Source organism: Haemaphysalis longicornis, unplaced genomic scaffold, assembly GCF_048455015.1.
Source record: "Haemaphysalis longicornis isolate Haplotype H1 unplaced genomic scaffold, Haemaphysalis longicornis Haplotype H1 scaffold_8, whole genome shotgun sequence".
Taxonomy (NCBI): Eukaryota; Metazoa; Arthropoda; class Arachnida; order Ixodida; family Ixodidae; genus Haemaphysalis; species Haemaphysalis longicornis.
In genome coordinates, this window is record NW_027526445.1 from 156419291 (window position 1) to 156480238 (window position 60948).

Below are 60948 nucleotides of genomic sequence, written 5' to 3' on the forward strand. Positions count from 1 at the left end.
TCGTCGTGGAGCATGTGTTTAACTTGCAACCTGATAGCTTGGCGCTCGTGTGAAGATACCCGGCACAGTGACTTCAAAGTATGTCGGGTTCCATCTTCGGTAATAATTGGGTGTTTTTCTAGGTGTGTCTGTCGGAACTGGGAGGCCGACGAAAAACAGTCGTTGCAGCGGGGCAGCAATGCCCTCAGTTTGTTTTTCTGGGGGTAGCGCCCGGTTGACGTTGAAGAGGCGAGCAGACTTGAAGGCGTCGTCGTTTCCCGCTGAACGCCGGCGACGGTGATCACGTCCCTTTATTCCTAAATTTATTCGAGGAATACATTGAAGTGCTCTTGATTAAGTGCCGATATTCTTCAGAAAAATTTGTGGTGAGAAGACGGGATTTTTTTGGTTTCAAGCGGAGAGTACCTTCTGCCACAGAGACACAGCACTCAAGATGCAAGCTCTGGTGGCCAGCTACGATACCATCGGTGTCAGTAGCAGCGTTTTGAGAGTAGATGACGGTAATCCTTGTTTTACTGGGAGGCAGGGTGACGTGGCCGTGGGCAATGCTAACACTGGTATTTTCAGTCCATCTTTCACTCGAGCCTCAAATGGAGGAGATCTTTGAAATCAATTTCCCCATGCATAATCATTGCGAAATCCTCCACAGCCGAGTGAATAAAGCAAATGGAAGGAAGGAGGGACTCAGAATACTGCCCTTAGAGTACTACGTTTTTCTGAGCTTGTTTTTGGCTGCACAGGGCGATCCGCAGGTAAACGCATTCCCAGGATTAGGTTGCGGAACTAGTTAGGCAATATGACGAACGCGGCAGGGTGTGTGGAGCCGTTTATGTTGATGCGGGCTGCACAGGCTCCACTTGGCGTGACGTGATGCTGGCTGGGCTGTCATGGCGGCGGCCATGATGTTTTCTTTCTGCATTTTTTCCTGCGGTTGTCGAAACTCGGGTTGCGGACCATGCTGTCGGCGGCTGGAACGAGTTGGGCTTGGTTGGTAGCTGGCAGGAATTTATGGAGTATTTTCCGAGCACATATACCAGATGTAACATAGCCAACGACGATGCAGCTTTCTCCAAGGAACAAAGCTTATGGGAGCGAAGTTGTGCTCCGTTTATTACAACTCAAAAAATGCAAAAGTGGCGAAGGACCATTCAACAAAATGACGTTTGCAGGCGAGTGTAGGCAAATTGAAATCCGCAGCGTTTTCACTGCGAGCATTTATCTTCCCACGTAATTATTTCTCAGATCATCGAATCACATTGACAACAACGGCGGTCAAAGTAGAACATCCCTGTAGAGTGATGACAGTATGATACACTGTCCCTATAAAATGAGACAGCACGCGCGGCAAACAAAAGAATGGGAAAGGTTTACGGCTTCGCTTCGCTTTGAACACAGATACTACATCTGGGCGGTGCCGGACGGTAAGAAACAGAACACATAAGTGAAAATAACAGAATGCGTTATTTACAACAATATTCATCTCGCATGTGATAGGTCTGAGCGCTGACACCTTTTGCATCGCGTAACTTGTAAGTTGCAGCCCTCGAATTGCCAACGTGACGGCGATACATGGTAGAAATAGTGATTGTTACTTGCTTGCATTTCAGTTTCTGTGAAACGAAATTGCCGTACTTTAACGGCACTGGTACTTCGATATGTAATTTCTTTCTTGGGACATGCTTAGCCATTTTCGCTTCCATTTAATATCCTCTGTGAGACAAATAAAAATCTTGTTCCGTCGCTCTGTGTTACCAGTGTTGTGTCATTGGATTTTGTTTTTGTGGTGGCTGATGGGAACTTTTTTTGTCATTTGAATACAAGAATGATGCGTTTTTGGCTGCTTGACGTAAAGGGTGTCCAGAGTACACGTGAGGGCTGTCAGTTAATAAAAAAGTGGTGTGAAAGTTTTTAACATTAATTAAAACCGAATAAAGGCAATAATATCTACATGATTGTCCTCACGGGAGATTTGAGTGGCAAAGATCTCGTGAATAGCTTCGGCGACTTACCAGCCTCATTAAATTAATAATAGCCAACATTCTTTAATTTATATTCATGTTCATACAAATGAGGAAAACACCAGCGAACAAGACTGTGCGCTGAATGGGTGTTTAAGCTGACGTTGAAAGCAACCCTAATTAGTGTTTAAGAAGTTTTCTATGGAAGCATACAACACAGAAAGCATTTCATTCTTTGTACAGGACATGTGAGGACCCATGGGAGAGTACAAGACAGAAGCATTTCATAGCTTATACACCTGTGAGGGCTCATAGAGAGATTATGCATTTTGTACTTTATACAGAAGCTGTGAGGACTCATGGACAAGATAGAACTAGTTTATACACGACCTGTGAGGACCCATGGAAGTATGCAAGACAAGAAGCATTTCATATTTTATGCAATGTCTGTGAGGTGCTTTATTAAATCGAAAGTTTTCCTAATGGGACCGATGGTGTCCTGTAAAAAAATGCATTTCGCCATAGACTAGTAGGTTGACCGAAAAGCTTTGATGAGATCTATAGACACACGGAGCGTGCGTTAAAAAGCGCTTCTATTGGGTCAAAAATGGTTACTTGGAAATGGCAATGCAGTCAAGGCTACAGAGCTGAACCACACGGTTTTGCTGAGCAGCCTGGAACAGTTCAGAAAAAATAATTTGCTGGCTGTAACCTAAGCAATTCAAAAATAAGTACTCATTTTATACCCTCTTATTGATAATGCCTGTAAATTACTAGCCATAAGGTGTGAAACAAAGCAATATTTTTGGGATTTTCGGGTGCCTTTGGTTGCGGCGTTCACACCTTACGTCGCATAGGTTCGCTTTAGCAAAATAAGATGGCGTCCTCTTCGACGGGAGCTTCCAGTACCTACTTACATTCGCCCACAGGATTTTCAAAAAGCTGGAGAACCGAAAGCTCCCAAAGCAAACGAAGCAAGTGGTCTGCAGCGTGTGCGCCCAAGTGAGACTGACGCAGGCGGGACTCTCCGGAATTTCCGAGTTTCTTTTGGTTAACCAGCTGGCCGGCATAAGCGAGCGTACAGTCGCACGTCTGGAGTCGGAGGTTGGGATACCCTTAAGTCCCCGAAGCTTAAAACAGTTTCGTTCAGCCACTGAAAGACGGAGTAAACTTACGGAACGACAGGGGTGCATCGGTGTGATAGTTTCACCCTTCATCGCATTCAGCGCGATCCAAATGGGATGTGACCTCGCGCCGTAATGTGTGCGTTGCTCTTTCGCTATGCCGCGCACGCGCAATGTAAGCACGTAACTGTAAGCATGTCCGTGGTGCTGGACAGTTTTCAGCTCCAAAAGAGTTTACATATCAGTGCATCCCGTAGAAACTGCAACGGGGACAATTCTGGCCATGTATGGACGATGCAGAGTGGGGCAGTATCGTCCAACGTATAATTTATGAGTTAGGTACAAGATCTCCAGTCAAAGCGTAGGCTTGCGTTGGCATAAAAACAAAGCGTATGGAAGGAGATGCCACTATGCGGGCATGGTCGGCGATCATGGTTCAGCCCACTCAACCACGGAGCTCACGAGAAGAAATCAACTATAGCAAATGAATATCGGTCACCCCAACACTGACACCGAAACCAAATCAGGAACTACATTGGCGTAGTTACACGGAGCAGTTATCTCCCGTCCGTAGCTTCCTCTCCGTTACCAAAGAAAGTGGTCCCCGAAAAGCCATCACAATACACGCAACCATCATTAAGGAGTAGTACCATAGTGAACATTTACCTCATAAAGCACTTATTGGTATAAATTCAGATTGTTCGATAGAATCGTTTACTTAGTCCGCGAAATAACATCGCATGCCTTCGTTTTCTGTTGCAACTCGAGTCTTTGAAGATTTGACGATTGATTGGACGCACTTTCAGCGAAGGTTGGGCGCATTTTTAGCGAACTTTTTTATGCAATTTTGATGCCGTTTTCATACGAGAAACCTTCGCGCTTCTCTTTAAGTTCATCAGGAAGAGATGGTAAATGTTTTGTACTAAATATTCAATATCCGTCAGATTTATTTGGTGGACCTCTGCTATGTATTACTGCTGAAAAAATGCCCTCCACTGGTAAGAGTGACCAAGCTATCAGGCACAGTTGGCTCTCACCAAGCTTGAGCAATCCCTCCGAGAGAGAGAGAGAGAGAGAGAGAGAGAGAGAGAGAGAGAGAGAGAGAGAGAGAGAGAGAGAGAGTGAGAGAGAGAGAGAGAGAGAGAGAGAGAGAGAGAGAGAGAGAGAGAGAGAGAGAGAGAGAGAGTATTTACCGACAAGCCCACAAGTAGACAGCTCTGTAGTAACAACGGCGGCAGATCCGCTAACGTAAAATAGACGCGATCGTCATGCACGTTAACTCGAGGGTCGGGGGCCCGGGACAGCCTCTGGGGCTATCACGGAGCAGTGCCGGGGCAGCACCACCAGTCGGAAGCAGCCTACGTCACTACCACGTGGCCCACGAACCACCGCGCATATGTCCACACGAATTCTCTGTAGGGGAGCGAGGGCCTTCGACCTAAGTCTCGAAAACGGGAGGGAGGGTATCCGCGTGCTATGGGGTGCGGAAATGGGAACCAAAGTTTCTATCCCCAGCATTCATATCATTCAAATAGCGCTGTCCGATCCCGTAGCGCTAGTATCAGCGATATACCAATTGTAGATTTTTCACAGATTGGATTACCGCAAGCGGTGCAGGGCCATTGCACTCGTTTAGGTGGTACAAAGGAGTTCGCCGGAATCGGGCAGGTCCTAAAGCGCCTGGATTACACATGTCCTATACCGCAGTAAATCCCACTGGGCACACGAGATCACGTATATCGATATACCAAGAAAATATCGCTGCACGTAGTTGCCCCGTGACGACGCAGTATAGGACGTATTTGTGCTCATACATTCCAGTACAGGGACTTTTCTATCTCACGAAGATCCTACATAGCAAAATAGTGCACACATCCTACCATGAATAAAGCTGCGGGGGCACTCTCGTCGTGTACTGGCGGCCGTACATACTGGCCTGCACGAGCTCTTCTTATCTAGGCGCTTCTTGCCGATACACTGACATGTGAATTCAGTCAGGGCGCTCATATACCAGCGATCATTAAGTTCTGCAGCACAGTATGGAGCCCATTATTAGGGAATCGCTGTATATAGGCGAAAAAATACCGAACATGCCGCTCCGGTTTATCTATTACAAACATTCAAGGCACGGCGTTGTGAGCGCTTTCCCCATCCATGCCCGTGTCTTAACTTTGGAATGCAGGCACCGGTTTGCCGCATTGAGGTTCATGCTCCTTCTTTACTACGGGGAAGTAAGACTTCGCGAAATAAGATAAGCATTTGCGAAATAAAAATGTTTTTTTCTTAACGAGTGAGCGAGTAATACGTGTGTGAGGACATTTATAATCCCTCTTCGACTCGTTTCAACATTCTCGCTTTCCGAGGGATTTCAAAATGTGGAATAAATTACCGCGGTAAGTTTTCACCGTGGATTGTGCCGACGTGTGTGCTGATTGAGTTTACAGCCTTTTTGCACAGAGCCATACATTATTATACATCATGCTTTATTTATGCGCTTGATATATCTGTCCGTATTGATAATGGTTCATGTCAACTCCTCCTGAGGTGTATTTTGATCCCCTTGTCTAGCACTTATAGAACAGAACATATATTTTGCGTGTAAGGTGTGATGATTTTCGCTGCATTGCATGTTTATTACTACTACTTGTGTTTTCTTTCTTGATGCGTACTCCTGTAAGATCCTGTGAATAATTACAGTATCTATAAAGAAAATAAAGAAACTGTTTGTATATAAGGTTTTCTTATTTGGATCGCATGTGGTTCAAAGCGTGCCGTCCGTGGCGCTCTCGTACGGCCGCCGTTTCAGATGCACGGAGGGGATTAATGGTCAACGTTGTGTTGTCGGTCCTCCGTCGCGAGTTCATTCAGTTGGTCAGGAGTATTGTGAGCGGAATTTCTCGCTTAATTGCGTGTTAATATTTGCTATGGTAAGGTGCGCAGTTGGGTCTGTGCGAAACATTTGTGCAATCGGGCAGAAATTTCGCAGCACTCCGAAGCGCTCCTGAAACAGCAGCGCACGCAAAACACAGCGTTTACCTTCCCAAACAATGCGACGCAAGTCTGCAAGTTTCTGTAGCAGTTTCGTCTATCCTTAGAAACTTTAAAATGCGCTCTGTAATTGGCGTTCACAATAAGTATAATGAACGTCAATTAGCAACCTTTGTGCGGCGTTTTCCTGGAGGCGTCCTTTCTCACAGAACGGCCCGCGGCAGCTAGTTTTTAGCCATCCTAATCTACGGCGTCCTGGGTTTTCAAACAATCATAACGCTCCTCTCAGGCGACTGAAAATTATTGGCGACGGCTTCTCGTCGCCTAATACCAGCGTTTGCTCGTGCTTTCGGCCGTTTATGTATTCAAACTTCATGCAGACGTGGAATGAAAACAAAACGAAGTACTTTTCGTGACATTATTATTCCTCTCCCAGGCGGCTGTCAGCAGGAATTGTGTAGGAGCAGCCAGAGGTTAGTTAAAATAGTTAAAAAAAGGACTCTTAAAAACCCGCTTTGGGGATGCTGGATAGGCCTATTTCGAAGAAATTATCCTAAGTTATCCTACCCATGCTCCGTTTACTATTATTTCAACTGCGCTTCGATGCGCGGGGGAGAGCATGCTACGAGGCGGCAGGACAGAGATGAGACCAACGATGAGATGGGGTGACGCGATATATTTACATTATTTGCATAGCGGTCATTCCAGAGCTCGCGCAGGTTCCGCTCCCTACGTCTTCCTTTTAGCCGTCAGCGTAATTGATGGTGGGCCATGGCGCCATGCGGATTGACCGCAGCGTCCCGTGATATTACTCCCCCCTCCCCCCTGTCGAGGGCGACTGTCCCGGTAGAAGGCCGGGGTGATGTGACAATTGCAATGCGAATGGACAATGCGATGGCAATACACATTAGGGAATCGTTTGTCGCCATGGACGACGATGACGTGCTTGGTGATCCCTGGCCCGCAACACGGATGTTCAGCGATGACGAAGCGTCGTAGGCTCGCCACGTCGGACGAGAGGGCTGGGACACATCGCCGGTTCGTCTCGTCACAGCTGTTCTCGGCAGGCCTTCAGCGGCGTCTCACGGTCTGGCGCGGAGGACGTGGTCGATCTGTGGTCGCGGCGATGTTGGGGCTGCCCGACATGGCCGGGGTACCAGCGACGATCGCTTCCAGGCGGAGACGGTGTGAAGACGTGTAAAGAGTGAAGATGATCGACACGCACAGTCCACCAAATGTTACGTGGCGGATGGACAGAGATGACACAAACGATCAGCTGGGGTGAAGCGATCTATTTACATTGCTTACAGAGCTCGTGCAGGTTGCGCCACGCCAGATCTTCCTACCCGTCGTCAGCGTCATTGATGGTGGGCCATGGCGCCATACAGGTTTACCGCAGTGGCCCGTGACAACAGAAAGACCAAGGTGCTACCGTATGCACAGAAAAGCAGCTTGCTATAGCGCCCGCGCTGATCGGTGAGGTTGAGCGGATGCGTTGGAGCTGTCTAGTGCAGAAAGTCAACGTCGGGAGCACGGATTATCAGCCGCCAAAGATGCGCCGGTGGCTATCGTAACCTGCCTCTCCGTGCGTAGACTCGCACCCGCTTTTTCGTTAGTGTTTGGCGACTTTACTTTTGGCGGCTGTACAGCGGTGTTTTGCTAGGAACAGCACCCTCCAAGAGACAGTATAGGTGGTCACACTACACGCAATGGCGTTTACTCGTTGCAAGGAATACACTTTAAAAACGAATTTATTGAAATAAAAAGGAACTTACGCGTTACCGAAAAGACGGCATTAATGGGATTTTTAGTTTGATTTGTTATTTGTTATTTTTTTACTTGTGTGCTGACCAAAATATTGCGAACATGGCGAATTCTCAGCAGGTGAGTATTTCCTAGAAGAACCGCAATGCAGGAGATTCTTTTTACTGAAGGTTATCTTGATAGTTTAAAGGGTTTCTAATTTTTTCTGAGAACAACATCCTGCGCCTACGATCTTTTTTTTTGAAGTGTGAACCATAGAAAAATGAACGCCCTGGTGTGCGTGTTTCCAGAACGTGGAACCTCAAGCTTCTACTTCGCATACGGTGGACATGCATTTCGAGTAGATTAGTGATAAACGAGAGTTTCAAGATTAGTACATTCAAAATAAAACCTGTTCTTGTGTGCATGTGTCTTTCTAACGGATGACCGCTATAAACTAAAATAGAAAAAAAATACTCATCTACAGTCATGCATAATTTAAATACAAACCGCGGAACACACCTCCGAAGATACCAGTGCTGTATCCTGGCAGCGACCGTGGAGAAGACACGAGCATGCGCTGTTGAGATTTCGGGAACGCCGGTGCTTGTCCCACGGCGAGATCTTTCCTCCCCCCGCTCCTATGCTTGTCTTGTCGCCATGCCGCAAGACCGTTGAAATCACTGAAAGTACCATAGAGTGTTTTAGTGAGTATACTAGAGAGGAAACTGCACCTGGGAATCCGTGTCATCGTGGTACGTAATACGAAGACCACCGTTTCTGTGTCGGGCTTGGCATCACAATTGAAATCTTAAGCGGTTTGAGTTGTGATTGCTTCACTATTAATTAACACGTCTATGAGCTACCAGGTAGCAGAACCGACATCCTTCCTATTCTGCTGTAGCCGTAAGCCGTGGCAACTGCATGTCCGGCGAAAGAAGAGGCAGTGCGTGATCGTACCGAAAGTTGGTCATGCCGGAGTCGAAGGAACGTATGACTGAGCGGGTCATATACGGCCGCGAACGTTTTAGCTTACGAAAAAGAAAAACACAAACGTACTTCGACGAACACAAGGTACAGCAGATACGGGCGCCTGTATCCAGGTTGTCGAACCGGAATTTTTTCGGTTCGGTTCAGTTTCAAGCCTTTCGGGTTAAGTTGCGGGTTTGGTTCCGCAGCACCATTCCGTTCGGGTTCGAACCAGTTAGAACTGGTTCAAAGGGGTTCAAACGGGTATGACTACAAAAACGGGAATGTTTTTTGTATAAATTTTTTTAGTGCTGCGTCTCCATTTCATTGTAACGTCGATACAAAAACTAATTCATATCGTAGGTTTCTTTGTGCAAATGCTCTCATTTGGGTGATTCAAAGAGACCCTGCAACCCTTTTTGTAACTTTTCAGTGCTTACGCACTGAAGGACACATCACTATGCATTGCATTAAGTTTGAAATTGTTTATGGACATCTTCCGTCATCGCGTTTCAGTGTTGTTGTAGTGGTCATCGTCATGTTCATCTATATTGTCATCTTCCTCCTACATAACGGACGGCTTAGGATCGTTTTATCCGCACGCTTTCACATTTTCCCGAAAGTGCAACGCGCTAGCACGGGCTAGAACCGGCGGCAGCCGGCTTCACGACCTGGGCATCTGTATCGAGAGCTGTCTTGTGCTCCCCCTTGAAGGCAAGGGCGCGTGTGAACTGCTTTCTTGGTATTTTTTTCGAGCGCAACGCGCAAGCCTGGACGACGCTGGGTGCCTCACGGGAAACGCGTGCTCACGTGCGCGGTAAGCGGCGGGAGTAGCTATAACCACGAGTTTTCTGATGACACCGTACACATTATGGCCAGCCACAACAGCTCCGCTGTTGAAAATGGTGCAAATTGTACTAGTGGCACAGGGCTGGAGGAATAGCGGAGCTTCGGGTCAACCTAGCTTCTTCCAATTTTATTAAGTTTTCCTAGATTATGCTGGGCTTCGCTAAGTTTTTTTTTACATTTCGCGATGTTCCTGCTAGGCCAAGCTAAGTGTTGAAGGGGGAGGCGAAGTTTAGCCGGATTTTACAAGGCCATTCCAGTCCGTTCTCAACACTGACAGCGGGTGCCAGGTGAGAAAGAGCTAGGTCGACACTCAGCTGCAATGTTTCTCCAGCCTTTCGCCATTAGTGCAAGCTGCGCCAATTTATTTTTGCGTTTTAGTAGCCCAAGTAAGATTATCACCTTTAAAATAGTATAGTAAAGGGTGCGCATAAGCATATGCCCCTTATGCTCACAGTCCAGGCGCGAAAGACGGTTTAACTTTTACCCTATCTGCGGTGATGCACTATTTTCAGGCGGTGCCGGTTTTGTTCTTGGTGTTTTTTTGCGACCTACACCGGACCAAGCTGAAGCATAAAAAGCTCTGCTCTTAAAAGAAAGCCACAAAAGCACTGAAGAAACGGAAGGCGTCTGTGCTGCGACGAGCAAACAGCTTGTGGCGCTGCAGGCTGCGATAGCCAGAGCTTTCGGAGTGCTTCCAGACGCGAAGGAAAGACTGGAAACGTTTGTCAGAAGTTTTGCAGAGTTCCTTTAACTGCACAATCTACTGCAAAATGTTTTCTTTTGGAGGTCAACGACTGCAAGATTACCTGATGCGATAGAGACGGCTCACAGGAACACTTCAGGGTGCTTACGGTTGTGAATGTGAAAGAATCTCTTTGTGTCCGCAAGTTTCTTTTCATTTACCTTAGGTCGTTTAAATAATTATTTTCATTTTATTATTCGCTCATAAACCCGCAGTTTCACGAAGCAAGAAAATTGACGATTACGATATTCCCTAATGTGGATGTTAAGGGAAGCACGAACTGCTCGTCCACGGCGTATAGCTCCTGCGTCTCGGGAAGTGATCGCGTCATCAGCGAATGCACGAAGGCTCGCGCTATACTCCTGCAATATCTCGTAGCGCGGCCTTCCGGCAGCATGTCTCGCAGGGCTTCGGCATATTGCCTTCCCCTCACACTTTTGCCATACTTTCATCCTCCACTTTCTTGTTTGCTCTATCTTCGGTGGCCTCTTCGTTGTCTCGGTTACAACGAGGCCGACCCTGAGGGATTACGCAAAACGACAGCAGTGGGTGCTTACGAGCTGCGCTGTAGAACATGACTCCACGGAACCACCGCGGTGCCGCCTAGGGTTCCACTCCCCTCATCGACCACATCGTCTCCAAATAATGCAGCCTTCTGGCAGGCAGGCACGCAGCCTCCTGACCAGTGGGCAGCACCCCGGTGCCGTCGACGCCGCCTCCTCCCGTGTGACATCTTCGCTTGAAGCTGTCGAAATAGGCACATTCCCTGAAGCCTACCAATTGCCCCGTCCGGCCACTACGCAAGTGACCATCCGTCTACTATCGTTTTTTGTGTCATCGTCATGATGCGGCTACCATCGCCGTGGTGCGGCAATGCGCCCCCGCCCCTAGTCCCTGGGTAGCTGGTGACGGGCGGCCCCTCGTGTCCAGTCACGCATCCTCACCGGAATCTTCTGGCAGACAGGAAGACATGCACTAAGGTTGTTTTCTGGCAAGAGGGCACCCTGTTGTCAGGGCAGGCAACTTCTCTGGGTAGCAGAGAGCCTGCCCGAATGCCATCGTATTTGATACCGTCAAGTGCCCACACAAACGCGCGCACACACACCTCGTTTCACACAACGAGGCAAACACATTCAGAATAAGAATTGGTTGAACTGCTACGCTTATCATGTACCTATAGTTTGCGCTGATCAAGTAACGGACGCGCTATGGAAAACCATCCGGCCTACCCTCCCAACAAAGAAAAGATCCACTCCAACGCAAGGACAAATGGTCGCGTTGGGTGACGTGTAGCTTGCGGAGCCCCATCGCCGAGTTCTGCAGTTAGGCCCCAAGTTTGCCTTTGAGCCCCGTTTGTCAAAAATGGAAAAAGGTCAGTTTGGCCCGTGACATCACTCGTCATTTCCTGGAGTGTGACAAGCAGCGCTGCATCGGGGAGTGCATAGATGCCGTCGTGCGGTCTACGGTATGGTGGATTACCTGAGGAACAATGACCTGAAATTGCTTTGGTCGGATGAAGAGGACCAATGCGTTCTTTTACCTGAAGGTATATTCTGTGAGCAGGCTTTAAGAGCAGTGCATACGAATTTGAGGGTACCAACAGCGCTTGTTTTTGTCCTCCCTTTTCGTGTATTCTTGCCCAGTTCTTCGTTTATTCTTGCCTTCGCATATTCTTTCCCTCCCCTTTCGTGCATTCCTCCCCTTTCGTGTATTCTTGCCGAGTTCTTGCGCTGCTATACCCATCGGAAAACAATACCAACTATGCCAGCTTACAACACTCGAGCAGTTGATCGTATACCTAAGGGCTTTCACATTTGGGAAGGGTTGCATTCGAATTAACAACACAATGAAAACTTTACACAATATTTAACATCATGTACATGGGAACCACGATCAATAAGCCATGATATGATGACTCGGTATATACGTTCAAGCTTAACTAATTCTAAATGCAAAAGAAAATGTGGGGAAATGCGCAGTACCTAACAAACTGATAGTATTTAAGGACAACTTTACATATGTTTGAGGGTAATAATAGGAAAACCAACTGATTGGTTGTGAGACTCCAGTTTATGCATAATATTTTGTGGCGCTGTTGGGCGAGTGGTAAAAATATGTTCAAATACAAGAAAGACCGCTGTTAAGTTCGGGCTCCGCATGTAATTAATGAAGGCCGCCGGTGGCCCATGTATTGGCGTCGCCTCCGCTGGTGGCTACTTTCCCGTGTCCCTTTCATGTAGCCGCGCGGACGCCAAGTTCGGAGCCGCGGAGAGCTGTTGTGCCCGTCCTTTTGTGTGTCAAAGGATGAGGGCGATTAGCCTGAGTGCCTCTGTCGCGTCGAGGGTGGCAGGGTCATTCGGCATAACAAGCTGACGGGCGGCCAGATGATCGTATCTCTTTGTGTTGAAAGCGCGCGCGGTGTAAGTTTGGAAAATCTTCGACTCCGGCGGCGGGCGCTCTTCGTCGACGGGTCGTTCGCCTCGACGATGGTCGCCTCGGCTGGCAGCGTCTCTCCCCGTGGTCTGTTCAGGTGGCCGGCGGCGCCCCTTTGGTCTGGGAGGGAATTAGCAACCGTCATTGTCACGCCGCGCGTGCAGACGCCCGACGTCGTGGGAGGCGTCGCACGGAGGGAGGTCAGCCGCGCGGGGACCGCTCCGGGCCCTCGGCTTGGCTGTTGTTTGTGCAGATGCCGCCGGCTGAACGTAATGGATGGTTCACTTTAGGCCGCAGATGGCCTGTATTTTCTGGCCGGGTGCAACAGCGTGCGTAGGAAACGCACTATGAGTGTGTAAGAGAGAGTGTTAGGTCACGTGACCGCAGGTGGGGACATGTGTGTGATTGGCTGGTTCCTGTGGCCAATCAATGGTTTCTATTAATTGTTTGAAAGGTTTTTTCTCTCTTTCTTGTACGCCCCCTTCTTGGAGGCGGGGTTTTTCGTATCAAAACCGGAGTGTTGGGTTTTGTCGAGGGTCGGTCGAGAGGGGATCTAAGCGTATAGATCTTGGCCGAACAGGCTGCTGTGGGCAGAGTGTCTCTGACCTGATGTAAATACTTGGAGCTTTGTAAAATAATGTAAATAAACCTAATATCTAGCAAGACAGGCAGTTCTCATCCCTCACCTTCTTCAAGCATCGGACGTCGGTCATCAGGGCGAGCCGAGATCGTCATCTCGGCCCCGGGCCCCAGTTGAATTTCGCTGCCCTGTTCTTCCAGATGAGGGATGGGGGCGAAATAGTGAGGTTCTTTTGGGGCCCGGGGCCGAGATGACGATCTCGGCTCGCCCTGATGACCGACGTCCGATGCTTGAAGAAGGTGAGGGATGAGAACTGCCTGTCTTGCTAGATATTAGGTTTATTTACATTATTTTACAAAGCTCCAAGTATTTACATCAGGTCAGAGACACTCTGCCCACAGCAGCCTGTTCGGCCAAGATCTATACGCTTAGATCCCCTCTCGACCGACCCTCGACAAAACCCAACACTCCGGTTTTGATACGAAAAACCCCGCCTCCAAGAAGGGGGCGTACAAGAAAGAGAGAAAAAACCTTTCAAACAATTAATAGAAACCATTGATTGGCCACAGGAACCAGCCAATCACACACATGTCCCCACCTGCGGTCACGTGACCTAACACTCTCTCTTACACACTCATAGTGCGTTTCCTACGCACGCTGTTGCACCCGGCCAGAAAATACAGGCCATCTGCGGCCTAAAGTGAACCATCCATTACGTTCAGCCGGCGGCATCTGCACAAACAACAGCCAAGCCGAGGGCCCGGAGCGGTCCCCGCGCGGCTGACCTCCCTCCGTGCGACGCCTCCCACGACGTCGGGCGTCTGCACGCGCGGCGTGACAATGACGGTTGCTAATTCCCTCCCAGACCAAAGGGGCGCCGCCGGCCACCTGAACAGACCACGGGGAGAGACGCTGCCAGCCGAGGCGACCATCGTCGAGGCGAACGACCCGTCGACGAAGAGCGCCCGCCGCCGGAGTCGAAGATTTTCCAAACTTACACCGCGCGCGCTTTCAACACAAAGAGATACGATCATCTGGCCGCCCGTCAGCTTGTTATGCCGAATGACCCTGCCACCCTCGACGCGACAGAGGCACTCAGGCTAATCGCCCTCATCCTTTGACACACAAAAGGACGGGCACAACAGCTCTCCGCGGCTCCGAACTTGGCGTCCGCGCGGCTACATGAAAGGGACACGGGAAAGTAGCCACCAGCGGAGGCGACGCCAATACATGGGCCACCGGCGGCCTTCATTAATTATATGCGGAGCCCGAACTTAACAACCGCCATAATCAAAAACAAGAAGTTAGGGTTTTCAAGCCCCGGAACCGGTTCAGAACGGTTCCTTCGATTCGTTCAGGCTCGTGTTCAGTTCCAAACTAGCGGAAAAAGAACAGATTAATTTCGGTTCCGGTTCCGCGCAAAAATGCGGATTCAGTTCCGGTTTTAGGTTCGGTTCCGCTTTGGATTCGACACCCTGCCTGTATCCGTCCTCTCTTTTCTTCGTCCACGACTGCTGAACGCCCAGTTTTCTTTGTTTATCAAGTATGAACCGACTCGCTCGGCAAAAAGTTTTGTCAAACTGTACCTCACTGTAGGTGCACCGGTTCACCACGAAGGCGACGTTTTTATAGGCACGCCAAACAATCTATTATTTAAAATATTGGTAACATTAATGAAATACGAGTCTCTAAGGAGTTACGCCCAAAATATTAACAATGTTATTAACTACCAGCTTCGACTGCATAATAGTAGGCACAACTGTTCCGGCAAAAATACGCTTCCATTTTCCTTACCTTTAAAACAGCCTGATTTATTTTCCACTAGTATCATAACACACCATTGTTTGCGTTTTTGTGGCACAGTGTTCGAATATACGCACACGAAAACGTTTCAATCGAAGGCAATGACGAAAATAAGGTGAATGCAAGGTATAATGGCGGCCCATGACGACACAGACGGCCTTGATACGAGCCACATAGACGCTAACGCCAGATTCCTGTCTGTATATAGTAAGAACCTCTATGGAAAGTACTACCGTCGACGCAGCTGAGGGTGTTGGTCGTATGGAGAGCAATGCGGCGTGTAATTGCTTGAAGCTGCGGCCAGTGCTTGCATGGGAAACGCGTGCACGCTCTCGGAAGGCATGTTCTTGAGTTAATCATGCTTTCTTGAAAAAAAAAAAAACAAGCGCGCAGAAATGTAGCAAAAAAATCACGCCATATCCACGGAATGAATGATGATAAGTGGGGCGAAGCTCGAGAGGGGGAGATCATCGGTAACCGTAACTCTCCCGTGAAAGTTCGCCCATTTCATTACATCATTAAGAAAGACGTAAGGCTGTGTGCGTACATTGTACAAATCAACTTTTATTTTCGGAGTCAATGCTCCCAGGCCCAGACCTGGTGAAAGACCCCGCGCCATCGAGGACTACCCCGCACCTCCACCACAATTTGTCACGTAGGATGGGACACAACGGTAAAGAAAGAACTTTTATTTAGGGCGAACTTGTGCCCGAATCAGACGAGAGGAAACGAGCAAAAGGTCCTTGCGTCTCGTTCGATCTCCAAGAACGACTGCCTGCGTTCGTGGCGTGATCTCTTGCGTGATCTCCCCCTCGCAGTGCACGTGCCCTCGCGCCTCCGTTGGCCAACACAGACAAGCTCGCGCTCCCGGTGCCGAGTTTGCGCTGCCGGTTGCAGCCGGTTCTTGCGCGTGCAACGCGGCCCACTTTGCGACATCTCCGAAAGCATGCGGCGGTCACGTACCACGAGACACAAGGGATGGACAGACCCATGGCTTTAGGAGCTTCGCCCCTAAAAGCATGCCGCTAATTTTTGATGGCACTGCAATGTTTTTCGAGCGGGCTGCGAAGAACACGCATTGGTGTGACGCAGTCGTGGCTGAGTCCCTTGGTTGATTCTGTGCTTTTATATCATCATCATCAACTTACTCAGGTCCACTGCAGGACAAAGGCCTCTCCCATTGGCCTCCATCTGCTCCTGTCCTGCGCTACGCGCGTCCGGAGTTTGCCCCGAATTTCCTTATTTCAGCCCTTCAACGGAAATAATGGCCTTCCCTTCTTCTAGACCTGTCTCTTGGTATCCACTCTGTTATCCTAATGGTCCTCTGGTTGTCGGTTCGCCTCACTACATGGCCAGCCCAAGTCCATTTCTTTTTATTTTAACCAGGATATCTTCTACTCCACATTGTTCTCCGATCCAGGTGGCTCGTTTCTTTTCCGTGAGTGTTACACCTAACATTATTCGTTCCATGGCCCGTTGAGCCGACCTAAGTTCGCTTTCTATTTGTTTACCGAGGCGCCAAGTTCCAGCTCCATACGTCATAAGCGGCAGTATGCATTGGTTGTAGATATTTCTCTTGAGTGGCAGAGGTAGCTTGCTTTTCAGTATTTGGGAGTTCTTGCGGAGTGCTCCGCAACCCATACTTATTCTGTGCCCCTAACTATTCATGGTTGGGGTCAGCCTTAACCGTCTGTCCGTGGTAGTTGTATATATTTTCTTTTACTTCTTCTTACCTTTGATTTCCTAAGCTGAAAAGGACGTTTTTCATATGCTTATTTCTGATTGCTTTAGATTAACACATATTAATTTTGAGCCCCACGCCCATGATTTCTGATTGTAGTTGCTCAAGCATTGTTTGCAGGTGTTCTGCAGTCTCACTCAGCAATACTATGTCGCCTGCAAACCTCAAACATCTGAAGTGTTTCCCATTTATCCTTAGTCCTATATTTTCCCAGTCAAGCTTCCTAAACACCCCCGCCCCCCAGACATGCTGTGAATAGTTTTGGTAAGATGGTATCTCCCTGCCTTACTCCCCTGCAAGCATTGTGTGGGCTGGGGTAATTACTAAAAGAATTCTATTATTCACAAAAATTGGTAAGTTAGGAAGCTGAAACCATTCTGTAGGCCTGTTGCCCTTGCACACAATGTAGGCGGCCCGATGTTTTCCCCTTTTCCGCAGGCACCTCAGTTCTTGTGGAAATCTTTCGAGCGGGTAGCACTGATCGTCGTGTTGGGCGTGACCCACACTCTAAAATTTTTTTCCTCCCATATACTCCCTAGAGGTTCTAAATCGCCTGTCCTCTAGTGTTTATCTTTGTAGGAGTTCTTTTACTACATGTAACAGGGAGGTTTTGAAAAAAGGCGAAAGATTATTGCGTAGATTTGAGGAGAGAGACTGGCGGGGAACAAGACGGGCCGGGCCATACTCGAGACCTTGGGGTACGGCTACCAGGTCACGGGGAGGCAGCTTCACGAGCTCTGTGATAAAGTTCGACAAAACGTCTGGGTGAGTCCCATCCCGAAGAACGTACATCCAGAGCACAACCGGAAGCGGAGGCGAGCCAGGGCCAGATACCTCATCGAGCAGTACAGCGGTGACCCGAGAACAAGATACGTGGATGCAGCAGACTACGGAAAGGGCAGATACGCAGCGGTTACCATCAATACGAGAACGCGGGAAGTGTCCACGTCAGCGAGTATGCGTTATGTTAATGCAACCGAAGCAGAAGAGATCACCATCGCCCTAGCAATGGCCGAGACGTGGTTTGACACCGTCCTAAGCGATTCGCTAGATGCCGTCCGAAACCTGGCCAACGGCCGGATCAGTGACACGGCAGCCAAGATAATCGAACGAGTGGTTGCGCAGGAAGAAAGAAGAGGGGAAGTAAGCTGGATCCCTGCGCACGCGGGTGAATGCTCTCCGAATACACCCAACCACAACGAGACGGTGAACAGGGACGCACGCGCTGTTACTCACCGCGCTCCCAATGTGGAGAGTCGTCTAGAGTGCGAATGGTGGTCGGAGACCAAGGACCGAGCGAGAGGCTATGGCGAGACACTCTAGAACATGCGGCTTTCGAGACGGGCCTATCCGCCGCCACATCGGTCTCTGGGTCGCGAGGAAGCGGTGTGGCTACGAATACTCCAGACAGCATCGGTCACATCACCGGCAGCGTTACATCAGATGTTCTCGGACGAATACCCCGAGGCCCTGTGCAGTGTGTGCAAGAAGGGACCGGCCAAACGGTGGCACGTTATATGGCACTGTGCCACCGATCCGGACAGTGCCAGTTTCGAGAAGTATCCAGCGAAACTTCAAGGAGCCATCGAGTCAGCCAACAAGATAGAACAAAAATGGGCCATCCAGCAGATCTTCACCGCGCTTGAAGGGCATGGGCTCCGAAAAGGAGCTAGTGCTCAGTAGGGCTGCGAAAGGAGATGCAACGTTAGGCCGCGTTGAGGCGGAGCCGTAAATCGGCCCCCGCCTACTGCAGGATCTTTGTCAATAAAGTTTTTTCCAATCCAGTCCAATCCAGGGAGCGTTCCACAAATCTTTAAATCACGCCAGTTTATTTTTAACCGGTTTTATCCTTTATACACATTTTTTTACTACGCGTTATGTCCTAGCGTGAGGCCAGAGTCCGTCAATGCTTTTCATTGACGGACTCTGGCGAGGCGTTGGAAAGCGAGTGTCCCGGTGTTTTAGTACCGTGGCTACATGAGGCGACGACGACGACAGGAGGCACCGACAGCCCGAGCCACTAAGGGGCTTCGCCCCTAAAAAAAGCTACCGAGGGCAAGTGAGCGTGGGACTCGCCGGGACTGCGCGGCGTTGTGCTGTCTTGCGCGTGGGCTTACGCCATACCAGGAGCTTCCTGCTTCGTCATTGTCGTTCTGTAGTGACTGGTGCGCCACGGGTTTGCCGCGCAGAAGACGATGACTACGAATCTGTCAAGCCATAATTTCGCTATCCAAACGTGGAGACGGCTACCGTACCAGCTGAGAAAGAAGTGGAGGTCTACCGAGGCGAAGACGCTCTAGAGCCGAATTTGCCCTTTGGGGCTGTGCTGTCGAAAGACGACGACAAAAGGGATAACGATACTTGCTGCTATATCAAGGCCGCGCATACTTTAGTGGTGTTTGCTTTACAGTACCACCCAAAACGGCTTTGCGCTTCTTGGGTCCGGCTCTCCATTTCTCCAGAGGCCCGCTGTCAGTGTGGGGAGAAGCTAGGTCGACCCTCAGATGCCTTGGTTCTCAGCCTTGCACCCCTAGTTCCAGCTGCGGCAATTTTGTGCACCTCTTGTTGTGAGTAGCACAAAATGGGGTTCGGTCGGCACCAGAATGCCGGGACGCTCGCCGCCGAGTCTGTACACAAAGCAGCCGCGTCGGCGGATTGACTCGAAAGCGCGTCATCCCTATTTCATATTTGCCGCGCTTTCGAGGCGCTTTTTCAAAGGTAGTGCTACGAGTTGTGCCGCGCCTCCGCCAGATGGCGCCACGGGTCCCGCGACCGAGAGAAGACGCAGTGAAACATTCCACTAGCGAGGGGCACGATCAAATGCAGAGCATTTCCGGGGGCACACGACGTTAAGTAGTTTGCGTTACGTTAATGTTGTTGCACTTGTGGCAACTGCTGACGAGAGAGCGCTCGTCAGCAGTAATTTGAATGAGTCAACGATATAAGGCGCGTTCGTAGAGTCCCATTCTGTGTCGGCTTTGTGGCGCAGTGGGTAGAGCACCATGTACGTTGTGTTCCGCCCGCAGGGTCGAGGGATCGGAACCGGGCGCCGGATAGTTTTTTTTTATATACCGTACTTACCCGATTCTAACGCGCACTTTTTTTCCGGAAAAACAGGTCGAAAAATCGCATGCGCGTTAGAATCGGATACAAAACCTAAACTGCCGAAACAGCAAAAATTTCGTCCGACCCATCGCCATCGCCATCTCAAGATGGCGCCGAAGCTTTTAGCAACGATTTTTCGGACGCAGGAAGCATAGGCGCCTAGGCTTTTCTATCGGCGTTCACACAAATCGTCAAATCGTTCCACTTGCACGCTTGGTAAGAGCAATGGCAGCAGCGGCTCTCACGCGTTCAAAATGAGCGGTCGGTTGAAGCGCGCGCCTCTGGAGAAGCTCGCGGGATGGGCGTGCGAGGCGTGGGCCACAATCCCATCGACCATGGCTGAACGTTCGTTCAGAAGTGTGGCATCGCGAACGCGCTTGACGGCATCAAGGACGAGATGTAGTGGTCAGCGGAGAGCGACAAGGAGTGAGATGAGTGAGATTACTTCCAGAAATAAATCGCCTGTTTCTCCTGCATTCGTTTTCTTAATGCCACCAGGATCGACGAGTGGCTACGTCCGGGCGTAATGGAGACATTACACCTGTTGCCGGCGATCATTAAAGTCTCTTTCACTTCACTTCACTTGCTCACAAAGTTCCGTGCGCCTTAGAATCGGAGATGCAAGTTTTGTTCGGTTTTTTAGCCAAGAAAATCGGGTGCGCGTTAGAATCGGGGGCGCGTTAGAATCGGGTAATTACGGTAGTAGGGAGGGGTGCGGTGCGGACTACGGACGTCAACGCGGGTGACACCGTGAGTTACTGAAATGCTCTGCATTTATTTGGCGCTGCTTACTCTAGGGGTGAAAGCACGGCAGATCTGGGGGTCGGCCTAGCTTCTCCTTACACTAACAGGAAATCCCAGGACCGAGGGAGCAGCCTGATTCCAGGAATGCACAGCCGCTTTGTACGGCACTGTAAACGAAATGCCATTAAATCATCTACAGTGTTTTATTCCTTATTCAGTAGCAATCGTCGTCACCCTTTTCGTCATTGTCTTCCAACGGCACAGCCGCGTTGGGCAAATCCGGCAAATCCTCTTCAAGCGCATCTTCGACTCGGTAGACGTACCCTTCTTCTTCAGCTGGTGTGGTGGCCGTCTTCACGTGTGTGTTGGGTTTATTGGTTGACTGGTTGGCTGTACCCTTGAATCATGGCGCATACCCACGCAGGGGATTCGTCACGAAGCTGCTTGTAATGATTAAGCTGTGAACTGGTTTAGTTCTGGCTTGAGTCATCGTCTTCGGCACGGTTGACTAGTGGCGTGGGAGTCACTGCACAACGACGACGACGAAGGCAGGAGCTCCTCATGTGGCGTAGGCCCACGCGCAAGCCTGGACGACGCCGGGCGGTCGTTGTTGTTGTTGTTGTTGTTCCACGTCAGCACGAGGCACGCGCTCACGTGCGCTCGGTATTTGTTGCTAAAGCCCCTGCGTGAAGGTCGTATTCGGCGCGTCGAGTCAGGTACGCCGGGGGTCGCGCGAGGCACGCGCTGACGTGCGCTCAGGGTGAGCACACGTTTTCTACACCGGACGGATTTGTGTCCGTCTAAGCAGCCGAAACTGTTAGCACGCTCCCCGTGAATGGAATCGAACCTGGGTCCGTCGCGTTATGAAGCCGACGTCTCTCTGATATGGCCATTCTGACACATTAGAAGCAGTTTGTATTTGGAGAGGCGTGCCAGTACGTGCAAAATTAGACAGAAAAAATTAAATCCAGTTCCACGCCTGCGGAAGCTGCTGAATCAGCGGAGGTGATTTAAGCATGCTGGCGGCCGCCTCCAGGAGAGGCTGGGTAGCGCGCAACGCTACTCGCCACGATGTGTACGTACTCAAAGACCCCCCCCCCCTCCCTTCCCTTAAGGAGGTGGGGTAGTTTATCGGCGCATATATATGGGTGTGGACTTCCGCCGCGTGCCGAGATCAAGCATGGGCGACCATCGAGGCGGTTGCGCCATCTGTCGGCCCAGCGGAATACTTTCGCCTGGCGTGACGGGCATCATCGCCGGACATTGTCGAGTACATGGTGCTGCGATAAAAATCATGTGCCCCTCTGCCTAACGACGACGATGGTTGAACGCGAAGTTTTCTCGTGAGGGATTCATTGGCTCTCGTTTGAGCTTCGGCTTTGACACGCCAATGTTTTGGACATTTAGGCGTTGAACCTTGACTTTTACCCGTAGGCATATCGGACTTTTGACCGCAGTGGGTTCGACTGACCATTCGCCGTTTGATTTCGCGCGAAAAAACACTTGAACCCCTTCCCCTACCCTATTTCACCCAGTTTTGGAGAAAATAATTAAAGCCATTCCCATTCCACTCAATCTGAAAGCTGTCGAAAGGGCAGAGCAGTGATTCGCCATTATGGGCTACAGCGCCCTTATCCGCTTTCTGCTACCACCCAATGCATTTAAAATTTCCCGCCTTTGCAGCGCTCGCGTGTCCCCTGCCTGAAACTAGGCCAGCGGGAGTTCTGTTTTCTTTTTGTTCTTGCTTTAAGTTCGTATGCTGGAGCTGTTAGTTCGTATGCTGGAGCTGGTAGAACAAGAAAGCAAAGCTTTCTTGCTCTAACAGCCAACGGTTATTTAGTGGCGTGCGGTACAACAAACTCTTAAAGCGTCGGAGGCAGCGGTGGGGGGAGGGAGGGAGGCAAAGGGTTTCACTCACGCAGCACAGTGGAGATAGCGCGGCGAATTTACCCAGCGTTCCCTGCGCGGGAGTGCCTGTTCGCCGGCGACGGCGTTGGCGGTGCTAGTTTGTCGTCTGCTTCAGCGGCGGTTGTTTTGGTCATGTTTCAATGCAGCTTCGCGTCCATTACGTGGTGCCTTCGAACGGCTTCGAAATGGCTGGCAGAATCTCTGGTTTCACTCGCTGTAGAGCCACATGTGTGAATTGAAGTGGCATGGGCAATAGTTGTGGGTGTCGTTTAAAGCTTTGCTTTCCAATCACCTTAACAGCTTGGATTGGAGCCAATTTGTTTTAGCCCTGTGTGCAACAACTGAGGTGTTGTCAGGTGTGCACGAGACATCAGGCACTAAGAGCCGCTGAATCACTGATTTTGGATTTTGTTATTAGGCCTCGCCCAAATGGGCAAGGCCTCCCAAAAATTAGCTTCAAGTTCACATATGTCTCCCCGCAAGGTAATTAAAAATTGCTACGCTTGCGGAGAGACCTGGGTATGCATACCTTGCCATGGTCGATTGTAAGGAACGCCCCTCACGACGGTCTGTTAACATTCATGGATGGGGCGTTCAATTCTACGAAGAATGTAGGGAAGGAAAACGTGCAAAGGGGCGTAATTACCCCTCTGGTAACCGGCCTGGCTTCGTGTGCAGTGTATTTTAAACTAAGAATTCAGATAGAGCTACTTTTTGAAATGCTGTGATATGTTCAATTGCTGTGAGAATTTGGGACGCAAGAGCTGCCTGGTCCAAGCGCACGTGATGAAAGCGCGTGTTCGTCTCGCCTGGTTCACCTCGGCTTCTTGGATGTGGATCGCGGGGCTCTGCACGCGGGGCTTTTTTTATTGCGCCATTTTGCCACAGCGCATAAGTAGCATAAAGAAACTACAACAACGGCAAGGAAATGAGGGAACGAAGCAACATTATTAGGAATACCTTTAGAACGATTAGCCGTTGTGTGTAAGCTAGGCGTCACCGTGACGCGGCCACGACGTCGTTCCGGGTTTTGGCACCTCTACTCCGGCCACGGCCTCACTACACCCTTTGGTTGACCGCGCCTGCCCCTCTTTTTGGGTGACCGCCTCCCTCAGTTGGAGAGACCTTCTTACTGCAGTGGACCTGAGCAGGATGATGATGATGATGACGACGACGACGAATGGATCACGGAATAATGGCGCGTACTTCGCTGGTGTTTCAGCGGCAGAGCCCACTCCAAAAGCGGCGGCCGAGGTCAAGTATTGGTTTTTGTACGCATTCTTTCAGACGATGCTGCAAGGTGCACGTATTATTATTGCCCGGTGAGGTTATGAAGCTCCCTCAGTGATGTTTCTATTTCCCTTGAGGCACCCTACGGAACTGCGGCAAAAGTATGCTATGGGTGGGTTGGTTTTACATGCTTATAAAGAATAAATGCGCGAATTACGCAGTTAAAACAAGAAACTATTGCGTCAATTCAAGCGCCACATTCAACTGTACTTCATTTTTCGAAAAAAACTGTGTATATGGCCTAAGCGAACACGACTCCATCCAGTACTCTCTGGTACCCTTTCCAGGATGTTAACCTCTCTCTCTTAAAAGCAAAGAGCAGTTCGCTGGTGCAATTCCCACCCGCCTTTTTCATAAAACGCCCCCCTCAAAATTTACCCCGTTTCTCGAATGATACGCTACCTCAAACTCAGCATTAACATAAGCCTAGTAGGCCGATCGTCACGCCTTTAATGCTACCCTCTTCAACCGGTACACATTGAGAAACTGTTCACTATAGGTCAATCTGCTGGCACCAGTTGACATCCTAAAGGTTGCACGTCAAGCATAAGCTGAAACGTACCCGACAGTTGCTGCCTTTCAGTCATAACAGAAAAACGAAGAAAATGACGCAATAGGGAAAAGAAGCCTGGTGCCGCCTGTTCCGATGCATCCTTTTCAGTAACGTGTCTAGTTGAGACTCGTGTCTTTTAAAAATACATGATCCGAAAAAGTGACCGCAGAAACTATTTCGAATTTACATGTGGCTTCTCTACATCTCTACATGACCCACTAAACACACACACGATTGTTCGGTAGAGGTATACGTGTTATAATAACGCTGCTCTGCCAATCACTCTGCTGTTTGTAGTACTCCACACAGGTGGCCTCAAAGTAGCACGCGACATTGCGCAATGGCAGGGAGGAGATAAATCCTGTGCATTGCGAGCAGTATGCACTACTCGGTAAAGTGGTAACGGTGGGGAAGAGGATTGTAAAGTAGGGCTACTACCATACTCTCTCCGTTCATGGTCATGCTCCACTGCGCGTCACATAATGGGGGAAAGCTTGCAAAGACCAAGCCTACGGGTGTAGGAACAAATGGTCCCGGAACAAATGGTCCCGGAACAAATAGGCCCGGAACCTATTGTCCCGGAACTTATGGTCCCGGAACAAATGGTCCCAACTCGAAAGTAGGAACAAATGGTCCCAGAACTTATGGCCCCGGAACAAATGGTCCCAGGCACCTGTTCAGGCAAAATGATTCTATAAAACTCCACGTGGGTTCTGTTTAAATTTGTTTTATTTTGCTGGAGTGCAGTTTCTAATTTCTTAGGTTTCTTTATTTTTGTTTTCTTTTTTTCAGATTTAGTTAAACCGGTTAGCTTAATTTGGGCGATTACAACGATTAAACGCGGTATTTCTGCCAACCAGGCATTATTGTGAAAGTGCAGGGCATTAATTACACGATTGGCCCGTTTTCGGAATTTTTTTTGCGTATTTTATCCGGCCTTTTTATTTTAGTCGTCGCATTTTTTATACGTTCAAGACGAACATTCTTATTTATTACTACCCTCTCTCTTTCGGTATTTCATTTTTGTAATATTTTCCTTTTTTCGGTTTTCCACGTTTTCATTGTTTGTGAGTCCAGCCGTGTTCCAGGAAGCCGCACGTGTCACGAGACGCCGCTAGTAAGCGAGGGGGGTGACAGGCACAGTGTCGAGACATGCGGACGCCTGGTCTGATAGCACACACCAGCTGAGGCGCTGGTCAAGCCAGGCTGTCGCGACGGTCAGCACTGTTAAGTTCGTGCTTCACATGTAGTTAATGAAAGCCGCCGGTGGCTCATGTATTGGCGTCGCCTCCGCTTCTAGCTGTACGCTCAGTTCCTTTCTTGCAGCCGCAAAGACGCGAAGTTGGGGGTCGCGGAGTGCATGCTTTGTGCTCCTTCCTCTTTTGTGTGGCCAAAAGACTGGGGTGCTGAGCCCTAGTTCCCCTGTTGGTATGCGGTCGTTCGGTGACGAGCTGACGGGAAGCGAAAGGGTGCCGTCTCTAGTTTTTGGCGATTTGCGAAGCCGGCGTCGGCGCTGTTCGTTGACGGTCATTCGCCTAAGGAATTCGCCTCGTGTTGAAGGAGCTCTTCTCGGTAGTCCGGCGGGCGGCGGCGTCCCAAGGCATTAGCCACGACTCCCTCACTGTGCCCCCGCGCGCGGCGACAAAGGCAAGGCGGGAAGGCGACGACACCGTAAGGTGTTAGCCGCGCGAAGACCGCTCTAAACGTTCGGCTTTGGCTTTTGAGGAGATGCCGCCCGCCAGCAAAGCATTGCCTATTTTCGGAGAAAAACCAGTTTCTAAACTGCAAGCTGTAAAATTATCGAGGTTCAAAATCTTTATTAGTGTTGCTTCGCTTGATTGGAACTGCAGATATCGAAGCATTTCAGGTGGTGAGCACAGTAACTCAGCTTAGACAACCCAATAACTCCTCATCGAGTAAAGTTCCCTTTTAAAATAGCGACAAAACGGCGAGCGCAATGCACCAATACAGCTCTATGTTGACTGGCGGTCAACAGTACCGTCCCACTCCCATTTTTGATACTTTACATTTATTTATTTATTTATTTATTTTCAGATACTGCGGACAGCAATGCTGTCCAAGCAGGGAGGGTTACAGAGAACATGACAACAAGCGTTCAAAAGAATTTGCATCCCGGCACTCCACAAAATCAGATGTCAATGCATTCCAGCATTCAATTGTACAAGGAAAAAATGATTTTTGAAATATTTTAGTGTGGGCAAAGAATGGTCGTATCGTTTTTGAGTGGTTCAGTCTGGCTGAACCGTGTGGAGCAGGGAGTAGATATGTATCACTGTTCAACCCAATTTTTTTGTGATAAAGCAAATACAAAAACTTAAGCTTGGCAATCTGCCGTCGCTTCTGGAGTGGTTCTAACTCTAGCTGTTTTAGCATATTAGTTGTTAGTTTTTGTGGTGTGTGCAGCATGACCACAATGCGAAGAGCACAGAATGCGGCAGCTTCGCGAGGAGCCGAAAGAAACGACGAGCGGCCGTCAAGCTGCCATCTTCTTTATTGAAACGTAATACGCGCGAGCACGCGGCGCGCGGGAGTAAGACAATACGCCCGTACAAACGAAAAAAAACAAAAGCTACAAAAGCGCAGGACGGTGCGCGCACTCTGCGGTGAGTCACGGGGTCTCTTGAGCAGGCATGCGCGCTGCAGTACACGTGGCACCATCCGGTGGCCGTTTATTACACAACTAACACTCCCCCTTAATGAACTGCCACCGATTTACGGAGAACGAAGTGCACAGCACACACTTTTCACTCCCAAGCACTCACAATACGCATGTGTCTTCTTTCCATTTAACGGCTTCGTGAAAAGATCCGCGCTGTTCGTTGACGACTCAACGTATTGTAGCTGCAGCCTTCCTTCTTCGATCTTTTCCCTCAGGAAGAAATACTTGAGGTCAATGTGCTTGCTTCGCTCCGAAGTCACTTGGTTTTTAGCGAGAGAAATAGCGCCCTGATTGTCCACCTTCAAAATCTGCGGTTCTTGCGCAAATTCGCTTGCGGAAAGTTCCCCCAAGAATTGTTGAAGCCAGAGCGCTTCTTTCATGGCTTGGCACATGGCCACGTATTCAGCTTCAACAGTTGACAATGCAGTGCATCGCTGTTTTCTGCTGCTCCAGGAAACAGCAGCACCAGCCAACGTAAACACGTATCCGCTGAATGACTTCCGATCGGTTCGGTCGCTGGCCCAGTCTGCGTCACAAAAGGCTTGTACGCAAGTTCCAGCTTTCCTGAAAACAAGCGCATAACTCTTCGTCCCCTTTATGTAGCGAAGAATGTGCTTTATGCCACTCCAATGTTCTTCTGTTGGGTGCTCACTGAACTGGCTCATGTATGCAGTGGCAAAAGCGATGTCCGGCCTTGTGCCTCCAGCAAGGTAAAGCAGTGCACCGACTGCTTGTCTGTACCTAAACTTTAGGTATTCTCTCGGCGGGTTTCTGCTGTCTCCTTTTTCGTATTTGCTTCCCGGATCTAATGGAGATGACGCTGGTCTTGCATCTGTCATGCCAAACGTCTCCAAAATATCCTCTGCATAAGCCGTCTGATCAAGAGACAACTTCCCACTTCCTTCTTTCTTCAGTCGCATGGAAAGTATGTGACTAGCCTCTCCCAGATCCTTGGCGTCAAATTTTCGACCCAACCGGCTTTTGAAATCAGCGATTTTTGTCTCGTCTTTTGCGATGATGAGGAGGTCATCAACGTAGACTCCCACGATGAGTTCCTTTCCTCGGCTGACATAAACACAGGGATCGGCTTTGGATCTTGTCCTCCCTTCCGACTTCAGGAGACTGTCCAAAGTGAGATTCCACTCTCTCCCCGACTGTCTTAGCCCATATAAACTCTTCTTCAAAAGGCAGACCTTGCCATCTTCACGGGCTCTTGAAGATTGTGGCTGTTCCATGTAGACGGCCTCTTTCAATGTTCCGTTCAGATACGCTGCAGTGATGTCAACCTGATGGATTTTCCACTCCCTTTCGACGGCTATCGCCAGCAGCGTTCTGATGGACTTGAGCTTCACTACAGGAGAGAAGGTTTCTTTGAAATCAATTCCCTCCACTTGCGAGTATCCACATGCTACCAAGCGTGCCTTGTACCGCTCCAAGTCGCCATTGGCGTCATACTTCTTACGGAATACCCACTTGCATTTCACGACTTGTCTTCCCTTTGGTCGTGGCACAAGCTCCCGTGTTTCTGATGCCTTCAGGCTGTCCAGTTCGCTCTTCATGGCTGCTTTCCACTCTTCCTTGTCTGGAGCAGCCAAAGCTTCCTGAAGCGTCTCTGGGTCTTTCAAGCTGTGCCTGGCTACACAGCACCCGGGGCATTCTCTTGAACGTATTTCTTTGTTTGCAAGTCTCTCAGAGCGTCTCGGTGCCAGAGTACTGTCATCTGTGGCGTTGGACGGCTGTTGCATAGCTTGCTCGTTTTCGTCTGATGAAACGGCTGCACGGTCGTTTCGGTCATCGTTATCGCTATGGTCAGCACTATCAGCGTCCTGTGGGTCATCTGAGCTTGCTTCAACTTGAAGCATTACTGGTACATCAGTGCTGTCGGAAACCTTAGGGCCGGTGGTCGCAGCTTGTACATGCTTGCATGGGAAGCAATCCTCATCAAAAGAGACGTCCCTGCAAACGAAGAAGTGGTCTTCTTCGAAATTCCACAGCTTGTAGCCTTTCACCCCTTCTGGGTAGCCGACCAGTACGCACTCCTCTGCTTTCGGATCCAATTTGCCCTTCTTCCGCAGCCTACCTCGCACGCTCCATGCTCTGCATCCAAACACCCTGAGGCCGTCCAGCTTCACTTCTCCCCCTGTCCACAAAGCTTCCGGCGACTTTCCTTCAATCGCTTTGGATGGACATTTGTTTCTTATACGGCTTGCAGTGACAACGGTGTCAGCCCAAAGCTCCTTGGGGACACCTGACTCAATGAGGAGGCACCTTGTCATGTCTAGCAGTGTCTGATTCATCCTTTCAGCAACTCCATTCTGCTCAGGTGTGCCAGGGATGGTTAGTTGGTGCTTGATGCCATGTTCAGTCAAGTACTCCTTGAAGTCAGTGCTGGTGTACTCTCCCCCGTTGTCACTACGTAAAACCTTCACTTTTCTGTCGTGAAAGCTTTCCGCCATGCATCTGTACTCTTTGTACCTCCGAAGCACTTCGCCTTTCGCCTTCATAGGATACACAACGGTGTACCGTGAGTAGTCGTCAGTGAAGGTTACGAAATAACTTGAGCCGCCCTTGGATGTCGGCACGATTTTACCGACGACATCTGAATGAATCAGCTCCAATGGCGCTTTTGCCCGAGTTGCTTCTCCCTTCGGGAAGCTTTTTCTTCTCAGCTTTTCTAGGCGACAAACGTCGCAATGATCCTCCATGTGATCTTTGCCGGTTCCGCAGAGGCTACGAACAGCATCCTGATGCAAATGGCCCAGCCGCCGATGCCAAAGAGATGTGTCCTTTGCTTTGGCGAGCCTCGACGACACCTCTGCTTCTTTCACGGTGTACAGTCTCCCTTGCTTCGTTGCAGTAAGGACTACTTCTCCGTTGTCTTTGGAAACGAAGGCTTTGCCGGCAGCGAACGTAACTTGCAACCCTCGCTCCTCAATCCTTTTAACCGATAGGAGGTTCCCGTTCAAAGCAGGCACATACAGGACATCTTCGAGCGTGATGTTTGTCCCACCGCACTGCTCAGACAGCTGAATCTCGACTCTTCCTTTCCCTTCGACTTTGATGGACTCTCTATTTGCGGTCTCCACTGCTTATTGGCATGGCATGAAGTCGGTGACCTTTGACCTTTCGGATGTCATGTGATCAGTAGCACCGCTGTCAAGGTGCCATACACCAGGGTGTGACGCTGCCTCGTCCTTCGCACATAAGGCCATATGCGTTGCTATTTTTGCGTGTGGAAGACTTCTCTTCTTTTGCTGGTCCTTCTCTTCATCCGGAAACCGGTCGCAGTCCCTCGCTATATGACCGATCTTGCCACAAGCAAAGCATCGCACCTTCTTCTTTTGGACAGCTGACGTCCGTTGGCGCATCTTGTCGTCTTTCTTATGAGCAGGCCGATAGCTCATCTTGTTTTGCTGCTTGCTGTCGGACGTGGAACAACTTTTGCTGACCAGCGCCCTAGTCTGACTGTCGTCGTTTTCGACGCTCTCTTCATTGCGACGCAGCTTTCTTTTTTCTTCAATGAGCAGCCTCGTCTTCACTACCTTCGTGCTCAGTTGCTCTTCGTCCTGCTCCAAATTGAGAATGAGCGGTTCGTACGACGCTGGAAGCCCCATAAGCATCACCAAGGCGACTTCTCTGTCGGTGAATGCATGTCCTGCACTTGACAGTTTTCTGTGCAGCTCCATGAGTCTTCCCAGGTAGCTCTGCATTGATTCTTCTTTCTTCATCCTTACGTTGAAGAAATCACGCATTAGCTGGAGTATATGCAGAAGTCCAAACTTCGAGTGCATCTCCTCAAGCGTCGTCCACGCTTCTCTCGCAGTTTTACTTTGGCCGATGTCATCCAGGTAATTGTCCTCAACGACGAGGAATAGAAAGGTCAGTGCTTTGTTGTCTACCTTCTTCTCTTTATCTGTCATTTCCTCAGAATAACCGGGTTCGATGGCGTCCCAGCATCCCTTCGGCACGAGAGCGGCTCTTGCCCTTATAGACCAGGTATGGTAGTTGTCCGCCGCCAACTTTGGTAGTCTGAACTCGTCTGATGCTGCCATCTTGATGTTGAACTGAATGCCAAACAGAAATGGTCTTCCCCTAGTTCGGCAAACGCACAACCTGTACTTCTAATACTCTTCTTTTTCACGCCACAACTGCAGAGCACAACGCAATGTCAGTCCCTTCTTCCCGACAGTTTCGTTTCTCCGCAGCCGCGTCGTTCCGCCACTTACTGTGACCGCCGCCTTGTGTAAGCACCAGCTCGAGTGGCGTCAGCAGTGAAGCAGGTGTCGTATGACGTTTCGTCCTTCTAACGAAAACCACACGCCCTGTTTCACACTCTTCGTGATTAGGCACACACCGTTCGTCAGTCACTTCGTCCCGACACTTTCACCACCCCACACGCTTGTCGCTGGACTGTAGCACGTGAAGCAGAGAAATGGGTGTGGCTTGACTGTTCACGCTTCTTCATGGTCGAAACTTTCGCAGCTCATCACAAAGCAGTCCGTTGCAGTTCTTCGCCAATGATGGTCGATGCACCGTCCTGGGCCCATAACCTGTTAGTTTTTGTGGTGTGTGCAGCATGACCACAATGCGAAGAGCACAGAATGCGGCAGCTTCGCGAGGAGCCGAAAGAAACGACGAGCGGCCGTCAAGCTGCCATCTTCTTTATTGAAACGTAATACGCGCGAGCGCGCGGCGCGCGGGAGTAAGACAATACGCCCGTACAAACGAAAAAAAACAAAAGCTACAAAAGCGCAGGACGGTGCGCGCACTCTGCGGTGAGTCACGGGGTCTCTTGAGCAGGCATGCGCGCTGCAGTACACGTGGCACCATCCGGTGGCCGTTTATTACACAACTAACATTAGTAACGGATGATCTGAGTCTGTAATCAGAAACAATGAATCGTGCAGCTAGCCGTTGGATCCGCTCAATTTTTTCAATGTGTTTCGTGTAGTGAGGACACCATACAATTGATCCATACTCGAGGACTGGTCGGATTAATGTGCGGTAAGCCTCTAGTTTAACTTTTTGCGGTGAGCGCCTCAGCTTTCTGCGCAGAAAGCAGAGCTTTTTAAAAGCTCTGTTGCAAATGTCGTCGTAATGTGTGTCCCAGTTAAGGTTATTTGTAATAGTTAGACCCAAATACTTAACAGAAGATACAGTGTTAATATACCGCGTTCCGATTTGATAGCGATGAATCAACGAATTTTTCGTGTTTGATATTGTCATAGAAACTGTTTTAGAGAAGTTAATTAACATTCCATTACGTCTGCACCAGTCCGCGAGTTTACACAGGTTGTTATTCAAACGAACTTGAGAATCGCAATTATCAATAACAGAATAAAGAACACAATCATCAGCAAACAATTTCACATGTACATTTTCATCGAGATGCTTCCCAATGCTACCGTCACTATACCGTCGGCGGTATAGTGGCGGTATAGTGACAATAATACCGTCACTGTAAATAGGCTCAACTCACTGGATGAAGCCAGACTCACTTCTCAAGCATTAACAAAATTATGTATTGTTGCGAGTATTGCACGTCAGCCATGTTAATTTAAACAGTTGTGTTGCTCCACGTCATAAGAAAACTGCATTCACGAAGAAAGTTACGGTAACCCGTTATTGTATTAACTTTAAACACCGGCCGAGGGCGGCCCAGTACACGCAGATTTTTGATTGAAAGGTTCAGCACTGGTTTGCCTGGCACTCGGAATAACAAAAAAGTACGAACAAAGCAAGCACGGGAGATGGTACACGTGCGACAAAAAAAGGTTTGTATACAGCATTGAGTTCAAGCAAATTCAGCACTACCAAATATACTGTGTACGAACAGACGCAAAATACACTGTGCACAGATACAAGCATAAATATAAATACATTGACCCCCCTCCTTCCCTCATGCAGGCGCTAAGGCTTAGTAGTGGTGGGACCATTTCTTCCTACTTAGAGGTTGGGACCATTTGTTCCGGGACCATTAGTTCCGGGACCATTAGTTCCGGGACCATAAGTTCCGGGGCCATTTGTTCCTTGACCATTTGTTCCGGGACCATTTATTCCGCGACCGCCAAGCCTACACCGATCTGCTTAATGTCCCCACACAACAATAACACAAATGCACTATTGGTAAGACATCACCAATAACACAAATGCAGTACTGGTAAGACATTTTTCAGAGGCAATATAAGGCAGCACAACATACATCACTCTAAACTTATTTCCTCCTATATACTCCCTAGAGGCTCTTTTTCGCCTGTCCTCTAGTGGTCCTCCTTGTAGGAGTTTTTTTACTACATGGAACAAGGAGGTTTTGTTTACCTCCTCAATACATGGCGTTTTTAGGCGATAGAAAGATGGTGTCTAGGGAGTGTTAAAAAATGTTTGGGAGAATTTAAGGAGATCAAAATGGAGTATTTTTACTTCAAGGCATTTTTAAGTGATGTTTATGGAATTTTTAGGCGGTTGAATAGGAGTCTATTTTAGCTCCCTTGGGAAGTACTTATGTTAGTTTAGGGGCGTTTTTAAGAGGTTCAAAGGAAGCATATATTTCTTTTGAAAGGAGTTTTACGAAAACTTAGGTTTTGTAGGCCTTCCGAAAGGAATTTTTTCAAGGCGACAGGGGAGAATTTCTAGTTCCCTGCGAGAGTATTGATTTCACACTGTTTTTCTCGGTTTCAGGTTTATTTCAAACGAACTTTGGCATACAAGTTTACAGGGTAAGACATCACCAATAACACAAATGCAGTACTGGTAAGACATTTTTCAGAGTGCACACAAGGAGGTTTCGAAATAAAAACTTAGGCCGACATCCTATTAGAAAGCACAAATGGTACATTGCTAAATACCACGCCAGTTAGGAATGGAGGACAGCAATACAATGCTAGTTGAACAAACTGTAGAAACAATATTACTACAAGAACTGGAAATACGCGAATAACAGATAGGCACAAACACAACCGCATGGTATGTGAAATCATTTTATAATACTAGCGGATCGAGAACGCGTCAGTACTTATCAGAACTTATCAGTACGCACCAGTACACAGTACACAAATTGTAAAAAAATGGTTGCAGTGGTTTAAAACAACGAATTTTTTTTCAATTGGTGGTGAAAGGAGCGAGAGCTGCGTAACGATTTGATGCTGAAAGGTAACGAGCGTTTTGTAGGTGGTAAAGGCACAAGAGATAAATGACGTACGAGACAGACTGCAGTGAGATGGCTATGAATAAATGAGTAATATAAAGAACGAAAAATATGTAGCGGAAGCAAGTGCGTTTTGATCAAGACACAAATGCGCCAAGAAAAGTGACCGAGCCCGATGGGTGAATGGCAAGGATATAGAACAGAATGGGTGGTATCGGGACAGCTTCTTTAGAGTGAGAAGAAAAAGCCATGAAATTCTTGTTTTTCGGATAATTTTTAATTGTTTGATTTGGCACCAGTTGCCAACATTATTTAGATAATTGTTTCAAGTAAAAGTTAGTTCGTTAATATTATTGCTTGATTAAAAGATAGTAATATTATCAGCATACACAATGGCCCATCAAATATCCCCTGTTCAGTAAAAAAAGAAAAAGAAGTCAGAAACATAATACACAATTTTGTTACTACATTCCAATAATTACAGGATTGAAAACAACTAAAATATTATTGAACTATATTGATGCGGTAAAATTTAATTAGTTCTAAAGCCTTCACACCGGGTTTGGTCCTGGCAAGACCCAAAAAGGCATGTTCCACAAACATTAGAGTTCTGTGTGCCTTCTTGGGATATTGAATGTTGAAATCCCAGAACGATGTAAACAGACTACACAGTCCTCCTAGTAAATATGATGCAGTAAAGACACGCTGGCCATCGATGTGGAGGCTAACCTGTTCACGGACAGCGGGCAGGGAGTCAGGGAAACATCTGCCTGAAAAGGCAAAAAAAAAATGTCCCACACGTAAAATTCAAAACAGACACTATAGTTAAATGAACTTTAATTTTTCGGTATAGTAATAAAATTGTTAGGCCAGGTTCCCTGCGAAGTTTAGTACTTAAATTAGGAATGCAAAGGCTTCATAAAACCAAGTCCCAGTACTTTAACCGTTTTGGCTTTTGCAGCAATAAAAGATATTACTACCGTACAATTTACTCGAGCACAATTTTAAATGAAAGTGAAGGTAAAATGCACGTCTCTCTAGGTTGATAGATTAGCTCACGTAGAACACTATTAACCCTTCTTACACCTGACTGTTTTTAAAAATAAGGTTGAAACTAGCCATAGCGCACAGTTACACCGGAAGGGCTTAAATGGCCTGACGCGCGCAATTTTTTTCTTGGCTGCCACTGGATGGTGCTACTCGTCCATACTTGGGGTGGCAGTACCGCTTTCCAAGGGAGCATGCGAGCTACGCACGAGAAGTTCGTTCGACGTCAACACTTGCGGGGCGTCAAAAGGTCAATGTTTTTCTTCAATGAAGCGTAAATACTGATCGCGGGTCCAATGGAGAAATATTTTGCTTAGTGGTCTCTAACTGCAAAGGACAGGGGAGTTTGGGAAAGCATGAGCGATTTGACCGAAACTGACCAAACTGCTTGGTACGTGGTAATGTTGTATTCATTTGCTTCTATACTGCTATAAATCACCGTTGCTTCACTTGCTTTCGGTTTATCCTGATGCAAACAACGACTACAGTGGCTGTTTGCGGCACGTTAGATGAGCATTTGAACAGCGGTTTCTCAGCACTTAAGGCATCTTGGCACTAAATCAATGCTTAAATGACTATGAGGAGGCCCGACTTCCGTTTGAAACCAACTTGCTAGTTGACTTCAGTGACCCTTTAAGAACAACAAGTTACCCTTATGCCTTATCACTGCAACCGATTTTTCCTCCTAGCGGCGCAAAAGGCGTGTTACTGTGAGTATTTTCACAGTAAACATCACAGAAACGGCTCGTTTCTGTGATTTGTAGGACTGGGTCTGCTATTAATTACTACAGTGACAACAAACTATGCAAGAAAAAGCAAAAACCCAGACAATGTGACGCATTAAATGCAATCTGCTTTCATAGTGTGTGCATTGACATTGGGATATGGCGCCCTGGCAGACTGATGCGCTGCGCGAGATGTTGCCGTACCTGAAAGGACAGGCGACTCATTTTTACGGAGTATAGGATCTACATTCGAAATGAAAGGTTTTCAATTCAAACACCTTAGACCGAAACGGTTTTCCTGATGGGGACCTAGAGCAATTGAGAGTGAAAAGAGGACAGCAAGTTGGTTTCAAACGAAACAGACCTTCCCATAGCCATTCTAGTGTTAATGCGCTGCCGAAGGATGCTTTAATTGCTAAGAAATCTTTATACAAAGAATGCATTTCCTTTTCTCATTTCCTTCGTAGCAGTTTCATGATGCCCCCCCTGTTTGCATTAGAATAAACAGGAAGTGAGACAGGCAGCTGTGTTGTATGGCGGTAAAGGAGCAACTGAATTCAACGCTACTATGTACCAAGAGGTTTCGTTACTTTCAGCTAAACCGGTCGTGCTTCCCCAAACTCCCACGTCCTTTGCTGCTCTGCGCAATTACAACGAAAGACGAGCCAAGATGTAAGCAGTGGCTGAACACTGCCCGTGTCAGTGGAGGCCAACTGTAAGGCGGTTAGACCACACTTCCAGAGCTTCTGGCTCATCTGTAATGATGACAGCGCCGATAGACCCCGTCGGGACGATGACCCTCGTCCCTTCACCTGGTTTTATCGTCCCCCCATCCGTCGGCGGAGTGGCAGCACTTTGGGACGGCCTTGCCGGAGACCTTCGTCGCAGCTGTGGGGAAGGCTTTCGTTTCCTCCCGACCTTCGGGGCGGCGGACAGGGGGGGGAGCGGGGGTCAAACCCTAATTGACAGGTGCGCTGCTGTGGGGAGGCGGCCTGCCTGCGCCCTGCTCGCGGGTGCTTCAATGAGTGTGTTGAGAGCTGCGACTGCGAGCGGTCGCACGAAGTCTCGCTCCCGTGGCGATTTCTGGGTGCCAGGACCCCACTTAAGCCAACCGTGCGGCGGTTTGGCACCTTATGGCCTCCGGGACCCCACCAGGGATCGTACCGCGATACCCCCCTTTGTGCGCTACGGCGCCTCTTATTTGTAATCCAGTTTTCCTTTCCCTTATGTTATGCTTCATCGTCTGTGCAAATAAATGTGAATAGACTTCTTTTTCTTCATCATCTACTTGCCTTGTCTCGTCATCGGGTCCTTTACCACCCTCCACGACGACACCATCCAACCTCAACAAGGAACCAAACTTTACTTCAGCCGTGTTGTACTCACCTAATTACAACACGTGTGTTCATCCGAGGATAACAGTCGGCCGATTCACCACCGTGTGTCAGCAAGCTGCTGGCGCCCTGTCACACTGAGACGCTGACCATCGGCCACCTCCAGGCGCTGGTGTGTGCGTGTGGATGGAACTCGCCTGTGCCGCAATCGAGGTTGCTGCGCAAAATCACACACAACCTGTGTCAAACGTGCTTCTTGTACCTTGGTTTTATGCTTTACGCAGAATGTTTTGGTTGATTTTAGATGCCCTATAGTAAACCTTCTCTTCCGCTAGAGTGACCTTTATTTGCCATCATACCAGTTGACCATGCACACAAGCCTGTATTCTACTGAAGTAAAATAAGCGAAGCGTCTTTAACCAAAATACGGACCACTTGTGTGCCGTGTGGAGTCTTTAACTTCACGGACCTTAATCAGCTTAACACCTTCTGCATGCCCACAAAACAGAGCCAGTGTCACCACAGCACAAAGCATGTCTAGGCCCAGTTTTCACTTCAGGATCAATTTCCAATGGCCTAACAGTGGAAGGATTAGACAACTGGTTTTGTCAGCAAAATTTAGCAGCAAGCCTCAGCTAGTCTAGGAAAACTTTATGCGTCATAGAAAACGACAAAAATCAACAAGGAACGTGAAGAAAAGGAATACCACTTTTGAATGGATTTTTCTTCTAAAGTAATTACAACAATAACATTACAGGGTCGAAGCACGGTTTAGGAACTCTCGACTCCATTTTGCACAAGTAATCCCACCATGCCTACAAATTACTTCAAGGTCCCTTTATCATGCTACCTCTTAATCCTGATGTATCTGCTTACCCATATTTCTTAAAGGACACTGAGGTGTGCCAATTTTTATTCTAGATATTTTAAAAGGATGTTTAATTCAACTGAGTGCAAACGAGTGCTTTTATCTAAACTTTACTATTACTCCGACAGGATAAAAAAAGCTTATTCCATGTTCAATTTGCCAAAGCCTTGCAATAAAATGGTTTCATTATACTTCCAGAGGGCACTCAAAATACCTACCTGTATATTTGTCGTTTGAAGAAAATTAATGACAATTGTTCCCTAAAGAGCATTTGTTAATAAATATGTAACAATACAATGAGGCAATGGGAGCTTTCCCATTATATATACTTGCACAAGCACTCCAAATATACAATTTTTTATCTCTTTTCAGAATTATTGGCTAATTATATTAAAAAAAAATGCAGCAGCCACTTCTCTGATGAAGGCGAAAAGCGAGAAAGCCCGTGTCTTCCGAGAATTCAGCGCACATTTAGGATTCCCAGGTGTTCAAAATAAATCTAGAGTCCTATACTACGGCTTGCCTCATTGCCTGAGTGTGTGGCGTGTTAAACACCATAATAAATCAATTTTTTGACAAAAACTGGTTATGAACATGTCAGCATGACAACAAAGAGATGGGAGTATTCTCATTATGCATGTATGTACATGCGCATGCACACACCACTCACGCGCACGTGCACATGCGCACACACACGAGGCATATTCATGTCTGTGTAAAATGTATTAAACACTCTTCCACACTTTCAGTACCCCGGCCCTTGTTATTCGCGCTCCCCGCACCTCAATTATTGTAACAACAATTTAACAAGTTGCATTTACTTATGGCTGTCGTAAAACAATACACCGACATACTCAAGCACATTATACATCCCACCACATGCACCAGCTACATTTTCCGACGTCATTAATAATTCAGGACCTGACCGCACCATGTGGTTATCACAAGTGACATCAAGACACCCTAGTATGGGTTAAAGTGACCACGTTCCCAGACACGCTGCAGAAATTTCCAATTATGCAAGGCAGAGAAAAAGGAAGGCAAATCCACAGCCCTTGAAGGTGCCTCTAAGATATTTTTTCATGATTTCGTTCCACGTTTGGATGCAAAAAAAGTGCAGCGCTGCAAGTATGCTCTGAAATGATACCGTGATTCATGTCTATTTCGGCCTGACAATTCTTGCCAGGCTCTTTTGAGAAAAACGTGCGTTATCATTTTTGAGGTTGCATGGGGTATTTTCAGAACACATGCAAGTTTTTCTGTTTTTGACTCAAAAACACCTTGGTATTGCGTTATTTTGTTGACTCCTGTTTCTTGCTTTAAGATGCCAGCTTGCATCTAATCAAGTGAGTGGGCACACAGAGATGCAAACCCTTACACTGCCTCCCCCCTACCATGGTGGCTAACTTTCATAGAAAATGTGCTGCTAATTAGCCGTGGCAATACTCACTTCTGCTGGAGGGACCAACTTGCTTTACAACTGCAGCTTTGCCTTGTGCTGCACAGCCTGCCCTGCCTTAAGATCTATGAAGTCATTCAACGCGATAATGTATCAGGATCTGCAGAAGAAAATCGTGTCAGCAAATATATTTCCCTCGTGGTGTTACATCCAAAGCTAATTTATTACGGCTTTGCGTCATCAAGTATGGTCATCTGTCGTAACACAGTTCGTCATACAGGAAATTCCTTCACTTCGTCAGAAAACACTTTCTTTTTTTTTTGCAGTAGTGATAAAATAGGCGACTGAGTCATCCGTATTCCGACACCTTAATTTTGTTGTCATACAGAAAATTCCTTCACTTCGTCAGAAAACACTTTCTTTTTTTTTACAGTAGTGATAAAATAGGCGACTGAGTCATCCGTATTCCGACACCTTAATTTTGCACGAATCAACGGCCCGAATGCACGAATCAACGGCCGTACATCCGCAATGAACGACTCCTTTTTCCCCCAAGCAATTACACTTTGGAATCACCTCCCCGACACCATTGTTGCCACACCTGACCGCACATCATTCCGCGCAAAATTGGAATCCCACTTTGATTCCACCCAATAACCCGTGGCTGTAAATATGTCCTACCAGCGTACTGTATGTATAATTTTTTTTGCCAAGTTGTTTGTACTCTAATTACAGTCAAAGCGTTTCTTTTGTTTGTTGTTTGATTCGTTTTTGTTGTCATTCTTGACCAAACTACCATATGCGTATTTAGAACTGTATTGTTTATAATAATTTGTTCAGATTGAATTGTACAGCCTCACACCGTATTTGTTGCCCCCCCCCCCCCTCATGTAATGCCCTCGGGCCTTTAAGGATGCAATAAATGAAATGAAATGAATTATGCTGACAAGCATGAGTGGTGCAATATTTGTAGCCGCAACCGTTACTATTCTTGTTAGCTAACGTAAACCTCGTTCATGGTTCAAATTACTTATGATTTCATGGCACAAAAAAACAGTTGAAATGGAAACGCTATTCTTGCAAAATTACCAACGCTGCAGGCCACACACACCTGCCTTAGTTAATGTTAACGTGATTGTAGAAGTATCCGTCACGAAAACCACAGTACATTTTTTGTAGCTGCAAGCTCCGTGTCAAAATCGAGTGTCAGATGATTCCCGTAATTTTTTGTGTATGGTCTTACTATTGATTATGACATAAAGTTATAACCAACAAAAGAGTGTTTGCCAAAGATAACAAAAATTGGCTCACTTCCACGCTGTGGAGGTGGTTAAAAGCAAAGCTTTAAACGACACCAAAAACAATCGCCCATGCGACGCCACTTGAATTCACACACGTGACTCTAGGAAGAGTGAAACCAGAGGTTCTGCCAGCCGTTACTTGGAATTCGGGTGGGCTGCGTCCCGAAGGCAGGAGTGTCGGACACGGCGGGCTAGAGCGGCGGACGCCGCTGGTGTAGCCCGGCCGTGCGTCGGCTGGAATAGAAAGGAGAGGAACGTCTTTCGTGGTGGTGGTGGTAAACTTTATTCACAAAGGTAGAAGAGGAGGGGGTGGAGTCAAGGGTGGAATCCTATTTCCAGGACTCCAGTGGCGAAAGCCCCTAGCTTGGCTCTTTCCAGCAGTTCTCGCTGACTGGATAGGTGCGAGCTGGACAGTGCCGCTTCCCAGGACTCCATTGATGTGTTGTAGTTGTTCTGTTGCCATATGGTCGGGCAGTTCCATATAGCGTGGAAGAGGTCTGCCTTCTGATGGCATTTCTGGCATTCTTCGTTATACTTATCCGGAAACATGAGTGCTAATCTAGACTTATGTGGGTAGGTATTTGTCTGAATTTTCCTAAGATTTCTGGCCTCCTCTGCGTCTAGTAGAAGATGAGGTGTCGGCATTGTTTTTCTGGTTAGTCGGCATAACCGGAGTCGGTCGGTGGAGCGTCTTTCGAAGGGTGAGACAGCGGAACCTAGCCATACTGATGCATTGCCCTTCTAAAAAATTATATTCCTTTTTATGCCCGGCATACTTGTGTCATGCTAAGACAAACTCGGTTCTCTTCCATAAGGGCATGATTTTTTGTTTTTAATTACGCGGCCTTAGCTGGCGACTGACAGGCCCCGATTGTATACCGACCCCACATTACCATCCTAAAGGAAATAAAAACATTTCGGGTTCAAACCACGTCGCCGTCGTGGACCGCACTATATGCATTTAATCGTTCGATAGGCTCATTGCATCTTATACATACCCGTGTGCGGCTCTGTCCTGAAGTTCGGAGAAACGCAGGCGGGTTGCGCTCCTTTTCTCGTCTTACGTGACGCTTTCGTATAAATATGAGCACCCTCTTTCCCCACCTCTCCCCACCCCACCTCACCTTCCTTCCCGCTTCCGTCTGACTGCGCTGATTTTCGCCAGCACGAAGTAACCCTCAGGTTGGTTTGAAACGACGCCGCGTGCGACAAACGATTTTATCTCGAATGCATCTGTTACAAACCGGCCTACAAAAGAATGCGAATGCATACCCCCAAACCCACAAACAAGTAAAATAAAACGAGTGTGCGCTTCTTCCTTTGCCTGTGCGTGTGTGCGGCACGGGTACTTCGCAGTTAACTCCGACTAGTCCTCCTCAAATAAGAAAAAACGATGGCCCAAGGCGAGGCTTAAAGCTTATAGCACGGAGGTTGTTTACATCTGGGCAGCAAGTAGTGCCGCCAGGGCAACTTGAGTCGCTGCAGTCGGGTGCGTTGACGCGGTGGCGCGAGAATTTAAATCGTCTATGTATGCGCGAGCAAGCGAAGCAGATGAACATTGCAATTTTCACAACGGCGAGCACTGTCTCTTTGTTAGCAGCAGAGTTTGACAACAGCAATCGCCAAAATAAACAGATTGAAACAACACGGCCGCGCTGTCTGCCCGTGATCGCGCTGGCTGAAGTATCTATACGGGTATACGTACGGTATCGGTTTTGCAGCTGCATGCAACCGTCGCGTCCTGCTAACTCGTTCTAATTAGCATTAAGCTACGGTTGAAGTGCTGATATACGAAAATAACACAAGGATAACATGGTGACAGCCGCCTTGAGATGATTACCCCAGATGGGGAGTTTATTGTGGACGTGGTCGTATACAAGAGACCGAACGCCATCTCACAAATGGTGTTGAGTCATTCTAAATACTCTTTTTCACTACATGGATGGGCAACGGTACTACCATGGAGGTTCTTCCACGTTTTTAAGTGCGAATGCACTTTATAAGCGACCCTGAATTCCGTTGACCGCCGTCCGTCCACATAGCAACAGCTGCGGGTGCGCGCGCTCCTCGTCTTCCTTGGCAACGGGGGGAGATGGCACATACCCACGTGGGGGATTGGCCAGGAATCTCCTCGTATTCCTTGGCAACGGGGGGAGATGGGCGCGCGCTGCCTGGCCGCTGACATGGCACATACCCACGTGGGGGATTCGCCAGGAATCGGGCGTGAGAAGGGCTAATGCACCCGCTTAAAGGAGTACTGACACGAAATTTCAAAGCTGAGATCCGCTCTAGCAATCAAGTACAACGACAACACAAATAGGTGTCTGTGAATAAATGCATCTTTCTTTCTTTGTAGTTGTGTGTGTGTGTGTGATCTCTCTTTCGCGAACATTACCGAACGGCGCAAATTCAACTCGTGCATTCGCACTTTCACATTCTTCCCCTCGTGTAAATGCGGGGAAATTTTACACCTTGCCTACGGAGTAAATATTTTGCTATAGGTACTTTTCAGGGCACATTACTTGTTAAAAACTTCCTTTCCGGCTAGTTTGCGTCTACAGTGCAGGCGTCCGTCGTTATTTGCTCAAGTTACTGCTCCACACATGCAACGCTATGTTGGAATGTGACGCATGCATAGTCGTGGAGCGGGCACTCTACTTGTTAAAAAAATTCCCTCGCACTTCCCCGAGGGGGAGAGTGTGTAAGTGCGAATGCACGGTTGTTGATTGCGCGATTACGGTGGATATCGTGATCTTGGAGTTGAGAGGAGGCGCCCAACACCCGCAGTCACTGAGCGGAGAGAGGAGGAGGAGAGTAGCGCCCGCCGTTACGGCGAGGGCTACACGAGCGCCCTCACGCGTCGGAATGCGGAGCGCCCGCTACGCGAGTGAGAGCTCTCCCGCCCGAAGTGGAGAGGAGGCGCCCAACACCCGCAGTCACTGAGCGGAGAGAGGAGGAGGAGAGTAGCGCGCGCCCATCTCCCCCCGTTGCTAGGGAAGACGAGGAGGAAGACGAGGAGCGCGCGCACCCGCAGCTGTTGCTATGCGGACGACGGCGGCGGACGATTCATCCTCGCTTAAGTGCATTCGCACTTAAAACTTCCTTCCCGGCTAGTTTGCGTCTACAGTGCAGGTGTCCGTCGTTATTTGCTCAAGTTATTGCACCACACATGCACAATATGTTGGAATGTGACGCATGCATAGTCGGGGAGCGGGCACTCGTGTACGCCGAGCACGCAGTGCCCGCATTTATTATTTCACGCCGCATTGCTGTTTTCAGCACTCTTGCGGCATAGAGACAATACAAGCATGCGAGCGAGGAGAGGGCGACATATCGCAATTGGACACGCACCCTCGCTCCAGACATCGCAATGCGCATCTCCTTGTCTTTTCCATGGCCGCTGCTAGGTGACGGCAACAGTATCTTCCGCCGTGCATTCCGCGGTTCGCATTTGAATTGTCGATGACTGTACCTTTTAGCTTAATTCTGTGTCACTTTTATGTCATGTGGTAAAAAGCATTGCTGGTTATCAACCTGCACAGAGGTTACCAACATTCACACATGCCTATTAGGTTTACAGCTTCGGGACCTTGTTTCTATGGCAAACCCCAACTTTTTGTAAGAATATGGCAAAGTATACGCTCAAGGATAGAGCAAATAGTTGCAGTAGAAATGAAAATGAAATACGAAATACATGTCTACTACTTCTGCAGTTAGGCTCTTGTGTTCCTACATTCCTCTCTCTTCCCATCTTTACACCTCATCTCATACGCTGCGTGGCAAAAACATGAAGAAAAAGAAAGCTCAACAAAACAAATAAGGAACGGTTAAAAAGAAATCTACTTCATTGGTTGGAAATGCGGAGTTCTTTTTGAATGCTCCAAGCAGCACTGCAAAAGTGACACGTTGATTTGGTTCAATACAAATCCTGAACCGGATTAAAATATTTGCCGCGAAGAAAATCCTAACGTTTTATCGGTAACATTTTTATTTGTTTGGCAGTACCTCATAGTAGAAAACAAAGTCACAATATTACATGGAACTTTGTGCAGATGCATGCCTAATATTCTTTATTTGTGTCCCTAAGCATGCCCTAATAAATTTTGCTTGTCTACCGTATGCAAGAACCTGACAGGGGAGAGTGGAGCTGAATTATGCAGGATTTTAGAGACTCAATCCCTATCTATTGAGGGTGTTACAGCGATGAACAACTACCTTGAACAGTTTTTATCAGCACAGCGCCTATTCATTACTGTTGGAACTTCACACGAAGGTCGCAATCTGTTGCGTACGGCGAAGCGAGGTTCCGTTTCGCTGTGGACACAAGGCCGGCACAGCACACAACGCAAGGACAGCACACAGCGCCCCCTGCTGTGTGCTGTCTGTGTGCACAACACTATTCTTTTGTGCAACTGTTACAAGAATTCCGCGGTGCAGCCTCCGTAGCCTAGTGGCCCCATCGCGTGTTTTGGTGTGAATGGCGTGTGTTTGGGCCCAATGAATGCGATTTTTTTTTACAACCGTGATTCTCTTACTGCACCTTGTACCACATGGTATGGGAGTGACAGAAAAACCCAGCCCTTACCCGCAGTGCTCACCCAACATACCAGGAGTTCGAAGGCCAGCTGGGCAGTACCGACCTTTTGATCCAGCGTAGCCTGGGGGGAGGGGGGGGGAGGAAGGGAGGAACCGAACAGGAAAGGTAGGATTAAGTGGCAATTGACCCGTTACATACCCGAACATGGGGATACCAGAATTCAAAGTCAATGAAAGGACCACGGTGCATAAATAGAAAAGCGAATGTTGTGGAAGAGAATTAAAACAATGCAAGGTGTGGCCATGGTAACTACAAAGACACTACAAAACACGCACTCAAAAAATGCACACAGCCTAAGGTGGTACACTGACAAATTGGCGAACGAAGGATGCTACAGTGTAGTAACATCTCTAGAATCGTTCAGATACGCTTATATCCTTCAAAAAGCGAAGTAAGGCTTTTGTACCCTCTTCGGCCTCTGACGGGCGATGCCTGTGACCTAAAATAGCCTGTGCTGTAAAGGCCTCGTCATCGAATCGGCGAAGTGCGGTGGATAGCTGTTGCCTCGGCGTTGGGCATTAGTCACAATGGCACAACAGGTGATCAATAGTCTCTTCGGTGGCGGACACATCACAAGTAGGGCTGTTTCCTAATAGTAAAAAGGGAGCACTGGTGAAGGCACCACCTAGCCACGGGGGACACAGTAAGGTGACGTCTGAACGTGGCACGTTAGTAGGTAGTTGGCGCTCCAAATTGGGGTCGAGCGAGTAAAGACGAACGTAGAGAACTGAAGTGTGCTCCGCTTAGCGAGCGTGACTGTGCGGGAAATGTAACGCAGCGACCTTGCTACATCATTGCCTGAAAGAGAGATGCAGGCCATTCTGGCGCTTTTATGGGCGTCATGAGGCGCTTTATCCACATTTTCTTTTGCCTTTGTGCTACAGTGGCTTGGGAGCCATCGGTAAAGAATGTAAGGCCTATGCCTGATTATTACGTCCCATATGCACGGCATTTCAGCATCAAGTTGTTCGTATGGGCAGCAGCGAAAGGGAGACTGGATGAAGAGCGGGGTAGAGTCGTAGAGCACAGCCCATTTTTCTTGATTCCGGCTGTATGAATAGAAGAGCGTCCCGAATAGCTGTCAATTCAGATTAATCTAGAGCCCTCCACTACAGCGCGGCTGTAGTGGAGGGCTCTAGACCTGTGCAGTTTTGGCACGTTAAACCCCGAAATCAATCAACCGATTTTCCCGCCAAGCCAACAGCTGCGTTATTACAATAACCTTCTACGCGGACATAAATTCCCAGGCGCCGTTTCTTCCTTAGCTGACTTACTAAGAAACTGTATGGTTTCGGGGCTCTGACCGATGGTCCAGAAATTACTCTTCGGGCGCCGACTGAACCATTTCGGGGGGCTGACTGAAAACCCACCGAGTGCGCTTCAGTTGCCGGCCGTAGCGAAATTGAAGGCGGTGTTTTGAACTCGTATGTAAAAGGCGTGCTGGCCACGTATGCAACGACATAGTATACGAGTAGCATGGCAAGCCGTACTTTAACAGGCGTTTATTTGGGAAAAACAGTATTTCCAAAAAAATACTTTCGGTATTGCATTGGGTGTTGCATTGGAAGGTTCGGAAGTCTTCTGGGTTAGATTTGTCAATTTTCAGGTGCATGCCATAGTGAAAAAAAAGGAACATTGAATGTTCCAAAAAAAGATCGAATTTGTACAGCATTTCCTCAGAAAAATAGAAAAATAGAAAATAGAAAAATAGAAAACCCGCATTTGGGATTCTTAACCCGGATAGTGACTACGGTAATTTAGGCGCCGCCACGTTATAAGTACGAGACAAAAGAAGCACGTGGGTGGACTTTGACCAATTACAAAAGGATGCAAGACGCTCAAAACAAGCTTCTGCGTGGTCTTCCCGTTTAGCCGAACGTCGCCGTGGCAGTCCGAGAAATCCCGCCGCCGCTTTGAGGGAACACTGGTGCATGTCTTCGGCGGTAGATTGTTGACACTCAAAGTACGGCGCATTCAGTGACGAGCGAATTCTAACTGAAACCATAGAATGTTAAGGTGAAAAACTTAAGTACATCATTCCATAAAAAAGCAACGCTGTAATTGTACGGTCAAAAAATTGTACAATGAAATATAAATGGAGTTGAACTCGTATCTGCTCACTTCAATGCAAATGTAAAAAGGCGATACGCTTCTAGCGCCCCTGCCACGCAAATCCCTCGCTTCTCTTGTTTTCCCACCTTTCACCTTGTGAAAGAACGTCCGGTAAGACAAAGGAGGAGGCCGTCATCGTAGAAAAACAAGTATATGTACATTATTCACAGAAAACAGTCGTCAAAGCAGCAATCTTCTCGCCACGCCCGGTCGTTTTCTTTTGCGCCTATGCGTCTGTTCAGCTGGGTGCCTGCGTCGTCTTTGTCGCCATCGAGAGCTCCAACACTCTCCCGCCGGACACGAGTTTGTGCGAGCGAGATAAACGAAATTGCTGAAGGTACAATCGACAAACGGTAATGTTGCGTAGCCGAGTCCTCGGTGAAGATATAGGTCAGTCCGTTGTTCGTATCCAGCCGGTGTCTGAATTTATCTTTTTTCTGATCTTCGGCTCTCCTTTTCTTGTAGACGTTGCCTTTCTTGGGACTTTCGACGTGTGTTTCTGCACCTCGACTATGTTAAGTGATGAGTAACAGCCATGTTTTCCCGCATAGTTCGTGTGGTGATTTCGGAAATGGTCGCTTCATCGAGGTCATATGACTGCCACTGGCAACTCAGTATAAATCTTGACTTTTTATGTTTTTGACACTGTGAAATTTGGTGGCAATACTTATTCCTGGCACATCCTTTGATTTGCCAACACTTTTGGAGGATTGACTGATACCCAATGTCCTCAAGCTGGCGCCGGTCTCCCTCGCTGTTCTCTTTCTAGTAGGCGATGCGGAGCTTTCGTAGCGTAAGCTACACTGGGCGACACACCCCACGCCCTAGTGTCTTCGCCGACCTCCGTTCCACACGTGGCGGCCAGGTCCACTTGATGATCATGCGAGGGGTGGCCGGGTGTGGAACCGATGGCTCGTGCGTAGCAGAAACACCGGTATGCGCCTGTGGAACCAGCTTATCTCTGGGGCGATTGGTGACGCTGCGCCGGAGCCGCTTGATAAATACACCTGTGTCACATAATGCGTACACTGTGTGTCTGTGTCATTGAAGCAACAGTAAGCATGATAACCAAGCTAATCCTAGACAAATAGGAAAGCTAGGAATAACCACCTGAACCTTAGATCACGCTACGTATATCCTGGCATAGCCGAGCTAAGCCACTGCTAATTTTTTTTTCAGTGGTCATCAGCTTGATGACCGGTGGCACCGATGACCGCTGCCTAATCCCGGTTGTGTGGTTCGTTCATTTGTGGAAGGTGCATTTAGGCAGTCTGTTTTGGGTGACCCTGTCCTCGTGGTGGGGTAGTGGATTCACGTTCGTTGCCTTTGTCGTAGCTGACAGCACATCTTAGGGTGTGAGAACAGCCTCCTTGAACATTGCGGACGATTTGCCGCTTGCGTCGGTGAGTATTGTGTTGACTTAGTATGCCGTGAGCAGTCTCGTTATGGCCACACAGGCCGGAAACACAGACTTCTTTCTTAAGGACGACTGTGTATTTTCTGGTGCAGTTGTCATTACATTTCTGCGAGTTTCAGCGTCGTCTGGACTTACATTTACGCTGTTGTAAAAATCCTTTAAATACAATCATTTGGACATGACTCTACGACTGTATAATCAAAGGACGGTTCACGCAACTCAGACGCATATACTTTGACGGTGTCACGTTCTGAAGCTATGCACTATTGCATGGTGTGTTGTGCTGCTGGTGGAGCGGGCATATAATGCGACGCTTCTTGCTCGGCTACTTCCCGCTGCTGGTGTGGTGTTCCCAGGGTCACGGCTCCTTCAGGCGTGATCAAGAAATGCACAGTTTTATCATATTTCACACGCCGTTTCAGCCGACTGGTTATCCGCAGAGGCGCATGTCGTTTTTTCGGCTGGGGATGTAGCCAAGCTTGAAGATTCTTGGGTTCGATGACCTGTTATTGGAATACGCACATGTGTGGTTGATGTCGTTGGCTTCCTGCAGGTTCCGGTCCGCTCCTGAGGCTCCTTACAATCCGTTCGGAAGACTAAATTTATATTTTGGTATTTGTTGCGTTCTGTCTTGTCTCGTGAGTTGTGTGGCCCCTGAGGGGAAAGTGCTTTTTGCCCGTAAATCTTCATTAAAATGAGGAAACTATTCTCTGTGCTTCATTGGCTGACTCCAGAGCGTCATAGTGTTGGCCGTCGACTCTGGTTCCGCATGCAAGGGCTTCCAGCTTCTCGCAGATTGCAGCAAGTCGGCCAGCACTGTGCTGGAGCCTTGCTATGAAAACTGTGGCCTCAACATTTTTTGTTTGCTCCAGAGTTGTCGTTATTTCAGCTATAAGTCTCCGATGTTATTCGGGAAGGCTGTTCTTGGCAATCGTTAGACGGTTCATCTGCTTCGGCGCCTCCTTTTCTCTTCGGGGTGAGCTGTACGGTTGAAGAATTAGATTTGGTTTCATGGTTCACCTCGTCGTGTAGCTTAACGTCGAGGGTTTCGGCACAATGTGGAAGAACGTCCACGGAGGCAAGATGATGCCGCCATCGTAGATTAGCAAATATATTTACATTATTTACAGGGAACCGTCTTCAAAGTCGCCATCTTGTCGCCTCACCTGGTCGTCGTATTTTTCTTCGCCCATGCGCCTGTTGAGCGAGTGGGAGCCTGTGTCGTCTTCGTCGCCATCGAATGTTCCAACACACGTGTTCTCTGCCGTCTTTCTCATTCCACGATGCGGACTCTAGCCTGTTTTTTTTTAAGCGACAACTTTAGCATTTCCGGTTCGAAGTATTATTCTCGGTAATATTGTTACTACCAGAGCTGCATGGGAAACACTGACACGCTATCCTGTGTCACCTCAGTGTTAACAAAGTTTTTGATAGCACCATCATCTTACGCTTTAGGCTCATCTGAGCCCATTTTTCCAAACCTTCTTGGCTGTTGTATAAACACAGGGCTACGCTCCGTTCGTCTTCAAAGATGACAAGAAGATGAGAAGAGGAGAACACAGTGAGGGCTTACCGTGATCAGCAGGTGAACAGGACGGTAGGAATAAAATGCCACTTAAACGCCGCGAAGAACGGGATTCAAACAATCCCGATTCAAACAATTAAACAATCATAAACGCCAAGCCCGGGGCGAACGCGTTAACCAGGTCGTTACTAAAGCAGTGGATCATAATGAACTTGATGTGAAATGTATCGTCAATAATATTATCTTCAATAATATTTTACGCAATTGTGCTCTTTTGTAGTGAGCTAGAAATAAGATGGAAATTATAGGCCAAACATCTCATACACCCTTGCGCAAAAAGACAATTAGATGAATCATAATGGAGGCACACAAAAAGGTGCTGGCGCGAAAATGCATGTTCGCTTTGGATAATACCGCTCAATTTTAATACCCTTGCAATTAACTAGAAATTTTCGAATTTTAAACCGTGCAGAGGGCCATATACGGCGTCGGGGACAAACAAAAGACTGAATGAAAGAAGCAACATTCATGGAACTGGAATGTTGCGAAGGGAGCCTTTTGTTAGAACAGCTGGGAAGAATAGCTTCCCCCAGTATGCCACGCAAACACCCTGGTCAGCTGGAGAAAACCGGCAGAGGTGCCATGCGGGTAGGCGATCCCAACCACTGTTTCGTGTCATTCCCCTTTTCTTCTCTGTTCTATATACTAGGCACAAACAAATCGCCATGCCATGCATTTAGCTTTGCCGTGACGTCAATCCTTACATGTCTCTGCACGCAACACAAAGACTGTCTGAAGGCAGTTGTCCTTTCTATCCGTTCGAAATATCTCACAAAAGTGCACAGAGCATTGTTTCGTCCCTGCCAGTCACAATCAGAGGAGCAGGTGGTGGGCACTGCATAGCTTTCAGTCTGTCTTCTATGGGTACAGTGTGAAAAGATGTCGCGAGGTTTTTTTTTTGTTTTTTTTTTACGGGAAAGCCGTTATGGCATGCCTTATCAGTGAAACCTCAGGCGTTGTATACCGCTGAGAGCGGATAGCACCAAAAAGCCTCGAGGGCGAGGTTCCGTTTTCTCGTGGGTACAAGCCCGCCACTTTCTGTACGCAACCAGGTCCACGTACTGGTTTGCTTGGGACACTCTTCTATTGTTTTGAGGGACTGCTAAAAGAGGCCCGCTGTTCGATCTCAGAAATGTAGGGTTGGAATTGGAGATTTTCTGGCGAAAGACCGTGATTAAAGCCCAAGTGGCAAAATTTTGCAATACCCGTGAGTTATGAAATGTAAAATTTACATTTAAAATGTTAAATGTGTAATGTATTAAATGTAAATGTACTGTTTTTTAGGGTCAGGTATACAGATTTATTTCGTAAATAACGGTAGTTTGTTGTCTTTTAGGCACTTTTAGATGCGAGGCGCCGCTTGTCAATACTGCGAAGGGCTGTCAATTCGGCTAGTTGGTACTTGTTCATGGCGGGAAAAACAACGCAAAGACGATGAACTAGAAAAAGAAGGGAGACAGGACACGCGCTGCCTGCTTCTTTTCTTTTTCTTGTTCATCGTCTTTGCGCTGTTTTTAGGGGCGAAGCTCCTAAAGCCATGGGTCTGTCCATCCCTTGTGTCTCGTGGTACGTGACCGCCGCATGCTTTCGGAGATGTCGCAAAGTGGGCCGCGTTGCGCGCGCAAGAACCGGCTGCAACCGGCAGCGCAAACTCGGCACCGGGAGCGCGAGCTTGTCTGTGTTCGCCAACGGAGGCGCGAGCGCACGTGCACTGCGAGGGGGAGATCACGCAAGAGATCACGCCACGAACGCAGGCAGTCGTTCTCGGAGATCGAACGAGACGCAAGGACCTTTGCTCGTTTCCTCTCGTCTTGTTCGGGCACAAGTTCGCCCTAAATAAAAGTTCTTTCTTCAAATACGCACTTAGATGTATCCATATGAACCCTACCACGATCCGAGGAACGTGTATAGACTTAGTGTTTGCAAACTTCCCATTGCAGCCAGTACAAGAACCTCTCTCGCTTCATTTCACAGATCATAAAGCCGTCGTAATGAAGGGACCTCGCAATCCAGTCATGACAACGACGAAATGAAAAGAACAAACGAAGAAACGAAACAACAAACGAACAAGAACAAAATAAAAGAACAAAATAAAAGTTGATTTGTACAATGTACGTCTTTCTTAATGATGTAATGGGCGAACTTTCACGGGAGAGTTACGGTTACCGATGATCTCCCCCTCTCGAGCTTCGCCCCACTTATCATCATTCATTCCGTGGATATGGCGTGATTTTTTTTCATCATTTCTTTACCAATATCATAAATTAACTTTCTGCGTCGCACCAGGACTGCCTACTTGTACTTAACCTAGAACGTAATATCGCACATCGCGCAGGGGAGCGCAGGGAGAAAGCACGTAGGGTATCACCCATCCCACGACTCGCGAGACTGTCCGGCTCTGAGGGCTAAGATTGCGCGTCCAGCAAGACATACGGAAATCTTCAAAAATGTCTCACACCATACTGAGGTGACTCATTAAGTCAACCGGTGGAATTTTACGCTTTGCGTCCGAACGGCGAGGTTCCGACGCTATGTATGAAGGAATGCGCGTGACCAAAACTGCATAGCGAAGCGTTCGACTAGTCATCATGGTACTCAGAGAGGCCGACAAGCCCAGGAGAAAGCTTGTTCCAGTTAACCAAATCACATCAGTAGCCGCACCATACGCGCCGACACTCCAAATGTCGCGCGAGACTCTTAGTACCGAGCCGTCCCTCCTTTGTCGTTAACTGCATCGCCAGAACGGAGATTTTTCCTAGCCTGGATGCACGTGCTGTTGCATGCATGCTGGCACCTCCCTCTTCCTATAGGAGCCAGCGCAGCGTCTTAGACTATTTAGTTTTGCGCTTGGCGGGGTGCAACAGTTCATTTCTGATGGGTGACAATGATTTAAAGCTGTCTGAGAAAACGCCCGCAATTTGTATCATCAACTTGTTATAGTTACTTAGTTTCCCCGTCGCATAGAGAGTAAAATATTGCAAGTGAAAATTTGTTACCAAAACTGAAGCATGCTTTAGTTAGTTAATCTTTCCTCGTGCTGTATCAGTTCCTTATCCCTTTTCAGAGTGAGCATTTCAGGCATTTCGCTAGGAGGGAGGTGGTCCCCCTAGGAACGCGTAATGGCTCGTCGGAACAGGTGCACCCTAGCCACGTATAACGCTTATTCAGGGGAAGTCGTGGCATCACGTCAGACTGAGGTAATCGTGCTTTACTAAATGAAATAAAGAAAGAAATCGCTAAGCACTGCCGGTTATTTTGTTATCGCTAAAGCATTATGACCTATTGCTTCCCAATTAACAGCACTTTAGAAGTAACTGCACAAACTACCCTGGTGATACGAAAGCAGACTTAAATTGCCGGAAATTCTTCGGTTTTACGATGTCCCTCAGCGTACTGTCCATACACTTCAAATTTTGCCTGGTTGCACATTTTGGGTAATTGACTTAGCACGTTTTTTAGCTCCTTTGGAAGATTTAGTAATAGCGTTTTACCAAGTGTACCGAGGGAGCCGTAGCCCAAGGCATAAAAATGGTAAAAAAATTTTGAGAACATATTACTGATGAGTATTCATTTTTTCGAGCCGTTATGCTATCCAACGATCGCCATTAAATCAGTTTCACTACTAAACACAAACGCACAGCAGAGAGGACGTTCAAAGAGGGGCAATGTAAGACTGCTAATAACGAAGTATCGACGCCGGTGCTTCCCTATGGTGCGCTATACACCTCGTTCATTCCACAAGGCTCCAGAATGAGCAATCGAAGTGGCCTAGTGTGCATATTCCACGATTGATGAAACGCAACGTTAGATTTGACTAAAAAAAAAGGAGAGAGGAGCAGTGGCTTTGTTTTGCAATGACCTTGAATTTCGACAGGGGTCTTTACTGCTACTGCAGCTACTGTTTTTGCGATGAGAGTTAAAAAGATGTAAAGAAAAACTGTGGTTGATTGCTCTGTCATAGGAATCGGTAAAACACGAAATGGGGTTCGGTCGGCACCAGAATCCGGGGACGCTCGCCGCCGAGTCTGTACACAAAGCAGCCGCGTCGGCGGATTGCCTGGAAAGCGCGTCATCCCTATTTCATATTTGCCGCGCTTTCGAGGCACTTTTTCAAAGAAAGTGCTACGAGTTGTGCCGCGCCTACGCCAGATGGCGCCACGCGTCCCGCCACCGAGAGAAGACGCAGTGAAACATCCCCCTCGCGAGAGGCACGATCAAATGCAGAGCATTTCCGGCGGCGCACGACCTTAAAGGGACAGACAACCGATTTTTGTCGCGTATATGTTCTCTAGCTCATATGAAAGCCAGCGTTTAATATAGCCCGGTAACCACAAGCAATTTGTAAACAAACTGGCGGAAATAATTTTAATTTGGCTGCAAACTTTCTGAAAACGGAAGGGTGGCGCTTCGTAGTGTCGAAACTTGGAACTATAATATATGTCCCTGTCACGTGACCTGCAAACCTAGCAGCTACTGTAACTGCTGAAGCGTTTATTTACGTATTGAAAACCTTTTAACACAAGTATTTGTATAAAGTTAAATTGTATTTGTATTTTTTAGCATTATTTTGAAATTTTTTTTAGACACGCCGCCCGCCGCCGCTGGGTTGCTCTCAGTGTGGCTAACTGAGCCTCCATGCCCAGAATCAACGGCAGCGTTCAGTAAACAGACCCAGTGAAGGAGCTTTGACGATTCTGCCTGAGGCAGAGGCGTTTGTTCTGCCAAAATATTTGATTTCAGTTTCCAAATACGCCAACGGCAGCTTAAAAAAAAAAAAACGTCGCGCCCGGAAAGAATCGAACTTCCCGCCTCCACAACGTGAAGCCAGATTCTACCTATCGTCTATCCCAACAGATGGCGCATTCGTGCAAAATAAACTGTTGCATTAAAAAAACACGTACAGGAACAAGAAAGCCTGCGATTCAAACTTTTTTAGCTGGGAACAAGTTTCTAAATATTGTTTTTTATTTCGCATACAGACAAAAGTATGTTGCCGAGCTACTCTATGTCATGGTTGCCAGCATTAATTTTAGGAGGGACACATAGTGTTCGTAGATAAAAAAATTCGATTTGAAAAGTTCGAGGGCGTTATCAGCAAAACCGTTTCTCGTCAAGGTGCTTTAAGTGTTACCCTTTCATTTGGGATAGAGAATATATACTCGACAAAAATCGGTTGTCTGTCCCTTTAAGTAGTTTGCGTTACGTTAATGTTGTTGCACTTGTGGCAACTGCTGACGAGAGAGCGCTCGTCAGCAGTAATTTGAATGAGTCAACGATATAAGGCGCGTTCGTAGTGTCCCATTCTGTGTCGGCTTTGTGGCGCAGTGGGTAGAGCACCATGTACGTTGCGTTCCGCCCGCAGGGTCGAGGGATCGAAACCGGGCGCCGGATGGTAATTTGTTTTATATAGTAGGGAGGGGTGCGGTGCGGACTACGGACGTGAACGGGGGTGACATCGTGAGTTACTGAAATGCTCTGCATTTAAAAGGAACTTGCGTGGAAACAATCTGGAAAGCGTGAATGGAGTTTTGTATTCTGCTATATCCCAGTGCAGGGGTGCTTATTCACTCAAATTGAATACCCAGCCACGTCAATCGCAAATTTGCACTGCACACCGTTAGAACACCCTCTCAGCAATGCGTTGAGGTTCAGTTCTCAGACTGATTGAATGATGATCGGTGTACATCAGAGGCGCTATTGCAGTAGGCCCGAGATTGAGGGAAGCTCCAGTGGTACATGCTCTGCCGGCGACCTTATAACAGGATGGTAATAATTGAAGGTAGAGTAAAATTGCTCTAAAAATGCTATTCGTGCTATTTTTTCATTATTGAGCTGACGTAACAGCTCCAGGGCAGCGCGCTCTAAGGAGGCGCGACTAGCGCGTGATAACGTTTTTTACTGCAGTCTCTCGATTGATTGATGAGAGAGAGAACAACTTTATTGAGAGCCTGCAGTTATGAAGACGCGACCACGACGTCGTAGCAGTCTACCCCGTGCCGTGGCCTACTCGCGCTCCCCCCGGAGAGGTTGCACTTTCTGGCCGTTGGCGAGCGAGGGCGGCTGCCACCTGCTGGACGGCCTGGAGTTGGCTAGTATAGTCACATGAGTTCATGGCGGTTGTGATGTTGGGAGGGAGCTCCTCTTGCAGAGCTTCGATGGGGTGCGATTGACGGTTCCATAGGAGGTGGGCGGTCGTCGCGCGGGCACTGGAGCACAAACGGCAGGTATCTGTTTCATAGACACTGGAACACACGTGTTTAGCTAACACTAGGGTGAGGAGAGATCCTGTCTGTAATTGTCTGTAGAGCACAGATTCTTCTCTGGAAAGCCGCGGGTGAGGGGGTGGGCGAAGGCGTCGGGTGAGACGGTACCAGTCCAGGATGTCCCCGTAGGTCGTAAGAGAGGCGGGTTCGGCAAAAGTGGACGACGCAGGTGGGGAGGTCGGACTTGTGGGCGCCGCGCGACCGGTGAGCTCGCGTGCAGCGGAGTCGGCCTCCTCGTTGCGATTGTCCAGTCCGGTGCGGAGACCCAGGCTGCCTACATGTGCGGGGCAGCTCTACCTCGAAACGGCCGAGCTTCACCCTAATACCCTCATTAGCTTTCACGAGAAGCTCGGGACCCAGGATGCTATGCTCTTGCTGAAGCACGAAATCATCGACGACCCGACCCGCAACTTTGAAAACCGTGCCGTCCTCGCCCTCGACCTCCAAAGTGCTTTTGACAAGATCCGTCATTCCGCCATCCTTGCTAAGGTGTCTCGACTCAACATGGGCCGTCGCACCTTCTCCTACATCAAGGACTTCCTTTCGATTGATTGATGATAAGGTTTAACGCGCCGACGCTACACAGACGATGAGGCGCCCCGTAGTGGAGGGCTTTGGAATAATTTGACTACGTGGGGATTTTTAACATACGCCGAAATGTGGAATACAGGGGCGTTTTATCTTTTTGGTCTCCATCAGAAAAGCGGCCGCCGTGGTCGGGAGTCAGTGCGTTCCGTCGCTCCATAGTTGCACTTGTGGCTACCGGGACAAGAAAATCCACATTAAGTAAATCTAAAATATACTTTAGGCAAATCCTCAAGCCAATATACAATAAATGCTACTTTATTGCGCTTTGATTTTAATGATTTGTATTTCACAAAGGTGTCATTTATTTTTTACTTCACAAGTTCGTACGTGCTTTTTGGTTGAAATGTTTGTTACTAAAACGCAGTTTCTGCCAACGGTGCCAAACAATATAATCACGTGACGTTGGCCGTAAAGGGGATGTACCGCGCAATGCAAGACGAAGGTAGGTACGGATTCAAAAGGACAAAGTGCCAACGTTCAACAACTGTTTTTTAAAACGAGCACTTATTTCGAGGGGTATAAAGACAAGAAAGCCAAGCGACACAAAGAAGAGCAAAGAAAACCAACTTTGATACACTATAGAATAAGAGACCGAGGGCCGAGACCGAGACCGAGAGACCGAGGGCCGAGACGTCCCGGTGGTACGATGGTGTTCTATTTTACAAGATGGCGAACGGATGCAGATGAAACAGCTCGAGTGAGAGCTGCTCACGCGACTATGGGCACCGATGATGGTGATTACATCGGTGCAGCAATGATGACACCTATAAAGTTTCTACATCTTTCCCGCCCACAACGAACCGTGGTCGGTTCGCTTCCATAAACTAACATAAGTTCGTTCCGATCCGATCCGGTAGGGCAGTCAGATGACGAAATCGTCCCTGCGGCCGTCTTCCGAGCACACCCCGAGTCAGTGGATGCAGTGCACGTAGCCAGGTGAAAATCCGCAGCCCGTCTTCGACAGACTTGCACTCCGACTCGAGCTCTTCTCATTTCTTCGCTGCCATCTCAAAACATTGTATTGGAGGCTGCCGCTTCTTTCTGGAGCTTTGTACATGGACAATTCGGCGGCAAATATCAGATGTTTGCTGTTTCTTTAAAGGAGCCATGAAGAGAAAACACAAGTTTGGTTCATTCGAAAGATTGCCTCGTTAGAACCATACTGACACCACTTTTAACACAAACTTCGCTCAAATAAGCTACATAATTCGGAAAAAAGGGAATGACCATGCGACACACGAGCTCATTTCCAGCAACAGAACCTATGATGTCACACGAGAATGCTCTGCGATTGGAGGAGGCCGGCAAAAGCAAACGCAAGTTAGTCAGGGCTTACCAGTTTGCATAGTGAGCTATATGCCCGTTAAACATACTGCACATTCCTTTTATGACACTAAGAACGGTGGAGTAAACGGTTGAAGTTCCGAATAAACACGCAAGCGTGTACGCCAATGCGTACGAAACTACCGCCAGCCGAACTCGACATCTCGCCGTCGCCACCGTCGCGCAGACGAATTTTCGGGTTCGAGGCTCTTCGGGGCCAATCAACCATCCCAGCACGCACAGTCGCGACCTTGCTTGGTATCGTAATCCCTTCACGGGAGGTTGGCCGTCATATCGCCAACCAGCAAAGGTAAAAATATAAACGAGGGGAGTAAGGAACAGCAAGCAGCGACGAGATAGTGATAGTCGTCGCAGTTTTCGGAATGGTGTTGGCTTGCTGCTATTGTTATGAGCTCGTTTCCAGTTTACAACCACTGAAAAATTCAGTTTGTTCGAGTACTTTACAATGAAATTTCGTTGCTACGTTTTGAATTGCCCATGTAGTACGGGCAAATCGTCGAGGGAGTGCGACATCCCCGCCGGTGAGGAGATCTCCTTTCATGTGCTGCCCTCTGCGAAGCAGGTGGCTACGTTTAGTGAACTTTGCAAACGGAGGAGAAAGAGAGCTAAAGGAAGTACGAGTGTGCTCGCTTCATTTCCGAGGGAGTGATTACGGCAGGGACCCTTACGTTAGCTCACTCCTGGGACATGCTGGCGCTCGTCGCCGACTTCGTCAAATCGCCGTCAAAAAAATGCTGTACAAACCGCGCATTGACACTCGAATCTGTCTGGTCGTAGCAGAGATCTCGCGCGAACGGATTTCCATACACGAAACCGGCCAACTGCCATAAGCTATACTGCTACTGAAATTGAACTATTATTAACCGTAATCAAAATACGGCACATACGTACCAGCCTGTATTCGTCCGTCGCATCGGGGCTGACGAGGCAGCGGTGCCGACGGCTGGGCGTTCGCCTGTTGTGGCTATCGCGGAATGGTCGCTTTCCGGTCGATCCGCGTATCCCACAACTCCTGCCGCTCGTGTACTGAGAAGCATTGAGCGTTCAAGTGGTGTGAGGCTGTTAAATGCAAGCCCGAGCTTCTCGGCGAGAGTTTTGTTCTCCGGATCAGGCGATACCAAATAGGGCTGCGGGTGCACTAGGTATTACTAGTATTTTTAAAATGGCCGCTGTCTCGGTTTCGTCACGAGTTCCGGTTCCTGTTTCATTCCCGCGTGTGGGTGCTATATGGAGTCGACATACTAAGTATCTGTTTCATGGACTGGCTCGTATGACGTCATTGTTCACGTCAGGAAATGTGCAATTTTGCCGGAAATTTAAACTTTTGGCCTAAATTGCCTTATTTCTCAGTGAATAAAGCATCATTTGCTTCCGGGAAAGCGCTTAGGGTACTATGAAACACCTAATCTTTCGAATAAAACAAACTTTTGTTTTCTCTTCATGGCTCCTTTAAAGCGTGCTTTCCGCGAACTTTATTTTGTACACTGTGTTGTGTGGTAGGTCCAGCAGCAATCCTCTTGGGATATCTCTCCAAAACGTCAGCATCCCCATCTTCAGCATCGTGACTCGGTTTTCCTTTTTGTGTCTTGTCTTGCCCTTGAAGCTCTCGAGGTTCAAAATCCATGGTCTCCCGCTTGATATATTCGCCATACGGAGATTCTGCTGGCGTCATGAGGTTCGATGACCTGCCACCCGTCTTGTTCGTGGATATCTCGGCCGACTCTTTCAATGCTCGCGAGAGTAAGGTGCCTTGAATTTCAAGGTCTAGTGCAGACAACGAAGATGTCGCATTCTCAAGTCCTGTTTGCGTTGGGAAATCTGACTGATGTGAGGTGTCTGGTAATGAGGCATGATCCGCGGGTGTCTCCAAATCGCGTGGGTCGTAGCACTGTTCCGTCGTTGTAAAAAATTCATTGAAGTTTGTTGATGAATGCAAGGTATCCATTATTTGGCAGTGTTCGATGGTGTCACACCTTCTATCTTTCAGTCGGTAGAACAACCGGATCATAACATG

The 60948-nt window shown here is 48.1% G+C and overlaps 1 long non-coding RNA gene across 1 annotated transcript; it reads left to right on the forward strand.

The window, feature by feature from the left end:
* Positions 1-31994: 31994 nt before the first annotated feature.
* LOC144148821 (uncharacterized) lies at positions 31995-38832 on the forward strand. The gene is made up of 3 exons (XR_013318070.1): positions 31995-32214; positions 33889-33926; positions 38701-38832. It is a non-coding gene; the product is annotated as an uncharacterized LOC144148821 (long non-coding RNA).
* Positions 38833-60948: the final 22116 nt, after the last annotated feature.